Here is a 72,089-nt window from a genome sequence, read left to right on the forward strand (position 1 = left end):
GTGTGAGCATGGGGTGTTTGTCTCCCTGTGCCTGGCTATTTTATGTGATGCAGGGTCTTCTAGTTTCATCCCATCTGCTGCAAAGCACAGAATCGCATCCTCCCCTCCTCTGAGGCTGATTAGCATTCTGCTGTGGACACACAGAGCCTTGCTTGTTCCCGCACCCCTCTTTCACGTCCTGATGGAGTGACAGCTTAACTTTGCAAACAGAGCTGCCGTAAATGGGAGAGCGGGCCTCTCTTTGCTCTACGAACTTCATTCCCTTTCCCCCCACTAGTTTTTGAGACAGGGTCTCACTGTTTCTTCCAGGCTGGATTTGAATGCACGCTATAGCGCAGGCTGGCCTCCCACTCACAGCAACCCTCCTTCTTCAGCCTCCTGAACGCTGGGGTTACAGGCTCGTGTCACCATGCCTGGCTGACCCCCGTGTCTTTATCTCATCGGATAATGTTTTATTTCATATTTTCAAATATCTGCATTCAAATTTCTCCCATTATGTTACAGTTTTTTAAAAATACAGTTATTTTAAAAATACAGTTATTTAAAAAAATAACTGTAAATCAGGACCAAAATAAGTTCTATACGTTGGACTTAGTTGATGTCACCTCAATCTCTCTCATCTCCTTTTTTGCATACTAGGTTCTAAACCCAGAGTCTGTGCTGAGCTGTACCCTCAGCCTTTTCCTTTTTCGTGCTTTGTTTTGAGACAGGGTCTCACTAAGTGACTACATAGCTCTGTCTGGGCTTGAACTTGGCATCCTCCTATGTTCCATTTTCCTCTTGGCCTTTCTTTTCTTTGTCTGCAGTCAGATAACCCCAGCTGTTTCCTGCCCCACACCACAGTTGGGATTTGCTAAGCGGATCCTGTGGCACTGCCATGTCAGCTTGGCCTCATCTCAAGATGTTACCCAGGAGATGATCACTACTTAGATGCATGATTGCTTTAGGAGTAGCAAAAACTCATTTATTAGTGGGAACCCTTCTATGATGAGGAAATTCTTCTCATGAATTATTTCAGGCCCTAAGGTATCTGTCATGTGAGGATAAATGCTTAACTCCTTCCCTTTCTTATGAGTTTTCAAAATGATGACAGAACTCCCTGGACGAAAGGGACCGACTGTTGTTTTTATTTCTGTAGTCACCATGAGCTAAGGGTCCCAGGTGCAGCTGGCGTCATTCAACCTATTGCAGTTATCTGTGCTGATACTGGACTGCATGCATCCCTGCACCCAGAGCCCCCTCAGAGTGGCTCCCTCCTTTCTGCACTCCCTCAGTGGTCCCTGACTTGCCTTTTCTCCCCTGTGCAACCATACCACCCAGGCTCACTTGCTGCATTTCCTCCCCAGTCCTTACGCCACACGTCTTAACAGTATTTATGGGATAATCATTGACTCTGGGGTGACCTTTGTTTTCAGACATTTTCAGTGGGCACAGGTAGTAATTGTGATGTTTAAAGGTGAAATGATGATGAAATCATATTAATTCTTCTAACTCAAATTTAGCACCATTGAAATTTTGCTTAATCTAATCTGTTACTTGTTTTTCTTTTTCCTATGTAAAATACTGAATTCCCAATAGATGACTCAGAGTAGCATCAACAGTACTCTCCATAATGTGACTGCTGAAAATGATATGTGTGAATTCTTTGTGTACCAGTCACTTTGTGTCACTAGAACAAAATGCTTGACATCTGCATTGTAAAGGAAGAAAATGATTTTGGCTTGGGGTTTTAAAGGGTTAGTCCATGGTCACCTGGCTCCAATGTAGAAATGACATGGTGTAGGGATTTGGCAGAGGAAGACTGCTCACCTCATGGCAGCCAGAAAACAGAGGGAGAGGAAGAAGGAGGACCTGGGGGCAAGAACACATCCTTCCAGATCACACCTCAATGACCTACCTCCTCCTACTGAGCTGCAGTGCTGACAGAACATTCAGCTATGTATCATCCATCAATTCGTAGATGAGTTTCAGGACCTTAGGACCAAATTCTCTTTCTGAAACTCTGCCTCTGAACACATGAGACTTTTGGGAGACAGTTTACATCTAAACCAGAGCAGTTTGTATCACAGGGGAAATCCTATTAAGGTATATATAGTCAGTTTTATGTTTTAAAGCCAATGACCTAAGTTTCTTTATGTATAGCTGTGCCATAAACCATTATCTAATTGGGTTCACTTGTTTTAGATTCCTTTTTTTCTCTAGGGTTTACTTTTTTGTTGTACAATCATTAAAAATATTTGATGATTCCAAAGTCAAACATACAAATCAGGTATAGTGGAAGTCTAGCTCATAATTCTCCCTTTTATCCTAGTCTCCTTCTGCCCCTCTATATAGGTGTTGTTGTTGCCTTAGGTTTATCTTTCATTTAAAGACATTTATGAGCCATTGCATGTGTGTGTATGTGTGCATAGGCATTTTTACCCTTGCTTTCTTTCTTAGTAAGTGGTGGCATCTGGGACAGATGTTTTCCACTTTACTTTTTCCACTTACCATACTATCCTGGAGAATTCCTAGTAGTCCACTGGTGAATTTACCATGGCTTATTTAACCAGAACCTCAGTGATATATATTAACCACTTAAGTCTTTTGAATCCATAGTAGAACTACAGAAATAACCATATACATAGTTCTTTCTGTATTTTTGCCAGTGTATCTGTAGGACAGATTTCTAGCAATGAAATTGCTGGGCCAAAGGTTAAACGCCTATGTAATTTTGCTAGGAATTGTCAAGTTTCTCTGCATGGAGCTTATGCCTTATTTCATTCTTACCAACAATGCAGCATATTGTCAAACTTTTGGATTTTTGCCAGTCTGAAAGGCTAGAAATCATATCTTGGAGTAGTTTTATTTCTATTTCTTTTACTACAAACACAATTAGGCATCTTTTCATGTGTATAGGAGCCACATGTTTCCTTTTTTATGAACTGTATATGCCTACCTCTTTGTATTTTCTTCTTTTGGGTTGTTTTTTCTTGTCTGTTTTAGGTTTTTTTTAAGAGTATGAAAACTTATTGGAGAATAGGAAAGGAGACTAGGAATAGTTCCTGTGAGATGGAGGAGGTCCCAAATGGGTTGTCCTTCTAGATATTTTTTATTTATCAATGTTACTAATTCCTTGTCATATAAATTGCAAAATTTATTATGAATTTGTCATTTTACTTTGCCTTTCTCCTGAGCCTTTGAGATTTTTTTCCTTTTTAAAAAATTGTGTGTAGTCAAATGATGCATAAATGTTTTGTCCTCTTGCCTCTGGATTTTGAGTAATAGTTAGATATCACTACCATTTAATTTCTGCTCAGCCTTGGAGTAACTGGGATTACAGATGTGCACCATGAATCTGGCTATAATTTTAGGTTTGGGGTTTTATTTTTCCTACGTCAAATTTTGATATAAGTTTCTAAATGCTTACTTTCAATTTCTATACTTAGTTCATTGTGGATGAGTAACGCGGCTTTTGTTGAAATCTTAGCTCCAGGCCACACTTTTTTTTTTTCTGTACTGGATATTGAACTCAGGGCCTTTGGATTGAGATACATCCCCAGCCCTTTTTATTTTGAGACAGCGTCCAGTTTGGGCTCTAACTTGGAATCCTCCTGACTCAGTCTTCCATGTGAAGGGATTACAGTGTGTCCCACTACCCTGGTTTAGGAGTTCCCTCTAAAGAGCAGATATTGCCTCCCAAAGCACTCAAGGATTGTGGTTTTTGTTGAGTCTGCAAGTGGTGTTGGGTGTGTGGCCAGTGTGTCCACATGCCTGAGTGATGACCCTTGGGATGGGAATCGGAGGTAGGAGCGGAAGGAAGGGAGGCCATGTGGGCTGGGGTGCACATTTTCTCCTGACACTGTGTTTGGTGCTGTGGCGTGGACAGTATTGTGAGAGCAGACAACAGAAATTGCAGTGTTTCACATGAGCATGGGAAGTAGCTGAGTTTTCATTATTCGTATCATGAATAAGATAATGTGATCCATCGAAGAGAAGAATTTGAAAGCTAGTAACACATTAGGCTACTGGCTACTGTTCATTTTCTTGTAGGGAAGAAACTTCTTTAGGTAAACAGATCTCAAAAAAACAATTGAAATAAAAGCTCCTCTGTGCTGTGGATGGAAAGAAAGAACCTGGGAGACTCTGGGGTCCCACGTGACATCACTGAATCCCCAGGTCACTCTCAGAACCACTCTGTCTTTTCTTGTTCAAATCTCTTCACTGTTTAAGACATTTTTGGTTGGAATTTTTATTTATGGCATCAAAAATATTTTTTTAAAAATTATGGCTGAGTAGTATTTCGTTTTGCACATATCCCACCCAGTCAGATGGCTCACGATGCAGCATGGGTTGATACACTGCATTGTGCCCGGAAATGCGTGCACTTAGGGCGCAGTAAACTTTTTAAAGATGATTATTGATGGCAAAAAAGGAGGACCCTGTCAAGTTCAATTGATCATTCTCAGGCAGTCCTGGGAAGGCCTCAGCAAGGTGACATCATGCTGAGAGGGGACAACACTCAATCCCCACCGCTGTCCTTACTTCACCCAGCAGCAGAACAAACCTGTGTCCCTGCCCTTTCCGTCACTGTCAGCAGTGACACCCGGACCCCGGCGCTGTCCCAGAAGAGAAGAGGTGAGCGCACCCTCTCTCCCAGTCTTGCTTCTCTCCTGTGGGCTCCTCATAGGATTTGAGATTGTATACCTTTTTATCCTGTCGTCGTCATCGATTCTGCCCCACTTGACTACAAGCACCAAGACAGCAGTGGCTCTGTCTTTCGTTCACTCAGGAAGACCTAGTGAGAGCCCCTCAACGCCTGGCACCTAATAGATGCTATTCATGTGTACACGTCCCCCCAAGCCTCAAAGGTGCAGTTATAGGTAAGGCTGTGCAAGGTGATGGGATTATAGCCTCTTCTACCTGACTTGCTATTAGGAGGTGGGTCCTGGTCAGAAGAGGTAACCTGCAAGGTTATATCTCCTTCCATCTCCTCCCTTCATCCCTTGCTCTGGCTCCTGCCCACTGCACTGTGTGTCACTCTCCTCTCCCAGGCCCGTCTACCAAGCTGTCCCCTTGCAGTCAATGGACTGTGGGCTGCAACCCTACAGACCGTGACTGAAATCAAACCTCTCCACCTTTAATTTGTGGGGGTTGGCTATTTTGCCTCAGTGATAAGGAAAGTGACTAAGGCTGATGCTCATTAAATGTCTGTTGTAGCAAGAAGAAGAAGAACAGGCTCAGTGCTCTCTTTTAAAAGGAGGGGGCGTGGCTCAGGGTTTCGAAGGGTTCAGTTCAATTCATGGACCATCTAGATCAGCAGGATTGTGTCAGGCCTGCGCTCTGCCATATCATATTTTTTTCCAGGACAGCATCACATTGGATCCCCACAGGATGAGACGTCCGGGAGCATCACCGAGGTCTCGTACTGGTGAAAGGGCCCAGGCTGGCCAGCTCCTTTCACCATCCATGTACAGAAGCCCAGCAAAGCCTCGTCAATTCCCGACTATACTGGTCACCCAGAAGCAGGATCCTCAAGCCATGAACTTTCATTACAGGAAGATGATCATTAGTGAAAGGTGCTTCTTTGGGGAGCCCAGCAGGTGTTCATCCTCTGAGGAAATTCATGGGTGAGCTCCTGCCCCCTCACTCTGCATGGGGTAGTGACCATGCTGTCTTCAGAAGTTCAGGTCCGGGTTCACAGCCAGGCCGTGGGGTTGGCCTGTGCCATGCAAGGGTTCCGAAGGCATTTATGAGATCCACAGGAATGAACAACATTTTAAATATATGTTCTCAAAGTCAAGCCTTTGCCCCATTCTGCGGATTGAAGGAATCCTCACTGGGATAATTCCTCAAGTTGCCCAACTTCATGCAAATCCTTTATTTCAGAATGTAGAACTTGAATAAGCAATCTCTTATCACGGTTGTGATCATTCGGAAAATACAGGACTGCTTATTTTAGTTGGAACTAAGTAATAAGAGTAATACCTTATGAGCTTTCTGGACAATGAGATAGTTTTAAAAATGACAAGCACCACTTCTCTTTTTTGTTTTACAGTGAAAAAATTTTATTTTTTTACTACATTTTAGGATTTTTTGGGGGAGGAATACTGGGGATTGAATGTAGAGTCTCATGCCAAACTACATCCATGGCCCTTTTTATTTATTATCTATTTTATTTTGAGGCAAGTTCTCATTAAGTTGCCAAGGCTGGCCTCAGACCTGTGATCCTCCTGACTCAGCCTCCTGAGTAGCTAAGGATTATAAGCCTGTATGGGGCTGGGGATTTGGCTCAGCAGCACAGTGCCTGCCTGGGAAGCATCAGGTCATGAGTTCGATTCCTGGTACCGGAAAAAGCTGAAAAAAAAAAAAAAGAATAAGCCTGTACCACTGTGTCCTGCTTGCACTATAAAATTCTATAGTGCAAGGGATAGAGGGATTTCTGGGAAATTTTTTCTTACTTACTAATTATTCATCTACTCTGAAAGCCAGCAGGTGATTTGAGGAACCTTGCTGATGTGAATAACTGATTTCAGGTGCACCTTGTGGGTGGCACCAAAGCCTTCCTGCAACGCACTTGCCCTGAATACCAAGTCAGAGCTCAGGCAGAGGTGTCAGGAAGAAATTGGACTAATTTCACCCCAGAGCCATGGAATGAGGTGACTGCATGAGAGAAGGCATCTGGAGACTCCACACATGCTCAGGGTCTGGCTGGCGCCCATGCAGCTAGACCCGGGGACGGAGAGGTCTCCAGTGTGCATGTCCACCCTGGTTCCTGTAGGATGTGTGGGAGTCAGCTACTGGCCCTCAGGACCCCTCAGTCTTAGAGGAAGCCAGGCACAGGGACAGACTTGAGCTCCCTGGCCCCAGGAGAGCCTCTGAGGCAGGTGTTGAGGGTTGTCCCCCAGCTAGGACTGGGCCAGGTCTCCCCAGTTCTCTCTGAGCCCAGAGTCCACACTCCAGGCTCTGCTCCAGTCCCCTCAGAAATTTGGGCTTTGGCGATCCACACACAGGATCCTGTTGTCCTCAGCTATGGCACCTGGATTGGTGTGCTTTTTGGGGTCCCTCTTCCTGGGACAAGTGGGGCCTGTGTGGATGAGACTCCACCCACTGCTCCCTGAACTGAAGACATCACTGCAATTGTGGACTTGTACCTGTAGCAGGCCACCTCCAGGGACCAGCGGTGTGACTGGGTGTTCAGTCTTCTGGACCCAAACTGGAGCTAGGAGTGTGGTGCAGAGGGCTGACTTAACTGCAATGCTGAGCACACAATTAACACAGGGCTTTGAAATCTCATGCTTTGAAGTACAACACCCCATCCCTGCAGTCCTGAGGATTGAACCCAACACCTTTGCACTGAGCTCCATCCCTAGCCCTGTTTTTCTGAGACTAAGTTACCCAGGCTATGCTCCATTTTGTAATCATCTTGCCTCAGCCTCCCAGAGTGATGGGATTGCAGGTGTGCCACCAAGGCTGGTTGAAGTGCTTAACTTTTAAAGGGAAAAGATGATGCTATTCATAGAAAATATGCTGCTATTCTCTAAAAGAGCAAGAAAATAAAGAGAAGATCAAGCATGATAACTCTGTCATGTCTTGCTTTGCTGAGGGCCCCTGGTTCCCAGTGTGGGGAACCCCCTTTCCACAACCCCTCCGGGAGGCTCCCAGGGCCTCAACCCCACTGGTGTAGACAGAGAAGCTGGGAGCTCTGGGCTGGGGTTAGTCATCAGGCCTCTGGCAGTGTGGATGGCACATGGAAACCTTGAGGCCGAATTCCTGCGGCCCTGAGTCGCAGAATCCCCCCACCGCCACCTTCTTGCCAGCCCAAATCCCACTCAAAGCTGCCACCCACTCCCCCACCTCCAGAATTCATCATGGAAGAATGCACAGTACCAAGATGCCTGCAATCCTACAGGAATGTGGGCCTAGGTAAAAATGGTGTGGTTAAGAAAGCAAACAACATGCAGAAAGACGTTCCCCGGAAGTGGCCAGAGATCAAAGCCACCGATGAGTCTGCTTTCCACAAAGTGGGCAGGGGCAAGCACATGGCAGCTGTCCTCCTTTCCAGCCTGATTCTAACCTGACTGCTCACGGCCAGGGAGGCATCTTCCTCCCGAGGCCCGTAGGACAAGTATGTGGCCCGCTCCAGGACACGCACATTTGGGAATGGAGCTGTCCCTCAAGTCAAAGAGGCTGAGGAAGGACAGCAGAGCACAGCTGCGACCTCTGATGGCATTTGCTGTGTTTTAGGCATGGTACTCAGGCCCTAGACAGGTGTCCTGTCCTCACATCCTGGATCGCATGGCTGAGACAGCTATTGTACAGTTCAAGAGGATGAGAGGTAGTGAGGTGAAGGAGGTGGTTTCAGGCAGGCTAGAAGAAATGAAAGCTAGGTGGGAAAGAGACGTGGAAGTCATAATGGAGAACCATTCTTTGAAGAAGACTGCAACTTCTGTAACCCAGGTACCCAAGTGGGCCATGTCAGCCTCCCTTGGTTACGTCTAGACTCCTCTCCTTCTGGACCCATCTTACCCCAAACTCTCTTGCAACGCCAGTGTCCACAAACTGGCTTATGTATGAGGGTGAAGAACAGGACTCTGATCCTAAGATAAAGAAACAGGTTGAGGACCAGGTTTAAATTACCTGTTTAAAAAACAAAAAGAAAACCTGAGCCTATACCTGTAAAATGGACCAGTACTCTCCTGGGTGGGCCACCTTTTCCGGGGAGTTCCACCCACCTTAAGAGAAGCGTAAATGATCCCTGTTCCAAAAAATGCGTGCCCTCTGTCTCTCAAATATACTCCAGTTCTTTGCATGTGTATCTTTCAATTCTAACCAACAAAACCTGAAAATTCTCTCTCTGCAATAGGAGGCAGTAAACCTACAAACACATAGGGTAGGTTAGGTTCCATACCTCATCTTTGGGGACCTCCTCAGACCCTGTCTCAGCTATCTTGAGAAACCTCCTTAAGAAACCTCCTCAGATCCTGTTTCAGCCATCTTGCTGGACTAGTCTTTACCCAGCCTTGTAGGTTGGTGAGGTGGGGGTATAGGAAACACAGGTAGTGAAATTAGTTTTCCAGGATAAGCAAAGCGAAAGGTCTGTTCTGATAATGTGCTGCCATTCAGCTCCCAGTGGCAGTCATGGATGACAAAGAAATGACTGTAGAGGGGCATATCAAACAAGAGGCATGGCGGCCTTGGTCAGTGGTGGCACCATGGCTGTCATCATCCTCATCAAGTCCCAGGGGGAAGGACCAGTGACAAGCAGTTGGAGCAACCTTCACCTCAGACCTGTACCACCCAGATCCTCCTCTGTTGCAGGGCGTGTTGATCCAGAGTCCATGTTCCTGTTGCATCTGGAGTAGTTTGACCCAGCATTTGTTGTGAGTTCTGTGACAACATGTAACATAAGTGCAGTGCAGTGTCATGTGACGACCGTCAAATAGTTAGAACCCCCAGAACCATGCTCAATGCCTCCGATCACCCGTCATGTGGAGGTAGGCTAGACGAAATAAAGACAGGCAGAAAGGAGACATGGAAAGACACCATTTCAGCATCTCCACCTTGGGGACCCCCTAGGACCCTGTCTGGTGACAATGAGATATGGATTTGGACCATTCATCATCCTGGCCTCTGTCCTTCATGTACAGCTTAGCTCCAGTTGCATTTGGGGGAAAGCATTTTGTTAGGTGAAGTAAACAAAATGGAGCAGGGTATGTCTATGGTTTTCCAGGATGTCCTGAAGCAGTGGGGTGTGATTTACTCCTGTGAGCTCCGATGTATGGACACTTAAGAGGCCCTGTGGCAGCCCCCAGTGTGAACTTCATCTCCCTTATGAGACATATGCTTACATTAATATTTTGAATAGTATTGAGTCAACTAAGCCTCTAAATCTCTTCCCAGTGACTGCTAAGCCACAAACTGAAGGGCAATCACCAGAGAGGCCTGGGACAGGGAGAATGTGGGTTTCCAAAGCTTCCTCACCCACTTAGCAATCCATGTTAACAGTACCTATTCATTCATCAGCTTTCCTCCTTGTTTATCCCACAGGCATTCATGGCTCCCGAGTCTGCCCCGTGATGCATACCATCCGTGGGTGGGCTGGATGTGTGAAGAAATGAGATACTGCTCTTGCTCTTCAAGAGACCCATAATCTAGCTAAGGAGGGGAAAAACGACTAGAGAAGGTAAGCCGTGGAAACTCCACATAAGGGGAAAACACAGAGCTGAATTAGGAACCTTGCGTCCCACCCAGTTTAGACTGAAGTTAGTCACATAGTCACCTCCCTAGACCTCAGTTTTCTTATTTAAATAATGCAACACTTGCACATTTCATGTTCTTTCTGCTTCTAAGGTCTAAGCTCCTCAGTGTAAGGTGACCATCAGCTCCTTATATAAGTAAGATTTCCATGAAGCTGTGGGGCCAACTCAACATCTCTGAATACACATTAATTAAACAGGCTAAGTGATTCAGGTTAAATACAACAGAGATCTCATAATTTTATTTTATTTTATTTTATTTTATTTTATTTTATTTTTTGGTTTTTCTCCGGTACCTGGAACCGAACTCACGACCTTGCGCTTGCCAGGCAGGCGCTTTGCCGCTGAGCTAAATCTCCAGCCCCGATCTCATAATTTTAGCTGGGGGCACAAATGGAGCCCCTGGGCAACCTCACCACAGGTGTGGGGATTCTTATTCCAGCTGTTGTGAGGGGAGAACCTGATGCAGTTGTCCACAGACAGGTGGATGCAGTCTTGACACTCAGGCATCCAAAACACAAGTTAGATGAACAGCAACCGTCCTCCATGTTTCCTCCCTTTCCCTTTTCAGATCTTCCCACCCCTGTACCCCTAATCCCACTTTACCCTTTCTCCTGCCACTGTTCGGTAGTCCACGGTGAAGTCTGTGGACAATCTGGATACATCCCTCTTAGCAAGCCAAGAAGTACTTATTGCCCTATCTGGAAAGGTTGGAACAACCCTTAACCACTGTGTCTTCCCATGAGAAGCTCAGATGTGTGTGTTTGTGGGGATACAGATGTACAGATTCCCACAGGGCAAGCACAAGTTTTTCAGCCATTTTGCTGGACTAGTCTTTACCCAGCAGTGGATACACACATGAGAAGGAAGGCTAGGATAATACTAGGACCAAATGTTGGAAGAGATGTGACCATATATCAGCAAGAAAAAGGGAAGGATATGCCAGCTGAAGTGAAATTAAAAATAGATATGCAGTGGAAGAATGAGTTTGAAATCCAATCAGCCGAGAGTAAGATGGGATAGGGATAGAGGTTCTTTGGGAGACAGAGAATCTTAAGCTGATGGATTCTACTTTGATACAAGAGTATTTGTGCACAGGTCCAATATTCTTATTAGATTATAAGCTTCTTAGAGTCAGGGAGTCTAGATTGTAGTGGATCAGCACAGGAAGTCGAATGGACAGCCAGAAGTTTGTCCCATTAATTCTGACGGGGTGGTGAAAAGCTATTTTTCTACAACACTGTTAAAGATGAGTCATGTCGTTGCTGAAAATAACGGCTACTTGAGGTGATAAAGTAACTACTTGAAATTTACAAAGTTTTGGTTTTGAAAATGACTTGGACTTTGGGAATCGTGTTTCCCTGGCAAAACCTGACTCCCACCAGAATTCATTTGAGAGAGTGAGAAATAAAAGTTCATAAAACTTTGGAAAAACTTATGCAAATGGCATTTTGATGCCATAACTGTAAATAGCTCAGGAACACACGGGTTACATATTCCATGGGATACCCCCTGGTTTTGGGAGTGAAGGTCTGACGTTGTTCACATCATGGACTTTGGGTTTTGCTGAGTTCCCTATCTTTGGAAAATCAGTTTAAGACTGTCATCAGATGTATGCAGCTGTGGGTTTTTCTCAGATCTGGTTTATGGTTTTACGGTTTTCAGTGTGGAGCCAAAAGTCTTCCAATAGACATGGAAGAGGAAGATGTGGAAATCTTTGAGCGCCTGTTGGGAGGCAGGCCAGCACACTCACCACTGCCTTTCAGAGTTGGTACCTTGGCTTCAAGAAAACTAACTTGAGAGTTTGTACTTAGTGATTGCCCTGGGTCATGGACTTTGCTGTGATCTCTTACGTGGAAAATGTGGCTATTTCTGGTTTTTCTACAAACTTAAAGTATAGTTTAAGTAAAAAAGAATTTCTCAAAAGTATCTGAGCTCATAAAGACAAGTAAGAATTGCAATGTTGTTTGCAGCTCAGAAAGGAAATAATCATGAAAGAGTGACATTCAGCTTGGAGCTGATAGCTCCTCCTCCCATGGCCCCTTTCTAACAAGGGCAGGTTCACAGCGATGGAAGTCATGATCATCTCTGTGCAAGGAGGCTAGGAGATGAGGGAAACACTAAGCAACCTCTGACTTTATTTTGTGCATACAGGAGATTGATCTTGCACATGCTAGGCAAGCTCTCTACCACTGAGCTACATCCCCGGCCTTTTATATTTTGAGACTGAGTCTGACTAAGTTGCTCAGGCTGGCCTTGAATTTGTTATTCTCCTGCCTCAGCCTCCTGAGAAGCTGGGGTTATAAGAGTGCCCATGAACAACTGTGGTGAGAAGAGAACATTTTGCATTGTAGCAATCACTGTTCAGTTTGCATCTACTGGGTTGTGGTGTATACAATGTACAACTCTGTGACGGTCCTTCACACTGAGAATATCCTGCCATGCTGAATAAGGAGAGCAGTGAATTCATGTTTGTGTCCTCCTTGGGTCGACTTCCTTTCCTCTTGTTTTAAATCTGTGTGTTCTTGTGTCTATAAAGAGTGAAAATCTTTTCCACATGAATTCAACCTATTCATCTGGTAATTTGTGTAGCAGACATTGCCGAGCCCTGGATGAGTCAGTTTGGGGAGCACTAACAGGAAAGGAAACATTGAGAAGGCCCATAGGATGGATGGGAAATCTTCACGGACACAGAGATGTATAATGTGTACTTGCATAGAATGAATAATTGCTGTATAAGATGATGCTCATGCGTATGAGATCAGGAAGTAGGAGATGAAGAGGTTTTGCTCACAGAGCCCTTCCCCCTGCCGTGGCATGTTGCCTGGGATGAGATGATGAACACCTTAGTCCTTCATCCATGGCTAAAAGATAGGAAAGAACGCACCTGATGGAATGGCTGAGGCAATGAAACGGAATAAAACATGTAAGGTTGTAGAATACGCCTCAGCTAATGTATGCCTGCTTCTGGTATCAATAATTCTTCAGCTGCTGCCATTGTGACAGTGACAATAACCTCTGCGTTCTAAAAAAGTCTGCAATAAAGCAAAAACCAAGCCAAAGAATGATTTTCTGTCGAGGGAAGTAGATTTCCAAGGAACAGAACTGAAAGCTCCTAGCACTAGGAAGACAAAGTGAGTAACAGTTTCTTTTTCAAAAATTACTGATGACGCAGACTGCTAGATGGCAGAACCCTCTTCTAATTTTCCTCCCTGCACAGGTAGCATGGAGGGAAGTGCATGTGTGCGGGGGTGAACATCCTTCTATTCCCCTCAGCTTCTCTGCAGACATATCACCTATGGTCCAAACAAAAATGTCTGACTGAAGAGACAGGCAGGCATGGGAAGCTCGAGCTCCTATGTGCAACCCCGTAGGCATCGTGTGAAGTTTCTCCTGTCTGCAGCTAAGGACTGCATGGAACCAGAAGAACAATTTTTCATTGTGTTGTAGAGTGACTGATCAGTGGGGAGAGAACAGATCTCAGGAGCTGCATCATTCTGGCTTTGCAGGGAGGGGTGGCTTCTGAGTGTCTGGGAGATGCCACCGGAAGTCTCTGAGCTTTGCATTTTCTTTTTTCATATGCACTGACCTCTCTTAGGCATTAGCATGAGTCTTCAGTGGCATGTCTAAAACATGTCCCCACAAGCTCTGTATGCTTGCAGAAAGCATTCCTAGTATTCATGTATATCTAGTGGTAAATAGTGAATAGGTGAACATATAATGGAACCAAGGTGTTTCCTTGGGCAATTAGGATTGAATCTCAGTCTTTGGAGAATGACATGTAACTTTAACGTGGTAGTTTACACAGCTTTATATATCCAGCTCAGACCTTCATTTATGGGTGTGACACTTGCCAGTGTTTAATATACTGCTTAAAACACAGTGACCTGCTACAGCAAAACAATACCCGTGTGTCTACCCTCCTCAAGGAGCTACATAACTATAACCCCAAATGCCATGGAGTGGCGGGAGCAACTCCAGTTCTGTAGATATTTTGGGCACAATGGATGTTGACAGATTACTTCCAGTTGATAAGAGCAGAAAGTGAAGAAGCCCAGGAAGGAATACTTGAGGAAGAAGGCTTTCTAGGGCTAGGAAGGGCGAGGAAGTGAATGCTCAGAGCTGGACATGAGGCAGAAAGAAGGAAGGGGTGAGCAGTAAAGGGTGCTCTAGGCCAAATGAGCTCTGAGCAAAGGCACCAGGGTGGGACCCACTTGCGAAGGTACTTTCTCTGCCACAGTCGGGAGCTCCTGACCTGTGAACCTGTTAACAGTTGTGTGTTCCTGCATGGGTTCTCTTGGAGATGAGCTCTGGGGGAGGCCAGAGATTTTCATTTTTATAAGGACTAATATATACATCAACATAGAAGCAACTAGATATTCTTATTTCTATAACTCTACATCCTAGTAAGGACTCTGCGTTCCAGAGTTCAAATTTCTGTTGTCTTTGTAGACATCCAGATAGTTTTCCTCCGGAAATAGTTACTTGTGCACCTTGGATGTTACTAAGTTGATCCTGGCTTTCAACTTATGCTCTTCAATTAATTCTTTTTGGATTCACACTTTTTAAAAAGAAAATCCTTGCATAATCTCTAGGGTTTACCGTTTCAATAGGGATTACATCTTTCTTTACATCTTGTCACCGAGTTCTCTTCTTCAGGACATGTGGAAAAGGTGTACAGAAATCCATCCCCTTTGTCCTGCCGTAAACATGTCTCCAGCTCTGCCAAAGGCATTTATTTCAAGACAGCATCCTCTTGCCTTTAAAGGAGTCTTTTCTTTTAGAAAGGAAGCTGGTAAGAAAGAAGCACAGCGTTCCTCGTTCTCCAGGGGAGATCGAGAGCCAGGCTAAGTCCAGCCAGCTGCCTACTGTCCCGCCCTGTTGTGCAGGCACACAGTTGTACCCACTCATTCTCATGGTCTGGGGCTGCTGCTCCTCTACACTGTACCTGTGAGATCGAGTAGCTGCGACAAAGATTCAGAAGACTTAAAATGCTGCTAGTTGTCGGTTACGGGAAATATCTGACTTTTGGTTAAGCCCATAGGACTAAAGAACAATTGCCCCAGTGGGAGTGTGTGCCTTTGCTCAGAGCTCATTTGGCCCAGAGCACCCAATGCCTTGGGAGCTCACTCAGAGCTCCCACCCTGGTGCCTTTGCTCAGAGCTCATTTGGCCCAGAGCACCCAATGCCTTGGGAACAAGCATTATGTGGATGTTTCTGAGCAATCAGACTCTGTTACCTCAGCCAGCTTCTGTGAACTCACCGAATGAGGCTCTCAAAGTTTAGAGACCATGGTAGAGGCCAGTACAAGCCCTCTGTCATTCTGAGGGCACAATCACATCTTTGTAGGTTAAAAACAAAAAGCAGCAATATGCAAACATACATGATTACTTGATGAATAATCACAGTGGAGTCTCTGCATAAAATTAGAAATCCCATGGCTTTCAATGGTTTCCTACTTTTTCTGTAAAGGAGGAGTCTCCTTTATTTATGTCGTTTCAAGTTGCTTAAAATCTGTTTATCTTTTTTGTCAAGGAATTAACTCACACCTCCTTCTCTTTTTATTCCTCCTCACTTCATCTCATGGTAAAAATATGCGTAGGCCTTCTAGGAGAGTAGACTCTCAGTGTTTTTCCACTGGCTCTCAGGATGGACGCACATCTTCAAGGTTAGGGCCCAGCTTTGAGCGCTATCAGCAGAATATCATGCAACTTGTACAATGAGTCCTGAATAAACATTGTTCACTTTCAATGGCAAAAATACCTTAAATGCAAGAGCTTTGTCAAATGGCTACCTGAGATTTGGGGAGGCCAGTGGCTTCCTCTAAGTCTTGTGTGTAGAGAACCTTGCTGCTCTCTCATGGTACTCCAGGGAGAAATGGCAGTGGGTATGAGGAAAATAAGGACAAGAGTCAAGAGCTGGGTCAGGTGGAGTTACTGCTTACCTGGTGGGCAAGAGAACTGACTTGAACAGTAGGGACATTCATCTTATACTCTTGCAAAGTTAGTATCAGGAGAGGAGATGTTGCCTAGCGACTAATTGTCTAGGTAGAATGCTTCTTTCAATACTGAGGTAGCTTGACTGCTTGAGGCACTCTGGCTCTGTCCCGCCCTCACATGTGCCACCCATATCCAGCTCCAGCGGTTTCCAACACTTGTAAGTGGTCGAACTGGTTGCAAAGGTAGCCCCTGCTGACAACAGGTCTTTTCCAAGGGACCCCAGGAGGGGTCCTGACTTTGATCACTGTGCTCTGATTTTCTTACCCTGACATCACTGGCTTTTACTCTGAAAAACACTACTTGCTATTGGACTGAAAAGCTAAGAATCCATGTGGTATTCATGTCATTTTAACTCTGACACATCTGTAGCTGAATTGATTACATGTCCCCAAAACTTAATAAATTATATTTCATTCTTTATGCTAAGATTGTTATTAAAGAATAACACCCTGCTCACCAAGTTGTGAAATATTTCAGACCATATTGAGAATTATTTTGTTTTTTTTCTTTTTGCCATGTCAAATGCCAAGTAAATTGTTTACTTCTCACTTGAATTTTTATTTAAAAAAATCCAAATTTCACAACCAGTTGTTCAGATTTCCCAGAGGTATCCAGTTTTCTCAAACTGGATTGCACTTAGAAACACTTGGTATATTTCTAAATTGAAAGAACTTATAATAAATCAGGATAGATTTAGAGTACACTGAAAAAAACATGCTACATCTACTTGTGTGAAATCCAATTCCTGAAGTGACAGGAAATTCCAGAATTTACTGTAATGAGGTTTTGTAATCAGATAAGAAAAAAGATGCCATGGGGGACAAAAGAGAAGAGGTCTTAACTATTGTCCACTTTTTTCCTCTTTAGATGTGTTTGCCTATGGCAAATCAGCATTGCTTTTGCTGATGCTGAGCAATTTTATTATCAGTTGGTAAATCTACTTCTACAGTGGCAATACTACCAAATTATATGCGAGGTACTGGAGAAAAGAATTAGGCGCTGGGTTAACTACTCAAGGGATTTGCAAAATCACCAGTGCTTGAACTACTCTGAACTAAACTTTAAGATTACAGTGTTAAGGGGAATGGGTGGGGAATTTCTACTTTCCAAGAGCAGCTTCCAACCTCACTTTAAGAGCATATGGAAATTTGAGAATACCCTTGATTTTGCAATATGACTATTGTCTTCGCTCAGTATTATGAAAAAGCGGAGGATATAATCAAAACAGTGCAAATTATTAGAGTAAATATTTAAATTATAACCTTGGCTCACATAGCAGTATCTCCTCAAACCTTTTATTTGGTGAAATTAAATCTTGAACACTATAATTCTGAATTCCCTGAATTTTAACGAGTTTCTTCAGAAGCCTTTGGGAGTAAGAAATGAAATTTTTAACAGGCTGAGTAACTTCCATCTGTCGCTTGGCACTGCTGTCCTTGGGATCCACAGGCCATCTGCTTGCCGCTGGGGGTCTTCTCCTCATGTCTTCCCATCCAGATTTATCTTAGCCTCCCTGCTGAAATGGATCCATTGAGAGCAATGCCCAGCTACTGCAGATAAAGGATGAGAATACCCATCAAGGATGAGGATGCAGGGGAGATGGTTGGTCCCTCACCCAAGCAAGGGAGCTGGTCCCTACGGTCTGGTCACTGCTTCCAGCCTAATGGTGCCACTCAGGAGAACCTGGCACAGCAAGGAGGAGGCCTTGATGACACTCATTTGGCTCTGGGAAGCTGGAGGTGTATATATTTCCTCCCAATTGTGCAACTGAGGCAAGCTGCTCTAGGTTGATTGCCTCTTTATCTCTTAGCCTTTCTCCCAGTAGTGAGGAAGAGAAGATATCAAGGCCAGAACCCTCTGACATGGGAATGCTGGTGTGGGCAAGACTGGCCACTCCCGAGAAAGGCAGGTACCCAGCAGCTCACCCTCTGGAATCTGGAAAACCAGCTCTGACCTTTGGGCCAGGGCCTCTAAGGATGCAGAGACACTGCAGGTTTGGGTAGGAACTAGCTGGTCTTTGTGTTGACTTTAAAATCCTCAAACAGTTGGGTGACAGACAGTTCAGCAGTTTCTTGCAAACCTAAGCATACCTTGGGCACACGGTCCAGCGATTGTGATCATGCTCCTTGGTATTGTCCTAAAGGATTTGGAAAACATACCTACAAAGAGACCTGTGTACCTATATTGATACCAGCTTGCTTTATGAATGTCAAATCTTGGAAGCAACCAATGTGCCCTTGAAGAGGTGACTGAATATAGAAACAGATGTGTCTGGAAAATAGAATACTATTCAGTGCCAAAAAGAAATCAAGCTGTGAAAACATGGATGAAGGAAGCTTCATGCATCTCAGTAGGTGAAGGAAGACAGTCAGAAAAGGTTACACAGGTACTAGTCCAGGGGGATGTTAAGTCTAGAGAGAGAGAAAAACCATGGAGACAGGAAAAATAAAATGATCACCAGGAGCTAGAGGGGTGGAGAGAAGCATGAGTAAGCAGAGCTCAGGGGACTTTTAGGGCAGTGACACTAAAAGCTTGGTACTATAATGGTGGAACGAGGTTATTATACATTTGTCTAAACCACTGGCCTATGCAATGCCAAGAGTGAAACCTAATGCAAAGTATGGCTCCTGGGTGACATTGACATGCTGGTAACACGTGCACCCGACGGTAAGCAGTGCACGCTCTGCTGAGGAGGATGGATGTGGAGATGGAGAAGCTTGTGCATCGGAGAGGAGCGGGAGGCATCTGGGAACTCCACGTGGTTGCTGCTCGATTTTATTATGAACCTAAAACTGCTCTGAAGATTGAAGTCTCTAAAAAGTTCTTAGTCTTTATGCAATGCCTGGGGAAAATCTCCCAAGATGGACTGTAGCCAGGGTTGAGGGGTTGGGTAGGTTCTGATGGCCCTAGGGATCCAGGGGAAATATGACCGCACAGGTGGATTGCTTTGGGTGTGGGACTCCTCGCCCTTTATCTTTTATCTGTGAAGGGAGTTGCCCAACCCTGACCAGAGATCCAGGGCCCCTTGTCTCAGTGGGGGACACTGGAATGGGAAGCATACACTCTTGGCTCAGTCAGAGAGATTTACAAGCAGAGAAAGGGACAGGGCATTTCTGAGATTTTAATTCATGGTTTGCCCTTGTTGCCATCTCTCTGACTCAAAGTGGGTAGTGAGATACTGTGGAGCTCCAGGTCCCTAGAGCTCTTGGAAGGGAGCACCAAGAAGGAGATGGAGTTAGGGTCTTATTCATTTTGTCAACTGTGATTACTTAACTAACCCTGCTATCACAGGACAAAATCACACCATGTTTGGTTTAGAGATCTTAACTGGCTTCCTTTTGTGATTCCAGAGCCAGGCAACACTCTTTCTATCGATATCACACATTCCAGTAAACTGAGCAGAAGGGGTTCCTCTCACAGATGGAAAAGGGCTGAAGAAATGGACACAAAGTTCAAAGAGCAAGTTGTCATTGCAAAGTGACTTTCCCTGTTTGGCAAAAATAGGGAGACAGAACATAGGACAATACTTGTGCCACCATTTTTATTAAGTTAAACAAATGCTATTATGATTCAATTTTATGCCCATAAAGATATGTTCAAGTCCTAGCACCCCTTCCCTTGTGGCTGTGAGTGTAATCTTGTTTCAGTTGAGGGTTTTGGTAGATATAATCCAGTTAAAATGGAGTAATTTTAGGATGAGTTCTCATCCAAAATGACTGGTATCTGTAAAACAGGTAAATAACACGTGAGACAGAGCCATCCTGAGGGGAAAGCAGGTGGTGACAGAGGATGAAGTTGGAGTGATGCAGCTGCAAGTTACAGACCACTAAAGACATCTAGACACCATCAAAAGCTAGAAGAGACAAAGAAAAAGTTGACTCAGAGTTTCAAAGGGATCATGGCCCTCTTGACATCTTCAGTGTAGAATTTAAACTTTGTCTTAGGTACTTTTCTCATTGCTGAGACAAAATGCCCGATGCCCAAAGTTAAGGGAGGAAGGGTTTATTTACCTCTCAATTTGTAGAGATTTTAGTCCATCATGGGCCGGCTCCAAGGCAGGGTGGCACAGCAGACAGGCATTTCAGAGGAGAAGCAGTTAATGGCAAACAGAAGACAGCAAAGCAACAAGGGATGGACACAGCTGTTGCTATCCTTTATATCTTATTCAGGCTACCAGGATTAGGGTGATGTCAAACCAATCAGTGGACTGATTTAGTGATTATCCACCTTTAATCTAGCATCTTAATCCTAGCTTTGCACCACGAATCAGTCACAAACTCTGGATTCAGCCACCTCTGAGAAAACCCCACCTATGACTGCATGAGGCTTTGAGGGGGCACCTAGACACAGCTGCAACAAATCTCTAGAACTGGGAGACCATACATTTCTATTGCTTTAGTCCACTGGGTTCACTGTCTGTTGTTTTGACCCCCTAAGAAATGGGCACAAATTCTCAGCTTCCTATGACAATGTGAACCCCTGCTCAATACTGAACTCTACAGATTCTCCTATTCATGATGATTGATAATATTTCCGCTTGCATAATTTTGGTACATGTTCTTTTCTGGATGTTCATGTAGACCATCTTTTCTCTTGAGTGCTTCACTTTTCCTGGAAAGTTCACTTCTAGAAGTTTCTACCCTTGCATCCATGTAGACAGTTTGCTGTTGACACCCATCACCCCCGACTTGCTCTACTGATCTTTTGTGTTGAAATCACTGTCTCCTGGGTTTTTGTTCTCCCTATGTTTTTGTTTTACTCCCTCATTTTGACGGTATACATCTTCTAGTAATTTCCTTGTCAGGAGTGCCGTGTCCAGCATGGGTATTACTGATGGGAGGGCTGTGGGTCTCTGTTTCTTTGTACCTGTCCTGTTTTCATTCTTTTACTTCTATCATTTTCTCACTATTCCTGCCATAATGAAGCTTTATGATGCCGAGTTTTGCTGTGTGTTTTCTCTTTCTGCTTTCATGAGCCAGGTACTTCAAGGGTCCTTGATGCCAGCCTGTCCTTTGATTCCGGGTGCCACTGGTTTCTCAAGCTGCTGATGTCCACGCGGGGAGAAGGGTTATCTGCTGACTCCCCAGCACCTACTACAGAATCTTCTGAACACAGCCTCCAGGTGAGTCACTGAATGAAAGAGGGAATCAAGGAAGGAAGGCCAACAGTGGCTTTGAACTAGTCCTTCAGGTAGCTCTAAATATTTTACTGCTAAGAATTCTTAATAAATTCTGAGACTGGAAAAAGGGAACTGGCCAGCATATGTATGGAAACAGTGGAAGAAGTGTGAGCAAAAGTCAATTAAACTACAAATAATTTCATTCCAACAGAGAAATTTAAGCCAGTTATGGTGGTACACACCTGTAATTGCAACATTCTGGGAAGCTGAGGCAGGAGGACCCCAAGTTAGTCTAGCCTGGCCTGGGTCACCTAGTAAGACTTTATCTCAAAATGAGAAATAAACAAGGATCGATGATGTAGCTCATGATGAAGGCTCTGAGTTCTATCCCTGTATGAACAAGAGTGAGAGTGAGAGTGAGAGAGATTTAGTTCCAGTGGAAGAAATGAGGGCTACTTATTGATTATCTTCTGTTAAAATGGGGTTCATAATTCTTTGTAACAGTGCTGAAACTGGAACTTAGAATAGTTAAATAATAACTAGGAAATGGCAGACCTGAAATTTGAGTCCAACCATTTGTGTTGCTTTATTTAATAAATATTGATTCAGGCTCGATTTAGGACCACTCAGTGAGCCTAGACTGTTTTAGCTTCCAAACTGCTGTCTTTTCCTGTATTCCTATTGCCTGCGAACAATAGGGTATTTTATGGCTTAGTTACCTAAAATAACACAGCCCAACATTCCCATAAGGAAGCAAAACTAAAATTTAATATTGTATTTATTGCAAAAGTTAGGACCAATCATAGACCTGAACTGCAGCGGTAGAGGGAGAAATTGAAAAGGCTGCAAGAGAAACCTGGCCATTGTAATGAAAGTCACTCCCAGTGCTTGTTGTATTCCTCAGTCCCTTCTGTGCTGATTAGGTTTAATTGTCCTAGCTTGATTTACTTGGGAGCCACCCAGGGGCTTCGTAAACTCACTTGTGGATGTGTCTGGGTGGGTCGTGGAAGCATGGCCTTTGGTACCTTCCTGGTCTCTCACCTTTTCCTCACTGGTACTGTGTCCCTGCTCTGCTTCTCAGCCACCAGGAACTGAGTACCTGCACTTCACCATGCCCTTCACCATGATTTTCCTGCTTTGGAACCAGCTGACCATGGATTCATAGCCCTGGAACCATGAACCAAATTAAAACTCTCCTCCTTTTATTTATTCTTTAATTTTATTTTAAAGAGAAAGACTATAACAAAACAACAACCAAGACAAAACAAAACAATACAAAAACAATAAAAAAGATAGAATTTCAAATTAAGATGATAGGAAGTTAACCATGGTTATTATATTACATACTGTTGTCTACAATGAAGTTAATCAGATTACCAGATGTAGGAATGCAAGACTGATCAAACAATTAAAGAGAATAAAAAATAATGAAAAACATTAGAAATGATACAGAGCCTCACTAAACAAGATGGTAGGAGTTCAACAGTGGTTATTACATTGTATGTTGTCTTCAAAGTAGTTGTTCAGATTACCAGTATAAGCATGCAAAATTGGTCAAAAAAATTTTAAGCCTTAACAGTCCTCCTTTTAGGTGTTGGTGGTGTTGGGTATTGTGTGTCAGCAATGGGAAAGCTGAGGAATACACCTCCAATCCATCCATCCTTCTCTCTGTATGCAACAATCCATTCAGCAGTGTCTGGGGCATAGCAAAGATGTTAAGAAGCACTTCAGAAATGAAAATCAATGAGTGGTTCAACTCCATGTTCCTCGGGTTTATTTGCACACAAAGATTCACCTCTTTTACAGATTCACAACTTGTACTGCACAGTAACTTGCATGTGCAGGACACTAAAGGGTTACTTGATGTGGTTATAGTAAGCGAGTGAGGGCAAAAACTATGCTTGTTGAGCTTAGCACACTGCCTTGTGCATAGTCAGTGCTCAGCAACCAGGTGATGGGTGGATGAATGGATAGATGGATAGATGGATAGATGGGTGGATGGATGGATGGATGGATGGATGAATGGTTGAATGGGTGGATGAAGAGATGGATAGATGGTACAATTGTGAGTACCTTGTCAAGGCTAAGAGACACAAAGGAAAGGCAGACTCCCAAAGGACACTTTACCATTTGTTGTTGCTTCTTTGTTTAGTAGAAGCCATCACAGACAGCATCAAATGACACCAACACTGCCACTGATTAATTTTCCTGAGCATTAGTACTCATGGACAATGAGATTGAATACTCCTTTGTGTGGCAACTTTTCTTTCAGACCTCAAAGAAGATTTTAGTTACCAAAGTAAATAAGAGTTTCTCTTTGGCTACCAAAAGATATTATGGGTTATCTGATTCTGAAAACACTGCTTCTAAAAGTAGCTATCCCAAATGGATCCCATTTGGAAGGTGATTTGTTTATCTGGTACATGGATCAGTGGCAGGCAGCAAAGCCCATATAAAAGAAGATGAAGATCCCTTATCTAGATGGAATTTAATTAAAAATAAACAAGAAGATAGCTACTATTTTAGGAGAGCATAGCTTCTGACTTCAATTTAATTTCCTTTAAAGAAAAGACAATATAAAGCCCTTTCAGATTCCAGCATATTAAGGCATATTCTACATCACATTATTATTCCCAAGGGCACGCCCTCTCCCCTGACCCTCAATTCTTTTTTGTCAAGTAGTTTTCCTCCACACATGAGTTCCATTAGATGATTCAGTTACGTTCTGCCTGGTATCTCTATCTAGTTAATTTTGACAACACCAAACGCTGGAACTCTAAACCAACAGTTCCAAAAATAGTTTCTTTCAAAACAAAGATGCAATCACAAATGGGTTGGATTGAAATGTTCTCTGGATAACATCTTATGAGGTTCCTTTAAAAGAGAGAAGTGTAATGAGCCAAGTCACCCTACCAGAGGTCTCCAGAAGTTAAACCACAAAAATGCATTCATCTCTTTAGCTGCACTTAGCATAAATTCTGAGCGTAGAGACTGCTCTTGGGTCTGGCTTTATTGTGCATCTTGCTTATCTCAGTAACACTGGCCTTGAAAGGCAGACTCCCAAAGGACACTTTACCATTTCATGTCACTGTAAGAGTGATAAATAACAGCGTCCTCTGAGATGAACCTTTCAATTAGAGGAGGCTGTGCATGGACTTGAGAAAAGATTTGGCTTCTTTGTGGTCATTTTAATAAAGGCATCCTGAGGTTCTTTCTTTTCATTCCCCCCAGCAATGGCAGTAGCCATTTATAATCCATGGAGCTTTTGCAGTGTGACAGAGATCATGTCATAAGTCTGGTGTGCAGTGTACCTTTCATCTTGATTATAGCCCTATGAGATATACACTATTATTTTTACTGTTTAAAAAATATAAACATGGTGGTTTGGAGAGGTTACTGCTCAAAGTCATGAGGTTTGGGTAAAGGGTGGTAGTGATAACATTACATAGCATAGGTGATAAAAATTACATAGCATCAAATAAAAGAGGGCATTTGGCACCAGAAATTGTGTCTCTCACACCATACCCAATGCTGCTTCGTACCACCCCTCTGCATGACAGTTCTAACACCGCCAGCATCTGAGGAAATTCTTTTTTCTCCTTTCTTCTCACTTCTCTTTATTTTGATGCGCACTCTCCACCACCCACACCTCCCTCATCACTGAATGAATCCTAAAAGGCAAGAGGTTTCTCAATATCAAACCAGACAAATGCCACAAATTTGAAGTCACTTTTGGAAAGTTTCCACTAAAAACCCTCATATACAAAAGCACCTGTGTTACATGCAGAATTACTACGACTCTTATTTACTTGCTAAAATTCAACTAGGTTTCTTTTTAGTAACTAGCATATGAGAAAATAGTTTAAATTATATCTTATTTAATTTTGTTTTTCTCTTGCATTTTCTAGAAATACAAGGATGATGATGATGATAATAACAACAATAACAGTAATAATGCTGTTTGATTTTCCAGTGAAGAAATACGTGACAGCAGAGGAAGAAAGCCAGAAAAATACATTGGAATCACTGTGTACAGATGTATGTAGCTCCATGGTTAGGCTTAATATTTGCTGATTAGGAAGGCATTTCACAGAAAATGTGGATAACTGACCTGTTTAATGCATGGTTAGTGATAGTATCTACCTTTCTAACATGAAATTCCTTTACCTTTTAACCATGTAAGCCATTACCGAGAAATTAAGTGGGCTCACTTTATTTATGCCATAGAGACATTCTTGAGAAAGGCAACGGGAAGACCCTTGCCAATTAAGAAATGTGTGGGTAGAATTTTCCTATTAGAAGAGTTTAAAGAGAAAATGATGTGTTTATAGCAGTATTTTATGCTGAAAATATTTTTATAAGATCCCTCTCATAAACTGAGCGTGAGAGGACTGCTGGGTGTTCGTCCACGCGGAGTAGCTGGTCTGTCCAGAGTCCCAGTGGAGGGCTCCGGGCTATGCGTGAGCTCCAGGCAGTGCACGGCAGGCAGGGGAGTGGTGTGGGGCTGAGCGTCTGGCTTCTGGGTCCTTCCTGCACCAGGTTCTGCTGTCTTTCCTGTGCTGCTGGCTCAAGGCTGCAACCCTGCAGCCTGGCATCATGCAGAAGCCACACAGTTGAGGAGCTGATGTCCTTGAAGAGCTGTATGGAAGAAAATCCACCAGCCCAGCAGACTCACCCAAGCAAGAAGTAAACTCCACTATGTGTATGGGCCCAGCAACCCTGGAACTGCATCTACCTTGGCAGATAAAGTTGAATTCATAATTTTGTAGTCATCAGGCTTCAAAATTACAGCCATTTTTGACCTAAGATTTGCAAAAAAGCTCTTCTGGGTAATATTCATCACATTGTTTCTTTTCTTTATATTCCTACTGTTACCCTCAAATTTAGGACTTTACTTCTCATGTTTGAAGAACTAAAGGACACGACTGTCCAAGTCCTTTCTTCCTATTCCACTTGTCTAATCCACCCCATCTGCACTGGATGAGCACATTAAAAATTTCATTCTATCCTTTCCTGTTGAGAATCAAAATCCTCAAAGGCTTCCTAATGTTAAAGGGATACAACTTGAAAATTCTCGGCAGAAAATACACTTCCTGGAGTCAACCCACCATTGCGAGCACTTGCCATCGTTTCCCAGCAGAATCCCCCGACAGGGCCACTATTTTGCACACGTGATTTTTTTCTCATAAGTGCCTACTGGTTCACACATGTCAGTCCAGCCAGAATATTACTTTCCCCTTCTTACTTCTGAAAATCCTACCTTTCCCTCATCAAAGCAGAGTGAGCCGTCTGCTCCAGACTCCCTTGCAGTTGGCTCTGGTCTGCATAATCTCAAGCTGTCTTCTCCAAGAACACGTTAAGCCCATCTTCCTGGAGAGCTATCTGTTTCTACTCTAACCTCCTGTGAGACTGATTACTTATACTGTTCACTGTATGTCTAGAAAGCTCTCCGTTGATCCCAAGATCTAGCTTTCTTGACAGAAAGAAAGACAGCTGGGGCTGATGCTAGAACCCCTCCTAAAAGTTGGATGCAGGATGGGATATGCCTCCAGGAAGTGGCTATGCCTGTGAACTGAAAGCATAGTTACCGAGAGCTTGTCCCTGAAGTGCATGAGCCTTACTGTTAGAGAAGGAGAGCCCAACCTCAAAGACTGTAGGGGACCACGACTTGTAAATTGACAGCATCTATTTGAGGCCCTCCTTGCCCTGCCTTATAGGTTTTTTTTTTTCTTTTTTTTTGTCTTTTTGAGACAGGGTCTCACTATGCAGTTCAGGCTGGTCTTGAGCTCACTTTGTAGCCTCGAACTTGCAACAATCCTCCTACCTCAGCCTCCCGAGTGCTGGGATTACAGGCGTGCACCACCACTCCTGGCTCTGTGGGATGGTTTTGGAATGTAGAAATCCCACTTCCTCTTGGTTGCTGCTGAGATCTTGATGGTCAGTGAGGCTGTGAAGCTCACAGAGCAGAATGAGGTCTGCTGAGGACAACAGAGTGAAAACTCTTACCCAGGCGTGGGAGGAATTTAACTTGTTCCCTGTATGATGTTGAACCTGCCCATTCCACCACTGCCTCTATGCTGTTCCGGGGAAAGTACTGTACCCTCCCCGTGTACTGGCTAATAAAATAGTGGCTAGCAGGAGATTCTTGGCCTTTGTTCCCAGAGAACATTGATCGTCCCCGAGTCCTAGTTCCTTGCAGTTCTTGTCTCTTGTTCTTTTTCCTTCTTGCAGTGTCCAGTAACTCTGGGCAGGAGATTGGGATCCACTCCAGGACTCTGGGATAATGTCACCATGGAAAGGGTCCCCTGTAGAAGACTGAATTACTGTTTCACAATACTGGAAAATGTCCCTAACAAGCCAAGGGAGGGCAACCAAAAATATAGTTAACGCTTCCATTAAAAAAAGGTTACAGTGAAAAATACATTGCCATCCATCTTAAAAAACATACTCTCCCTCGCTTCAAACATACTCATTCTATCCTCATTGCCACTTCCTGAGGCAGAAATCCTCTTCCCTGAGTGTCTTCTACTGTTCTGTCCTGGCTACCTCCGTGTCCAAAATCAGTTCCAATCATTTACCTTGTGTGGTAGGCCTGACTCAGGGAAGAGCTGGAAGTCATACTGCCAGATCTGGTGAACAAGATTGATCAGGACACACTGTAATATTTTTATTTGACAGAAATTGCTCTAAACATAAACTATACATTGCTTCAGAAAGTGGCAAGTTTGACAGGGTGAGTATGTCCTAAGGGAGCAGGAGTGTCTTGAAGGAGATTGATGGAGCTATGTCTTCTGCTCTAAAAGATTTAAACATTCATGATATTTTCTGATCACACCGGGCATACATGGTATGGTAAGTTGTTTTCCTAACCTTCATAGAATCAGCATCAAAGGTGAACTTTTAACTTTTTCTATAGCAATAGATGCTATCTCATTTTTAATCAATGTTTTCCACAAGTAAATCAAATCTCTCAGTGCGCAGAGCGTCCAATCACGCTAACGCTCACACAGTCAAACTCATTGAGTTCCAGGTTCACCATTCCTCTACAGATCTGCATCTACTGGTATTGTTTAAGCACACTTCCTGTTTTCTTGGCACCTACTGTGCTCCAGACACTGTTGGACATTTTCCATACATGGTCTGGAATTTTATTGTAATCCTTAGTGGTAAACACCTTCAGAGGCTTACTCCATAGCCACTTTCTAGGCACCCTCTCTTTGCCAATGGAACCCCAATTTAGTTTGCAGAGAAAATGTGTCCAGGTGCAGATAGAGTCACCCCTTTCCTGAGCCATGGTAAGGAGCTAGCTGTCTTCTTCCCTTTCTAGCTTTCTTTGCAGCCAGAGGTGGTCCTGCCACACTGTTCCGGCTGGGATGACAGCAGCAGAACTCTGGAAGCGTTGCTGGAGAGGGCTAGAGCTGCTGAAGGAAAGGCATGCACATCGCTGAGCCCTTTCCCTTCCAGTTGCCTTGGGTGGGCTGTGACATCCAGAACTGAGGTGACCAGACCTTGGTGTAGTGAGAACCGTCAACTGCTGATGACTGTGGAGAGCACGATGCCGAGCTCCAAGGTCACACTGTGCTCCTGAGTTCACACGGAGGGCTGCCGACATCATACGTGCATGCATTTGGTTACATTCGAGACACTTCTTTTATTTAAGATCATGAATGTGTTATGTCACTTGAAGTTCAGCACACACACACACACACACACACACACACACACATCGCAGATTCACCATATAAGATAAATGTCTACCCTCTTTCGCTGAGGAGAAAATAGGTGATCAAAGAATGGGACATAGCAAATGCTGGTTGTGTTCATCTTGGATACAGGCGTACACACCTGCTGTATGACATGGTATCCATGGTTAGGTTTAAGTAAAAAGGCAATATTCCTACAAGCACAAGGAGTAGCATCTAGGTTCAACACAGTGTTTCAGCAGCCTCCTCCTCCTCGATCTCCTCTTTCCCCTCTGTTTTTATGTAAATCTGAAAAATACTACAACGCTCCTTTTAGCTACATTGTAGGAGTGTTGGTCTCCGAGGAAGAAGAAACTGGAAGGGTTTCCAGATGGAACCAGGGCTTTGTCGGAGCGCCTCTAGGAGCTAAGCTCCAGAGCCTGGTGAGTGACACGCAGCTGGCGGGGAACTGGGAGAGTGGCAGAGCCCTCACACTTCACTGGTGGCCGTGCCTGGCCTCAGAGATGCGCCAGCTTTCCACCGGAGCCATGTGCTCTCTACGTGTCTATGCCAAGCACGAAGGCTGCAGTCTGAGTCACTTTCAAAGCTTCCCTTGCACAAAGAGGAGACAATTGATCCCTTTAATTCTTAGCAAGTTAAAATCAGGAGTGCCTGGCACTTTGTGGAGAAAACGGTTTGTGCGAGAGCAGCCTATTTCCCTCCTCTAAAAGGTGGGCTTCTGTCTGATGTCCAGCTGTTGCTGTCGCCTTTAGGAACATGGATTCTCAAACCTCAAGCTTCCTGCATTGCAGGGAGCAGCGGAGTGGGGGCAGTGGCAGGGCTGGCCGTGTCAGCAGTGCCTTCCAGGACTTGCAGGAAAGTGAGGCTGAGGGGACACCGTGTCACTGTGTAGACTTGCAGATTCCAAGCTTCAGCCTGTCAGCCCAGCCCAGCAGCCCCGCTGAGCCGTCCGCTGCGGCCTGGGCGAGCGCTTCCACACTGGGGCATGATTAGGAAGGACGGGAGCAAGTGACCTGTGACGAGGAAGGAGTGGACCAGCCCCGTAATGAGCTGGCCGGGGCAGGCCTGCATGTGGCCCCTGCGCCTCCTGTGTAGAGCTCGGCCCAGTCATTTCCTCCGCACTCGGGCAGCGCAGCGTGGAGCCGGCTATTAGAGGCGAGGTTTATGGCCGTCCTGTGAGCCCTGATTGGGCCACATCTAAAACATGGTGTCAGGTTATAGTAATGTGCTGTTCCGGAACCTTTTTGAGAGTTTTAGTGCTTTAGAAAATGGTCCTTTGGGAATTGTTCTGTTTTAGAAACGAAAAGTAGTCAAGATGTGTGTGTGTGTGTGTGTGTGTGTGTGTGTGCGCGCGTGCGCTTCTATATCCTCTGATTACTTGGTAGAAAGGTACCGCTTTTCTTTGAAGAGAAAAATCTTGTTGCCTTTTAAATCTAAGATGTCCCCAATTTCTCCTGTGTGCCCGCTGACCGGGTCATGGGGCGCGGTTCTCATCATGGGCTCTTCCACGGAGGAGCTCACAGCGGAGGTGCCGCTAGGAGGGGCGTGCTTGGAGCCGGTCTCAGGGGTGGGAAGGGAAGTCTGTCCTCTTGTCCCGACTCCTCCCTTCTCTGTCTGCTTCCCGGCTGCCACAGGCTGAGCACCTTTCTGTTCTGCTATCCCCTTTATGCCTCGGTGTCAGCCAAAGGTGGCTGAGAGCAGGGGCCAAAATTAACCTCTCTCCTTTAAGTTCCGGGTGCCAGGCATTGTGTCTGTGCAGTGAAGAGAGTGACCAAGACATAGCTATGGTCTCGTGGTCATTCTTAGAAGTTTCCAGGACCGCATGTTTCCTGTGCTTGGATTTATTCTGACTCGCTGAGACAAGGCGTTTTAACCCCAAGAGAATTTATTTGGTGTTACTGTTCACTCAACCAAGTTCAAGTATCTTCAGTTCAAAAGAAAAGAGTTCGATAGAAACTTTATCCCATTTGTTTGTTTGTTTTACTTAATGTGGCTAGATGGGGAGAGAGTTTGCTTAAATCGGAAGAATGGAAATGTAGAGAGTGGGGCCCGACAGCGGCTGTGCAGGTCCACTCTGCCGCCTCGCCGTGCCTGCGGGTGGAGGTGCCGGGCAACAGTTAGACTGCGGGGATGATAACCACACACGGGAATAAAGAGTGAAAGCTCCTCTCCATCTGCGCACCCCAGCCTGACGCTCAAGGACTTTCCCAGCTGACCGTAGATGCTTTTCATAATGGATTTAGAAAACACTGCCCTGGAGGAAGTGACGTGAATGGCTCAGAGCACAAAAGGAGCCTGGGGTCCAGTGAAGGCCGCCTGGATGATCTCCAGCCCCCCGGGACCTGGGGAGACCACTCACTGCTTATTGAAAACCACACCTAAGCCTGCTGCTCCCCGATTCCTGCAGTCGCCTGTCCCCCCGTTCTTCTCCAGCTCTACCTGCTACAGCCACGTCTCCCTCCTCTCTCCTCTTCCCTTCTTCCTTTCCTTTTTACTCCTCTACTTCCAGACTCCAGATTTTCCTTTAGCTGCCAACTCCCAGCTTTTATTCCCATGTCTTTTTATGTGCGTGTGTGTCTCCACAGTGCCCTAGATTGTCTTTATTCACCATGAACACTCTGTAACACCACAGTGACGTTTGTTATTACACACGTCCTGATTCTATGCTCCATCACCCTGAGAAAGAGATGTGACCACCAGAAGAAACGATCTTCTAACACCAAAATTCTCAACAGTGATGAGGAGGAATAAGATGATAGTCTCTTTATTTACAAGGTGACGTAGTTCAGACGTCTAGCTTTTGTGCAACTCTTCCTGAAAAGAGACTGTTTAGGCACTAGTTGTATGACTAATAAATCCCAATTGAAGTGCTACAACTGAAATGTGGTCCCTTCTCCCCTCTCCAAATTTATACATTGATGTCTTAAGCTTCCAAATGATGCCAGGCATGGTGGCACACTCCTGGAATCCCAGCGCTCTGGGAGGCTGAGGCAGGAGGATCGTTGCTAGTTCAAGGCCAGCCTGGGCTACAAAGTGAGCATAAGGCCAGCCTGAACTGCATAACCAGACCCTGTCTCAAAGAGACAAAAAGAAATGATGATATTTAGAGGCGATCTTTGGAAGAGAATGAAGTTGAGGTGAGGTTAGGCGGAGGAAAGTCCCCATGATGAAGTGAGGTCCCTTATAGGAGAGGCACCATGAGTCTTACCCTTTATCGTCTGTCTATCTGGTGAAGACTGCTGCCCACCAGCCAGGAGGAGGGCTTCACCAGAAGCAAGTCAGGCCAGCACCTGCATCTTGGACTTTGAGCCTCCAGAGCTCTGAGCCAGTACATTTCCATTATTTAACCTGCCCAGTTTGAGGTATTTTGTTGTGGCAGCCTGAGCTGTCTCCGCCATATGTTAAACAGAGTTTGTTTAAAAGTAGTCTTTGGTATGCAGCAAGATTGTGTTTCTACAGGGGTCATTGAAAGCTTTCCTCCTGGGCGAGAAATCCCACACCGAGGTTCTTAAATTCCCCCAAATAGAATCCAAGGCAGTACTGTAATTCCACAGCCTCCTAACACCTTTCTTTCCCCATACTCTCTCCTTTCAAGAAAATTGAAGCACAGCAAGGGGAGATGGGATTTTTTGTTGACTATATATTAGACAAGTAGTCCAGTGCTGAGCTGCACCCCAGACAAGAGGTGATTTTTTTAAAGGAAAATGTGGATGAATGACATATTATTCCTCTACTCCATCTCACCTTTTGTGCCTTCAGCACAACCCCATGTCCTAAGGCATAGACTGCTATGCAGTAAGTTTGCCATCACAGTCTCTCCACTCTGGGCCCTTGCGTAGGTCCATTGCTCCTTTTGTGATTCCCAGTTCTGTTCATCCCTTCTCTTCCTGGACCGGTTAATAAACACATTCCACTGGGCTATCAGCACTCTGCCAGGACATCACAGCTTCTTTGGGACGCCTCATCTGGTTTTCTCAAACCTGGGAATTGTTTGTCCTCTGTGGTGTTGGCAGTGGTATCTGATATAATGATCTGTGTAAGAGGCAAGGTGCACCTCAGCTCACCAGTTTGGAGGGTTCAGTCCATTGTTGGCCCTGGTTTGCGGTTTGCCAGGAGGCAGTACATTAAGGCAGGAGTGTGGCAGCAACATTACTCCCTTCATAGGTAGGAAATGAGAGCAAGAAGAGAAGGAGGCTGGGACCCCAATGTTCCCCAGTGGCCTAACTTCCTCCCACTAGGCCCGCCTCTTAAAAGTGCCACTACTCACCCCCACTAGCACATACTAGGGGCCATTACTTAACACATGAGACTGTGGGAGGTCCTGAATACCAAAACCACAGAACTACCTGTCTTTGGCACTGTGTTATGCACTCAGAAGGCAAAGACTAACTCTTCTGTGTATGCCTAGAATTTATACCAGTAACTGGCGGTGCGTTCGATGAGTTTTGCATGCAGGAAGTAATTGAATGAGTTGCCATTTACTTTCCAGGCCTGTCTGACTACCCTAACTACCACAAATCATAGTCATGGCCCCACATTTACTTCTGTACTTCTCAGGGTGCCTGGGTCTCGACCCTTCATGTTCTGTTTCTCCTGGACTTCCACTTGGTCTCTGAGTTTCAGACATAAGCACAAGGAAAGGTGCTCTGCAGTCCTTGTGTAGAACTGTGAGGTAGGGAAGGAATAATTCCAGGGCAGTCACCAGTTTCTCTTATCTTCGCTTCCAGAATAGGTGAGTGTTTACTTAGGTTTTATTCTCATTTTATATTTATTTCTTTCCCCTTTTCATAACTAGATGAGATTAATATGAATAAGCTGCCTAGATTAATATGTATTGACTGCAATAGTACAAATTCAGATGATAGAAAGCAGCACTTTCCTCCCTTCTTGATCTTACCAAATGGAGTATACTATACCATTAAAATGGCAAATATTTCCAGCAGCTGTCTATTGATTCTTGAGAGAGATTTTGTTTAGATGGATCTGTGAGAGTTAAAGGCAGCCCAACTATTTTTAAAACTCATCAAAATTCTATCCCCTGGTCCAAGACAGATTGACTAATTGACTTAAATATTTAAGAAACTTTAAAATGTCTTTTGAAGTGAAGGCTCATCCTAGGGAAAAATACACTTTTCAAATAATCATGCTTAGACAAACTGGTTTTAGTTTCAAATATGGCACTAAAACCCAGTCAAAATGAAATAAAATATTCCATCTTTACTTAAGATGGTGGCTAGTTGGCCTTTTGTTTGGGGTCTGATTCATGAGCTTCAATTCAGCTTATTGCAGAACTAGCTAAATGAGAAGTCAAAGGAAAAATTTTAAAGATGATTTTTATAGCAATGACATCATTATATAAAATGTTGGCATTTCATATTTTCCAAACAGATACTTGGAAATAACAGAATATAAACTTAAAAAAAGCTGAAATTAATCCAATTCTCTATTTTTCTTTCCATTTTTTCCTAACCAAGCTTTTTTATTGCCAGCTTTTACTTTGCATAATAATATATGATGAATTGTCCAGGAGAGACCCAGTGGGTGCATTTCTCTTAGAAATATGCCTCTCTATTCAACAGGAGGCCAAGTTCTAGGGCAACATGCTTATGTAATCATGTAAGATTTTCCTTAGCACTGAACAAGTGACCACCTTGGGTGTTTGTCAAATGTGTAAATATGTAGAGGTCACTGGTCACCAAGGGACTGAAAATATAAGCCAGTCAAACCCATCTTTATTTCTAGAAAAGTAAAAGCAACTCAAAATACTCGCAATCTTACCTTGACACACTGCAGCTATATAGTGCACATTGTACTACTTCCTCATTTAGTTACTGTGAATTCTACAAATCAGCTACAAATATGAACTTTAGATTATTATGTTGGCATAATTCCCAAAACAGTTTTGCAAAGCTATCAGTCCTCTTCTACAATTTCATTTGACATATAAAATATTTCATCATAATGTGAAGTACTTGCCAAAGATATCATTCTCATTGCATTATTATCTTAAAATAATTCTACAAAGTTGATCACAAAGTTTGAAAGGTAGTTTTTATAAATAAATATTAAATATAAAAAGGAACACTTTATTGGAAATGTATCTCTTAGTAAATGTATGGAGATTTTCTTCTCTCAATTACTTAGTGTATACAAAGATGAACATAATTAGGGCAGGAACATGATTATGTAGAAATTAACAGCACAAGGAAGAGGACATTGGGCTGCTACAAAGGTTGGGGCTTGTAGGGTTTATTGATAATTTTTGTTAAGAGTGTTATTCATAAGATAATCCATAATTATTTTTAAGGTATGCCAAATTTAATAAATATAAAGTAGGAATAAATAAGCAGATCAAAAATTTACCAATGAGAGCAATTCTGGAAAAAAAGGAAATTTCTCTTAAGAGTCTGAACAAATATTTACTCTCAAGAAAAATAAAATTTTAACTAATCTCAATATTTCTTTTACTTGAAAATGTAATATATATTTTTATCAAATAATTAGGAAACTGTCTCTTTTACTTAAAATCGTGTTGCATGTAATTGAAACACAAATTGAGATAAAGTGGTGGTTCTTTTTTTTATGAATGGGGAAATGAAGAGTGTGTACTTTTTAGTAGAAAGGAATTTCTCAGGATGTCTTTTATAAATCATGACTGTTCCAATCCAAAGATAGATAAATAGGAGAAATGATGGATAAATAGAAGGGTAGGTTGATGTAAGAAATGATAAGTACACATATAAATGGATGGATGGATGAATGGTTGGGTGGATGGATGGATGGGTGGGTGGATGGATGGATGGTTAGATGGATGGATGGGAGGGTGGATGAATGGATGGATGGATAGTTAGATGGAAGGATGGGTGGGTGGGTGGATGGATAGTTGGATGAATGGATGAATGGATGGGTAGATGGATGCATGGGTGGATGGATGGATGGGTAGATGGATGGATGGGTGGGTGGATGGATGGATGGATGGATAGATGGATGGATGGGTGGGTGGATGAATGGATGGATGGATGAATGGATGGATGGATAGTTAGATGGAAGGATGGGTGGGTGGGTGGATGGATAGTTGGATGGATGGATGAATGGATGGGAAGATGGATGCATGGGTGGATGGATGGATGGGTAGATGCAAGGATGGGTGGGTGGTTGGTGGGTGGATGGATGGATGGATGGGTGGGTGTGTAGATGGATGCATGGGTGGGTGGATGGTTGGGTAGATGGAAGGATGGGTGGGTGGTTGGGAGGGTGGATGGATGGATGGATGAGTAGATGGTTGGATGGGTAGATGGAGGGATGGGTGGATGGATGAATGAGTAGACATAGTGCCTTGCCATGAATTTTTGGTCTGCATAAAGTTAGGCATTAAAGTGTTCAGTGTTCCTTACTGATGGTATTCATTTTGCTGTCATAGATCTGTCCCTCTGAGTGCTGCATGCTTTGATGATAATTCTAATGGAGAAGAAGGAAATCTTTAAATAAAAGTTAATCTTTGTGTGATCCTAGTATGGAATCTAAAAATATTCTAATTCACAATATTTCAACAAAAGCTAAATGATCCCAATTCTAAATCATAGGTTTTGTCCTTATCAGAAATGTGTGTAAGACAAGGAAAGATATCAACTTCTAATGTGAATTTACAGTGTTCACTGAAGGAGGCATTTCAGACACAGACAATATTCATGTCTCTTATGTACTGCCTTGGAGAATTACATACCACACTGCAGTACACTACAATACGATTCAAGATAGATGACAATTTTGTTTTCTTAGGAACGTCAGGGAAACAATAATTCTGAAAGGGATTCTGGGAGACAGAGAATCTGTCTGATATTGTAAACATGGTCAAGTTCTCAGACACATTATCTTAAGAAAAAGTAAGCAAGTGGAATTTGGGATCTAGAAATTGTCTCCTTTAATCCATCCATCACTATGTACCTCATTGAAAAGGCTCCCTGCACCCACAAGGGTACAAAGAGATGTCACTGGTCCAGCAGCCAGGAAGCATAGAGGCAGAGCAGGAATCGAGGCTGGCTTGATTTAGTACGAATGATGGAGGTTGCCAACCGCTTCTATTCTGGAGGTGCAGTTACCATTAGGATAGCACTGCCCTTCCTTCAAGTGTGCCAGCCCTTCCCCAAGCTGGACAAAACTAAGATCTATTTGGCAGAATGGTTGTCTTGAGATTGCTTCTAACCCCTTCCATCTTCCAACATTTCCAGGGACAACAGCACAGACTGGAAATAACTTGGGAAAAATCATACAGCAAGAGGATAGAGAGACAATGTACATTTTTAAAACTGTATCACCTGGTTGTATTAAGAATTTAATTTTAAATTTTTTCCATTGTTGTTATGTTGTAGTCTTCTCTCAACAGAAGCCGCACAAGCCTGCCTTCCCTCTGTTGCTTCATAATCTCACATGTACATCTTTTCCCTGGACACTCTAAGGACAGCCCTCCCAGCTCTGTGGCAGAAAGGACCCCTTGGCCAGGGATATCCTTGCTAGTGTCATCCTCACTAGCACTGACCCTTACCAGAAGTGCTGACATCCACACCACCATGGGATTGCAGCAGCAGCACCTTGAGTAGAGCAGATCAAAACCAACCAAACAAAATATGCAGCTTTTGAGCAGATGTAGAAAAGTTGGTTGTTAACAGAATGTACCTATGAATTGGTTACTTTTAATTGTTTAAGGAAAGCTCTCAGGTTTAAAGGGCTATGTGTTTTGGCTTGAATCTAGATGTACCCCAAAGTTTCATCCAGCCATAGTTGGGGAGTTTCGAAGGTAGCTAGATTAGGATGTGTGAATGTGGATGAAGGGTGTGATGCTGGAATTAAGGATGTGGATAATGGAAGCCCCACCCTGGGTGTGGGTGGCACCAATCAATAGGCTTACCGCCTGGGTGGAGAGAGGGAAGTGAGAGTGAAAGAGGGAAGGCAGGCTTGTGCTGCTTCTGCTGCTTGTTACTCACTGCCTTCTGCTTGCCACATATGGACTGCTTCTCCTCTGCAGTGCACCTCTGCCTTGTCTTGGAGCCAGCCAATTATGGACAGAAACCTCCGTGAACTCTGAGCTGAACTAAATCTCTCCTCCTTTAACTTTGGGTGTTAGATATCATCTCGGTGATGAGAAAAGTAACTAGAACTCTGAGAAACTCATTACTTTTGTATTTGGTGCTTGTAACCGTCATCCAAAGGTACGGCACAGCTGAAACTTCTGGGTATAACCCGCTGTTCTTTCTGCACTCTGTGCTAAGACCCCTGAATTTGATACTGTACAACTTTTCAGAGAGACTCAGTGTTGTGCTTTATTTCTTGATGTTGGGTTAAAAAAACCTGTCCTGTGCCATCAGAAATCCTCTCTGAATCGAGGAAGTTGAAATTTCTCCCCATAAAACACTGAGAAGTCAGCTGACCTATGGTAAGAAAGATTTGGATGACCACTCATGAATCTAGAGCAGGTGCTTCAAACCTATTCTCATTTCATCCTGCAACAAAGCTAGAAGACTTTCATTTTTCCTTCTGTTCTACATGAAAACTGAAGCTTAGATAACCAATAACTGATGCAAAGATGACTCACTTTTGTAGATGGATGATTTGAGGTTTAAACCTACATGTAATTTGAATAAATAATCTACTTGCTCTTTCTTGGTAACCAAAACCTATTCCCCTTGGGGACATTGAATTTTTCCTCAGCTAACCTTAGGAGAAACAGGTTACAGGCAAGGAGCATTTAGATAGGAGCTCTAGCTCTATGACTTCTCAAAGTCTTTTAACCTTGCTGTAGCCTATGTTTATTATTTATAAAAAGTAATCACAACATTTTCCTGTTATTTTACAGGCCTTTTGAGTATTTCAAATGAAGCCTGGAGACCACAGAATGTTTTATGGCACACAGGTCAAGAGCCAATCTTAGATATTATATGATTCAGCACTTGGAATTTACTGATGAAGACATAGAGGACTCACAGAATAAAGTAAATTAATTCAAATAATAAAACAGTAAGGATAGCAAGACTTTCCAATTTCTAGGCCACGGCTTTTCAACCTATGTAAGCCTGGCTTTCTGCTGGAGAAAATGTTGTTGTTAATTTTGTTTTAGATCTTGCCTTTATCACTGTACTTGACACACCGCTGACTCAGAGAGTGTATGTAGCCGACATCAGTTACATATGGTTATTACTCTTGGCCATTGGGTATAAATGTAGCTAATCATTAAGGGCTATTTGAGCTGATTGTTTTGGGAGGCAAAGGAGAAGCTCTGAAAACAAGGATAGAGGTTCAGTTTTCAAGGAAAACTTGTGCATGTAATGTAAGTGTCCGCTCTTTGTGCATCTCCAACTTTGCACCAGGAAGAGAGGGACAACTCCAAAACATGAGAGACCCTTACTGATGGAGACTGCACACATGGAAATAAGCAAGGCAATCCTCATCGTGCTTAAGGAGTTTTTCAGCACTGCCTTCTCGGCTTCAGTGGATGGTGGTCTCTGAGCCAGTTCTCTGAGATCTGCTCAGGTCTCTCCCACACAAGATGAAATGCGAATAAACCTGTGGCTGCTTGTCCCTTGTTAATCTGTAGTTATTACAGGAGCGTCTCCCAGTTAGTCACTCTGTTGGGAGAGAGAAAATATCCCTCCCTAAACTCCCCACCAGTGTCCTGCATTTTGAGTTTAGATTAAGATTTTATGTGACTATCACCTAACGTAATTTCTTCGATGTAGCTTTTAGTTTCTTTCACAAGTTCTTCCTAGGTTCTAGGTTCTAATGTGGTTTATAGTGTAGGGCCTATTCAGCAGCACCTTTCAGGAGTATTGCTTTAATTTAGTCAATTAAACTCACGATGGTGGGAAATTCTTTGTATTTGCTACTGTGCAGATTTGGTCCACTCGCCACACCACGGGAACCAGTTCATTGAGAGGCAAGGTAGTGAGAAAGAGCCTTACTACAATACACTAGCTGACCAGAAAACAGTGGACTGCTATCCTAGCAGTGATCCTGTAGGGAAGCTGATTTGGGAAGAATTTACGTAGGAGACAGGGCTGGTAACCTCATGGGCACCTTCTCTTAGGTGGAGTTCTGTGGCCAAATAATGCACATCTGATCTTCACCACCTAGTCACAAGATGGGATTCAGTTTTGTGAACCTCAGAAACAAAGATGGTTATTTACCCAGGCTATTCTTGCTGTTGATTAATGTGCCTGTGCAGTTCCTGATGCACCCCACAAAGGACGGGACAGAGGGGCAGCTGAGGCTCTATTTCACATCACCGAGCTTATGGTAATGAGAGCAAACATATTTCACCCAATAACTGTGGACGCTAAGGGCTGTGTTAGTCAGCTTCCCTGTGCTGTGACAAGACACTTGGCACACTCATCCCAAGAGGAGGAAAGGTTTGGATTTATGGTTTCTGGGTTTTCATCTTTGGTCAGTAGGTGTCAGTGGACCATCATGGTGGAAGGGTGTGCTGGAGAAAACCTTCTCACCTCATGCTGGCCAGGAAGCAGAGGCCAGGAGCCAGAGAGGAAGTGGCCAGGGTCAAGACGTAGACTTCAAAGGTGTGCCTCTGGTGACGTACTTCCTCCAACTGGGCCCACTCCCCAAAAACCCATGGGCCATCAACTCATGGATGGATTAACACAGTGGTGACGTTATCACTCTCATGACCCAACAGCCATTCCAAGCCCCAACGCTGAACATTGCTGCACTGAGGATCAAGCCCTCATGAATCTTTGGTGTATTTAAGCAAAGAAAAAGCCCGGAATATTGAGTATAGTGAATTTCCCAGGAAATACAAAAGTGTAATAACATTTGCACAGTACCTATGATTTATAAGGTGTCTTCGCAATAAGATTTCATTGCACTTATTTACTCATTCGTCCTTTTAACACACTCTTTAATGGCTAAGTGTGCCCTAGGCTTAGGAATACAGAGAGGAGTAACTGGTGGCCCTCTCAGAGCTTCCAGTCTACTGCACCCGTGCAGGAATTTTTGGTTTGCAGGCCCAGTTGAAACGCAGGTGTTCTCTGGAGAAAACACACAACTACAAAAAAAGACTTTTGCCTGTGTCTCTTGATGGTCCATGGATGAGCCTTTCTCCTTTCAAAGCCAAGACTAGAGGTTTAGAGATTGTAGGCCTCAGGTTTTAGAGCTGGAAGAGCAACTTGGTACTTAGGTCCCTGGGGTGACATGAGTATCACTATTTTATAGAATAAACGAAAGTTTACAAAGGACAAGGAACGCACCTCCAGGCATAAAGCTGGTAAATGGTAAAGCAAGATGTTTCCCAGTGATTCTATTTTCACCTTTTAATTTGTAAAGGAAAGATATTTTCCTAGTATCAATAAAGCAATTTAGAAAGATGTTAACTGGAAAATGCTACTTCCCTTCCTACAACCCATTTATATACCAGTGGGCAGTCATTATTTATATGTTCTTAGTTACTATCCCAGAGATCTAGTTCTATAAAATGCAAGATGCCCATCTGAATACAATTGCACTCTACATACTGTTCTGAACTTGATATATTTACTTTAATATTTTTTGCTATTGATATATCATAATTTATCTAATCAGTCCTCCATTAAAAAGAATTCAGAACTGTGCTATTCTGTTTTTAAACCTATGCTCTTTTCATTCCACTGGAAAAAAGAATAAAATATAGGTTTCTCTGCACAAAATTAGATATGTGATCCACTTGGGTTGAGCCTCCACATAGCTCTGACTAGTACTGTTCTCTCAGTGCCTTACCCTTCATGAGAGCAGTAAATAATCTCCCCTGTATACATAGCTGCTTTCAAATCAAACTCACCTGCAAGGAGATGTTCTAAACTTGCTCTATGTAATGTCAACATTTTAACCGGTCTGTAGCATCTGTTTCTGGAAATGCCTAGCTCTATATTTATTAGAGTATTTTGGTTGCAATTGGCAAGAAACAGATTTGGCTAGCTTAAGTCAAGGAAAGGAATTTATTGGTAGGATTAGGTCTGTCATGGAATCAGAGGAGCGAATGAACTCCAGGCATCTGTTCTTTCCAGAGCACAACCATCAATGTGACTCACCTCCAGCAATGTTCAGCCTTCCTATCTACCTTCCTAGCTAGCTACAAAGCTTAGATTCTTGAGCAAAGGCCTGGTTATTATTCTAGATGTAACTTCTGAACCAACCAACTCTGGCCAGAGGATGCGAACATGTTTTCCTGGCATAGAGTTTCCTGTTTCAACCTCAAGTCTGAGGCATGGGATAAGAGAGTCAAATCCTACAAGAAGTAAGCTTGATGAGTAAAAATCCTAGAAGTTCTCCACATCAGCCTCTCATAGCAGGTGGTGTAAAGAGAACTGAGATAGCTCAGAGGTGTCCCTTCCATATCTTTGTATGTGTTGATCCCCATTTCAATTTTAACCCTGTTTTAATCTTCAGTGCAAGGTTTGCTGTTCATTTCTGATATGCATGCACTCTTGTGCCTGTCAGTTATTTTAGAAATAAAAAGAAGGAGACAAATAAGCCCACCAGCTACAAGCCACCTCAGAGAAAAATAAATGTGCAGATGATACATCTCATCAGTTGCTGTTGGGTACCTTGTAGAAAAAGTCACCTTTCTTATCTATAAGTCTGTTTATTTCATTGTATTGTTGACTCTACACAGACTTCAACATAATAAAAAAAAGGCATGCATATAGCAGGCTTGACAATAGGAAGCTTGAATAAATATTAACCCGCCAGCTATTTTTGAAGATGATTTAGTTGTAGTTTGACAAGTTGTATTTGAGGACGCTGATGAATATTTCATTTTGTCTTTAGCTCCCTAGACCTTGGGGCATAACCACTGACAAGGCCTAAAGCAAACCATGAAGGAACAGGGAATAATGAGATGAGAGAATCTGACTTGAAAACTCAAGCTACCAGCTGTTACAGAAAATACTTTGTACCAACTGTGGTCCCAGGAGCATAGGGAACCTGGCTGGGATCCTGGTTCTGGCTTCGGCAGTGCTGCAGCCCCGATGAACCACTAACTACAAACTGCCTCTCCCCACCAGCGCACGCAGACGGAGAGGGCTGTGGCCGCCTTGGAGGGTTGTTGTAAGGTTAAATGATGTCTGCTACGAAAATAAATGTTAGGGGTTGTTGTTAGCAGTAAATTTTGTGTATACCTTCCTTCACCAAAGAAGACAAGGAAAATTTTAAAAATGGTATCTAAAATTCCCAGTCTTCCATATCTTGGTATAAAGTTTTAAAACATTATTTGTAATTAAATTTTATTGAGGAGTCCTAAATTTGCCAAAAATGTGATAATTTTATGTAACATCACGCATAATTTTGAGACATAAATTGATGTACTAGACATATCCATTTAGTAAAGTATAATTTCAAAGTTCTCTGACCACCACCCACCCTTAGAGATTTAAATGTGCCTCTAAATAATGCAAAAATGGTGCAAAGTCTCAAATGATTATATGTATGTCATCATTAAGGTAATATCATGTTGTTTAAAAGAAAAATTATTATAAATATATTTCTCATTAGATTCCAGTAAAATTATGTCAAAAACAATCATAAATCCATACTATAATTTCTAATATCTTTTACCTATAACAGAGAAATAAACTCCAAACCTGAAAATACCTTCAGTGTTTGAGATGTCTAAATTTTTATTCTAAACATTCTTTTGAAATCTCAGACTTTGTTATCAGTAAATACATGCTATTTACCAGTTCTATTATCACTAATTACTGAGACATTGAAATGGTAAAAGAATTATATTGTAGTCACTTTCCAAAGACGTTAAGTAATTCTGGTTCTGCATTTCATCAGGATTTTATTCTAAACTTTAGTTTAGATACAAAATAAACAACTTTTCATTAAATGTGTGCCAAAATTATTTCATTTTTATGTAATTTCCAAGAGCATGGAGTCTTTGAAGCCAAAACGGAGATGCATCAAATGAGAGATGTTTTTTAGACCAAGGTAAGTGCTAATAGTGATCTGAAGACCCACCTCTACATGTCTATTGCATGTGTAAATTACTGATGAGGATACAGCCAGGGTGAAAAAATGAATAGAATTCAGTATTTCCAACCATGTTATTCCAATTGGGAATCAGTTTTTCCTAAATTTGCATATAGAATCACACTTGTACCTACTTAAATGGTTCCAAAGCATGGAAAAGACCGGCTTGCTCTGTGTGTGAATTAGGAAGTAGCCAAGGTCATTGTTCAATGGTAAATCCCAAGCACTTCTAGGCTCACAAATTTTCAGGTAATTTGTACAACTGGAGGACAAAGAAAACACCAAGGCTGAGATATTGTTCAACAGAATTGAGAACAACAACAGACATATTTACATCCCCTTCCCAGCATTTATCACCCCAATCATCCAAGAATGTCCCTCAAACTGAGAGGTCCCAGTAACAGCTACAGTATTAAAGATAAACTTCCTAAGTAAAAAACAGTTTGACCATATGAGACAATATATCTTTAATTTAGATGAAAAGAAATTACAGAAAACTGAGGCTTGCCACCTGCAATACGGACCAAAAGTAGGTAGATTTCATTTTTAGGGACTTTGGCTTCAACTTAATCAGTCAGTCAGTTGAAAGTCTTTGCTCAGTTTAATCCCTTTATCAAGTCAAAGCCGGAAATTCCGGAGTGTAGCATCTATGCGAACATGGCACTTGTAGGTGAGCACAGGCAGCTTCTGCTCTGCGGCAGTCTCTCTTTAATTTCTTTCCTTTTAATTATGGCCTAGCTAGAAGATATATAGATAGAATGCTTTCTACCTATATTTTAACAAAAAAAGCTTTAAAATGCTCATTTCTATGAATAATTAGCTAGTGAAATGCTGGTAGAGAGTTTGCTGAATAGGAGCCATTGGGTGCGGCCCCGAGAAAGCAGAACGGAAAGGGGTGATATATTTGACCAGGGAGGAATCAGGGAAGGAAAGACAGACTGAAGGGGTGATTGTGCAGGGCTTGCAGGCCATAATAAGAATTTGAAAATGTATCATAAAAGTCATCAAAACATTTAAAGCTGAGAAATGATTTGATCAGATGGGTGTTTTTAAAAAGTGAACATAGGAAATGAATACACATGTGTGTACAAATGTGTGTGTGTATTCATTTCTGATTTGAGCTGAGCTAACGATGATGAAATAGGAAAGGGGAATACATGTCAGGGGGTTTCAGAGGTAGAATTTATCGGCTTTGTGATTGATGTGTACCAAGAAGAAAGGAAAATTCAAAAGAATGCTCCCAGTTGTAGGTTGGGTCATTTCTTTTGATTAAAAGCACAGGAGGGTAGATTTGGGTCAAGTTCACTTTTGTTCATCTTGAGCTGGAAGCTGTTATGAGACATCTAAAGCAAGAGGCCAAAAGGAAGATCTGGAGCTCAGAAAAGCAGAAATAGGCATAAAAACTTAAAACTCATGAGTACATAGGTAGCACTTGCAGTAATAGATGTGCTTGAGACTTTGTAAGATTGTACAATGTCACAGGGAGATGAGGCCTGGGATGGCATTCCAAGTCCATCTCAGGTTTAAGGGTCCAGCACAGGGGGAGACTAACAACTGAGCCTGAGAGGGAATCAGGATGGACAGAGCTGACGAGGGAACTCTGGTTAGATGGGCCAAATGTTTTAGAAGAGAAATTTCTACACAATTTCTAGTATCTTTTGAGGAATTTCTGTTTAAATTAAGGAAAGACACTGCCTTTGACAAAGCAGCCAGCAGCGAGCCACAGAGCTAGTTTTGTGAGAGAATTGTGCTAGAATGCAGTATGCTTTTCCCTCAGGGCCGATCTCTGTCTTCTCTACAATAATCACTTGGCCATGGTTCTGGAGCTCAACCCAAAGACTTCTCAGGAAGTCAGTGGAAGTGCGTACCACCTTTGGAAGGACAGAGATGTTAAATGGCAGTCGTCAGAGAAAGCAGGCCGAGCACTGCCAGCTTACATCTGAGCCGTAGACAAGTACCCAGGGGGCTCTGTAAAGACAGAAGACTGAGTTACTCACTTTTTTAGAAGAGCACAGAAGCGTGCATGCTTGCAGATCTCCTGGACGTGAGAGGCTCCAAGCACACAGGTGAGAGTTTGTCCAGAGGTCCTAGTGCTTGCAGTTGTGTGTTTCAAAGTCTACCTGTGGGATGAGTGTATTTCTGTATGATTGTCTCATACAATAAAGTTAGTGTTAGAAACGCTGATGGGGAAACAGTAGATAAAGCAGTTATATTTCCTTCTGCTTGGAGGTCTTTTCCCAACTGTGTATAATTTACGTAGGTTGGCAACTTACAAAATTCTTTGTTAGAAAATTATAGTGCACAAATACCTTTTCACTGTTTATCTTTGTCTCTTTACCCTCTGTTTCCTTCAAATAATTTCATCCTTCTTTCCTTCTCAAAACTTTCAAGGAGAAAAAAGAAATTAAAGCAAGAAAAGGTAAACTTTGTTCTTTCCCACTCTTGCCTTTCTAGCCTATCAAAAATACTTTATCTTAGCAACTTCTTAACACATTTAGACATAAGGTAAAGTTATTTTCAGGTCCAAAATCAAGATTCCTACACTAACAATGGAGCGTAACTTTTTCACATTGAGTTTTGTTGTTATCACCTATTGGTCCCAAATTCTGCAAGTGCTGGCTGACTTTGTCTAAGTGCACTGGATTTGGCATTTAAACACCTTTTTGAGGGGCCTTGGTTCTCAAACTCAGGTATGAAAGCAGAGGAATGCTGGTGGCAGCTTCGAGCTGAACCTGTCCACTCTACCTCTGAGCTGCTCTTACTGGAACAGTGCCATGGGCTACCTGGGGAGGGCACAGGGGATTTTTTTCCAAAATGAACTGATTATCTCTTGGAGTTTCAATGTTTAAAATTCCCAACAGACTTCTGAAGAATATTTTTACATCACTCTCACAGCATCACTGACCTCTGTGCTTTCAGAACTATGCTGGTAAAACAAGCCACTGCTCAGGTGGTCAGTCCAGTCAAGTGGTTGGACAATCCAAGATCTGCAGTCTCATTTGCTCCTGTTGTGCGTCTGCAAGTATGCGGGAGTCAAGAGCTACTCTGAGCTCTGGGGTGGATCTGAATGTCCCCCAGAGCCTATGTATTCACAGCTTGGTCCCCAGCTTGATGTTATTGGGAGGTGGTAGAAACTAGGAGGGGGCACCTAGAGGGGTCTCCTGGTCCCTGGGACCAAGTCTTCGAAGGGGGCTGTGGGGCCTTGTTTCTTCCTTCTGTTGTGCTCATCATGAGGTGAGCACCCTTATGTTCTACCACACGCTCCTTCCCATGAGATGTAGCCTCGTCACAGCCCAAAGTAGTGGGGTCAGCTGGTCATGCGCTGAAACAGCCACAGCTTGAGCCACAATAGCCCTTTCCTGCTGGGAAGTGGGTTACTCAGTGATGGAGAGCTGAGGGACACACTGTGTGCTCTCTCCTCACCCACTGGCAATGCACGAGAGCCACACTAAGGACACTGCTATGTGACCCACTCCCTGGGTTAGCTAGACACGCTGCTGTCTAATTGAGTTCTCAGTGTTTGAGCAAGGTCAGGCCATTTAAGTGGTAGTTTCCATGTTTGTCACTGCCATACATGTTTTACGGTACTGAGATAGATCAGAATATGCAAATGAACAGATTGTGAGCTTCAGCTGATTCATGTTTATTAACTCCTTACCACCTGCAGTATTTATGTTACACTTGACACCATTTTTAAAACTCAGAAAATGTATTTGAAATGCCCTTTTGATCAAGGATTATAATGAGATCTATCACCCGATTCATAGATTTTGGTATGCATATTTAGTTTGAACCAGTTGTCATTCTCTTTGATACATGCAGATTCTGAAATACACTGAAATATATAAACATAGAAATTAAATACCTCCTTCTAAAAGCTACTTTTGGGATGTGCCCCAAATGCTTCATGACTACCAAGAGAAATATGGAATGATTCAAACATGGTTTGAGGAATGTGATGAAGAATCTTATATAATTGAAGCAGCAGGTGGCTATGTCTTGTTAATAATACTACAAACACAACAATTAAAATATCTAATGAGAGTACCTCTCTCCACAGTTCTTGTTACTTATGGAAGGCTGTGCTATTAAATAACAGAGTTCTAAGGAAGATTTCTCTATCTTACTATGTCTTGCACTCTTTCCTTTTTTTTTTTTTTTTTTTTTTTTTAACCCAGAATTTAATCACGAATGAGTTTTGGAATAACTGGTGAGAATGAAGATGGATGTTTCCAACTGTAACTCTTGTCTTTGCAGAGTGTCTGTTAGTTTTGAGGAAGACTTGTTCATGTAAGATGTGTGGGCTGGAAGGGGAAGAACAATAAAGAAGGAGAGGGGAAGCTCGGCAGGAAAGCGGAGGCAGCAGTGAGACAGAGTCCTGAGAAATCTTTCTACTTGAAGAAAATGCTACGGTCCTAACAGAAAATGAATCACATATAAACAGAAATGGCAGCATAAATCAACTCTCTTTTTAGTAACATCCAAAGTCACAGGACTCATCCGCCGCTGTATCTATTCCAAATCGAGTTCAGGTGGAATATTCCACTGGCTTATTGTGCCAAAGGGCAGAAGAGAATCTGACAATAAGTACACATTGACTGGCTGAGTGGAATATATGCTACTGAAAGAACTGAGGCAGTTTGAGCAGTAATAAATTCTGGAGTAATGTCGTTTACAATTCTTTGTGCTTCTATTAAATATTATGCCTGTGTCCTCGGGTTAGCTTCAATTTAATGTTGTGGTGACCGATTGACTGAATGTCTCTGTTCACCGTGTGGGTTATAGGCATCTGCTAAATGTCAGGGAATATAATGAAGGGGTTTGCCAAAAACTCCATCAGATTTGTGTCTTGTGCATTTTTCTGAGTTGAGAACACCACCTTATGTATGTTGACCTACGGCGGGATAGCCATGCGTTTGACCTAGAAAGCACACCCGTCAGCCCAAGCTGCAAAGGCATCGTAAATATGTGGTTACATTTCCCATTTAGTACATTCCAAGTATAATTTTTTTTTATATTTCATTTCCCCAAACTTAAACAGTGAATCTGATTCTTTTCCTAATTTTGTACTCAAGCTGGAGTTTTGGGTGGAGTATAAAGTGAGGAAGTCTATATTCTTTAAATAAGTGAATATGCTTTAGTGGTTATGATCCGTAATTCAGAGCTTTCCTCATCTAGAAGGCAATAATTTGAGGATTTGGAAACTGTGACTCAGCCTATACTGCACCAAATGTTGAATTGTGTTGGTGACAGTGGTCTTTGAGGCAACAATCTACATGTATTTCTAGATGCAAAATTGAAGAAATGTACGTAAAATTTAGTTTTCACTGAGGTTTTCATAATGCTGTTGTGGCAGTCAGGGGAGAGTGTCAACTTCATTGATGTCGGGGTCTGCATGGGAGACTGGTGGAACACACTTCTGAGTATGCCCAGGTGGATCAAGGAGGTGTGAACTTGGAGCCTACGTCTGATCCCTGGCCGCTTCCTCTCTGTCACTATTCATGCTCTGCTTCCTAGCCACCATGAACTAAGCAGCTTTGCTCCACCAGCCCCTCTGCCATAATGTCTCAGCCCTGGAGCCAGATGACCATGCACTGCATGCCCTGAAATTATGAGCTAAATCACACCTCTCCTCCTTTAAGTTTCGTGTGGCGGGTATTGTGTCCAGGGAGGAGAAAGCTAATGTGATTAAAATCCAGCTGCAACTATAATTGAGTCTGGATGCAAAAACATTTGCTGAATAAAGAGGGCATTTTTGTGTCACTTATTCAAAGTTGGCCTCAGTTTTGAAAAAAAAAATTTGTGTTTTTCCACGTATGTCTTCTATTTCTCCAATTTGTAGCTAGGTATAAATGTCAGCTATAAAATCATGTTTCAAAAATGAAATTTATTTGCCTGTAAAGGTTCCTGCTTGGCTAGCTTAGCATTTTGTGGAATGAGATGTCTGGCAGTTTTATGTATATATTTTCTTCTTATAACATAAAGCAACTTGGGACATAGTGTGACATGGGAACGTGCGTTCCTTCACTGTGAGTTTGACTCTTCTGGCCTTGAGGAGAGCCACGGACTGAGATTCTCTCTTTGATGCAACCCTGCCTTCTTGGGCAAGGATACAGGTCGTGCGCAGTCAGAGCCTCCAATACCCAATGCCCACAGTTAATGAAGGAAAAGTTGATTGTAGCTCACAGTTTGTGGAGGTTTTGATTCACAGTTGGCTGGCTCTAAAACACGGTGGGGTGGCAGAGGAGAAACAGTTCATGGCACACAGAAGGCAGCAAGGCAGCAAGCAGCAAGAGACAACATCCCTTTCTGTCCCTTACACTCTATCCAGGCTATAAACACTTAGGACAGGTAGCACTCACACCCAGGGAGGGTTTCCCATTAACCACACCCAGAACTATGCCAAACCAATCTGTGGGCTGATTTAGTAATCACACATCCTTAATCCCAACATCACACACCCTAGATCCAGCCACCTATGCAATCCTCCACTATCACCACGTGAGGCTTTGCGGGTACATCTGAACACAAGCTGTAACACCTCCTCTGGCCAGGCTGGCCTCTGCAGGATTAAGGAAAGGAGACGGGCCCCCCTACTCCTTTTCTGCACCACTTCTGAATGTCATCTACTGGGCAACAGGCTTCTCATGTGTAAAAACAGTATTCTTGTCAAAAGTCAGAGGATGCCCGGCAAAGCTAGTGGTGGGTAGGTATATTTATTGTATTCCAGGAAAAAAAGAAGAGGGGCTGTTCAGACAGGACCACCCACGGTGATCCAGGTGCTTTCCTATGGCTCTCAGTGAATTCATTGTTTTCCCCCCTGGGGACTGTGACTCCTCATGGGTAGGGCATATAATTTTACCCTTTTTGCAAACTTAGGGTCAGCAGAGGCCTCAAAGTGGGGTTTTACTAGTACTGGAATGAATAATGTTTCTGCAGCTGATTTCAGACAAAGATCTCAGTCCCCCTCAAACACCTTTGAAAGGTGGCCTCTCATTTGTATTCTGCATGTTCTCCTTTTACTCCAGGTGAGCACCCAGCAGAATCCACGTCACAAAGTCACCTTTGATCCACCTCGGCTGCTTTCCTGGCAAAGGAAAGAAGTGTCAGGATTGTGAGGAAGCTTTCCTATGTTGTCCCTCTAAGAGTGTACGTCTAGTTTCCTTTCAGAAGTGAAGATCTTCGATGAGCCTCTATGAGTGCCACAAGATTGAAGAGATATAAAGGGGCTCCTCTTTCCACATCATATTTTTTTCTTGTTAAGCACCAGGAGTCATAGCGTGGAGGGCAAAGTAGTTTAAGACCAAAAATGCAGCCCTGTTGGGGCGCTCTTGGGAGGAACGCTGATGACAAATGTTCTGCGACCCACCAGAGAGCTCCTGAGCCTGCAGGCAATGTCTTTAAACTTGTAGCTTAAGGCAGGAAAGCTCCATTTCTCCTTCCAGTTAATCACGCAGAAGCTGCTTGGAGCCTGGCCAAGGGTGACTGAGTACGCCCGATGGTTAAGGAGAGTCCGAGGTCCTCCTGCCACAGCGACGTCCGTGACAGTGTAACATCCGGTCACAGGCCATGCACAGCGCACATCCGGTCAGAGACAGTGCACTTCCGGTCTTAGGTGGAGAAGCTGCCCTGCACTGGGAGTCTCTGTCTCCTCTCCTCCCTCCCACCCCTTGGCCGGAAGACTAATCTTAGCTTATGCTTCTCTCTCTACATCCAAGTTGGGGCAATGGCAAGCAGAGTTTAACCAAGAGTTTGAAAATTAGTGAGATAAAGGCTGAAAGAAGTCACCAAAATGTTTTTAGGGAATTTGTTGCAAAATAATTTTTGTCATTTAACTGTTACATGTTACAGTCAGGCCCAAAGTACAGTACAAACGTTAGCTATTTACTAGCAAATTGAAATGCATTCTATGTTACTAGTTGGTCTTCAGGCAAAAGTAGGAATTGCTTGAATTAAGAATTAGTATTTCCCTCTGATAGATCAGTATTTAATGGTGGACAAGTATTCATTCTCCTCAGTGAGGAGATTGCTGGGCACTGGTTTGTCTGCATGAGTTCAAAATGCAACAATTCTGTTAAAGCGCTAATTCAAAACATGTTGTCTTCTCCCACCCCTTCCACCTCTCCCAGCCTTTGTAACATGGTGGTCTCTAGGGGCCAGAAGGCCCTCACATGTACAATACTCCCTCTTGCCCATGGTGTTGCTTTCCATTGTCAACCACAGTCCAAAAATATTAAATCGAGTTTTCCAGAAATGAACAGTTCCTAAGCTTTAAATAACTTTTACGATAGTATATTTTTATACTCATTCTTTTGGATTATTAATCATTGTACTTAATCTCTTGCTTTGCCTAATTGATAAATTAATAATGTACATATTATTAATTATATAATACACATTATTAATTATTACTTATAGTAATGTACACACAAGAGAAAGCACAGTATAAAGAGGGTTTGGGACTCTTGGGGGTTTCAGGCATCCACAGGGTCTTGGATCATATCCCTCATGGAAAAGGGCCATGGCTGATGCTCTGTGATATTTCTCTAGTAGTCTGGCCCCACGGGCTACTGCTCACCACACCCTCAACGGGCTGCAGGAGCAGGGGAGGGCCATGTGAGCCTCACCAGCACCAGGAGCCGCCCAGTCTCTCAGCTGCCTCTCACTTTGGTGGGGGGGCGTACCTGGAATCGCACTCAGGTCTTTTACTTGCCAAGTGGGCACTTGTGCTGCTGAGTTGTATCCCTGGCCCTTTTTATTCTCCCGAAACTCTCCCATTCCTTTCCTTCTCCCTGCTCTTCCACCACTTTTGCTTGAACAGCATTTCCTGTTTTTCTTGACCTCCTTAACTCCACTCAGCTATCATTCTTCTTAAGCAGATTTTTCCCTACCGTGAATCAGAGAACTTATTTACCCTATACTGAGAATCGACAACAACCTGTGCCCCAATCTTGCTCACTACTAAACATGTTGGAAATAATATTCTCTTGGAGCATAGTCATCGTGTTTGTCTGTGTATTGTCTATTTCCATTTCTCACTACAGTGGCACAGTTAGTAGCTGAGACAGGCCATATGGTTAGCAAGGCCAAATGTTGATTCTCTCCCTCTGTGTAGAACATGTTTGCTGACCTGAGAGCTGGGTGTCTTTGAGTTTGGAAGTACATACGGAAAAACAAATTTGCAGCCAATGTTAGGAGTATGGATTTGGACCACTCCATTTTTTACTTTGCTGTTTCTTAAAGCATAAAGGAAATTTGTTATTGAAATAGCACACATGATTTATAGGAATATGAGTTATAATTACTATTTTTGGGGGTCTCTGTCATATCTACCCATTAAAGAAGAGGCAGTTTTTAGCTTTTACTGTATGGGCAACTCTGTCTTCTTAATCATTCTGAGGATATCTGGAGACATTTGAAAAATTATTAAAATATGCATTTCATATAAAATATGTATAACACATGTCATTTAAATCATTCTCCAGCACACGGGGCAGTGGCACCAAGTAATTCACACTGTCATGCAGCCTTCTGCATGACTCATCTCCAGATCTTCACTGTCCACACGGAGACTTTGGCCCCACTGACAGTACTATCTCTTCCTTTCTGCAGACCTCATTCACCACCATTCTACACTGTGTCTCTATGAATTTGATTGCTCTTGGTACATCGCAAGAGTGGAATCATACAATATTTCTCTTTTTGTGATTGGCTTATGTCTTTTAGCCTAATGTCTTCAAGGTTTACCCACATTGTACCATGGGCCAGAAGTTCTTTTTTTAAAAGGCCAAGTAATATAGTACTGCATGTATCATCACATTTTTTGTGTGTCAGATCAGCTGTTGCTGGATGCTTGGCTCCACTTTCATCTGTTACCATGGACAGTGCTGCTATGAACATGGGTATACAAATATTTAACACCTTGCCTTTGATTCTTTGCGTATGCACCCATAAGTGGCATGGCTAAGTTACATGTTAACCTTGTATTTTGCATTTTGAGGATCTATTGTTTTCCATAGCCATTGATACCATTTTGTCTTCACATCAGCAGTGTAGAAGAGTTTCATTTTCTCCACATTCTAACCAACATTTGTTGTTTCCTCCCTGATGGTCATCCTAATGGTTGTGAAGTGATATTTCATTGGGGTTTTGATTTGCTTGATTATAATGATTAGTGATATTGAGTATGTTTTCATGAGCTTAGTGATCATTCACATATCTTTTGGAGAAATATCCATTCAAGCTTTTGCCTATTCTTTACTCACTTTTTTTGGTGGTTATTGTTGAGTTGTAAGAATTCTTTATTACAACTTTAAAATACTTTCTGCCATTTGGTTGGTTGCCTTTTTGATTTGTGGATAGTATTCTTTGATGTACAAGTTTTAAATTAATTTACTTTAATTGCTTAGTTTTTTCTTTCTTTTGTGTTGTTTCATATAGATTTCCACCATGTTTTCTTCTGAGACTTTTATAGTTTTGGCTTTTATACTTATATGTTAAATCCATTTTGAGTCAATTTTTGTGTCCAATGTAAGGTAAAGGTACAACTCTGTTCTTTTACAAGTAGATATTCTGATTACCAAACACCATTAGTTGAAGAAACTGTCCTTTCAGATTGTTATAGCTCCTCTGTCAAAAGCCATTTGCACACTTGAGAGTTTGTTTCTTGGCTCTTACTCTTTTCTTCTTCTTCTTCTTTGTGGTACTGGAGACTGAACCCAGAGCTTCACGCCGGCTAGGTCAGCACTCCGTCACTGAGCTCTGCCTCCACTGCTGTGGTCTTGACTCTATTACATGGTCTGAATTTATGCTAGTTCCACACGTTTGGATTGCTGTAGCTTCCTAGTAAGTGCAGAAATCAAGAAATGTGACATTCGCACTTCGTTCAAGGTTGTTTTAGTTATTTGGAGACCTTTATATTTTACATACATGTTAGGGTTTTTAAAAAAAATTTCTGCAAATAATTCACTGTGTCAAATGTGTTTTATGTAAGAATATCTGCATGAAGGACAATCTTTCTTCTCTTCTTTTATCATGGTTGTTTCCCTAGCATGTCTTTCCTCTTGTTCTTGTCTCGCCCTATCAGAATAACAGCTTTTTAATTTGCCTACAGTGCCCCTTCTCAACTGGATGAATTGAGCCCAAGCAGTGAGGTGCACCTCGCTTTCCTCAGGCAGCTATTTCACATCAGGGTCAGCCCCACTCCTTGGATGCTTTTGGTCTCTTTGCGGGCACCCCACATTTCTGCGTGCTGCTGGGGCGGGCTATGGGAAACCTTCACCCCGACTGATGCAAACGTGGTCATCTGGTTAATAATGCTTGTGTGCAGAGGGCAGGAGCACAGCTGGAGAACATAAAGATTTAGCCCTGCACTGCCAACTGGATTTTAATGACCAAACCACAAAGGTTTGGACTATTTAAATAAAATAGGACAAATGGAAGAAAAATCCAATATCCCTACCCCCCAAATAAAAAGCCCATGATTTGTAATCTGCAGGACTGTAAGACTTATGTTATAGTTGAGAGGAAAACAGTGAAATATCCCTTGGATATGTGCAGCAGACACTATTTGGAGTTTCAGTATTTGACTCAATAAACTGCATTATTAAAACTTTGCAAGCAGCAATCTCTTCCTTTTTCCTTTTGGAGGGTTGGTTTTGTTTTATTTTTTTAGCTGTCTTCCAAAAGGAATTCCAGAGGTTTTTTTTGACAATTTTATCATTTCTGACTTAAGCCTGTTGCAAATCTCTTTGAAACAAGTAGGCCCAAGGGTGGCTCAGGCAGCTGCCTGAATTCCACACAAATGTAAAAAGTCTCTTCCATTTTGAGTGCTATACTTCGCTGTAATAGAATCCAGATGCTTAAACCATTCAAAGATTACCTTTTACAGTGTGAACAGAAGCATGAATTTAAGTGTTATGTTAAAATGTAGTTAGATTCCAATTGTTACTAAGCTTTTTGAGCATAGCTTCTGAAGGAGAGTTGAGACAGAGAAGCCTGGGGGAAAGACAGCTAAGAGTCGGGGCCTGGGAATGTCTTATCGAGCAGTCACAGGAGAGAGTCATGATTAGATTAAACTGCTGCGGGGTATCCATAATTAACAGCCAGAGGGACCCAGAGCCTCCTTCTGAGAACGGGCAATCACTCAGCAAGTGGCAGCCAGCTTTCTTCTCCATGTAGCTGGAAAGAAGGAAAAATCCCATTAGGATGCAGAACTGAGCCCTGGGATGCAAGCCTGTCATCTACAGCCACTGTCTTTGCGTCGGCGGAGTGGGGTGCGGTGGGCGGTGGGCAGCCTTTCTACAGCGCCTTGCGTGTTCTTGCAGCTCACTTGAGTGCTCAGAATCTTGAGTCATGCCACTTAATTCATTATGGAAAAGCTGAGCACCCCTTGACCTCAGACCCATGTTTGGCGATAGCCACACACACACACACACACACACACACACACACACACACACACCAATATGCACCAACAACCACCTGGTACATGGAGAGATATTACTTTTTCAGCCATCAGATTGAATGCCCAATAGTTAAACAGTAGAGCCAGCCAGCCTGATAGCCTAACAACTTTGCTGTTAGGATGAGGTTGGAGAATCACTTGCAAACTTTAAGTGAGCAGTGTGTGAATGGTTGAGCCAATTGCCCCCTCAGCAGGAGCACTACGTAAAACAGTTTTTATCATATTTTACTTTGAGGCAGCAAGGGCACTTTTTATAAGCTGAAAGAGATTGGTGGAGGGAGGAGGGAAAGTAAGCGGAGGTAACGGAATGAGCAGGATCAGAGCACGTTGTACGCGTGCTGGAAGCTGTCCCAACAAAGCCCAGTTCTCTGTAAGGTTAATATGCACTGATAAGTATACACACTGGTGGAAAGCAGCATTTGCTACCCACCCGTACTACATGTAAAACTGTTCAGGAAATCTCAGAATTGAGAGTTCTCACTAAAACCCAAAATGAGAAGGTTTATGAAAAGTCAGAGAAGGAGCCTTTCTGAACAAAGAGGCTTCTGCTGAGACCCAACTACTTCCCTGGTGATCTTGATCTCACTGAATAGATGAGGAAAGTGGACAGGATTTTTAAGTTTTCTGATTCTAAGAATTCATGGGTTCAAAATCATTAAATCATATCTGACCTTCATCATGGGGAGAATAAAGCATGTGCATGTTTTTTTATAAATATGACTACAAGGGTCCCCTCCCTGGAATGCTTATGCTGTCATTATTCTGCCTTCTGGGTTGCATGAGCGGATACTATGAGGCAAGTTGCTCTCTGGGGTCACAGAGATGGTGTCTTCAGAAGCTCTTACTGGGAGTGCAGCTGTGCTGTGTGGCTGCAGGACCACTAAGCTGTCCCTTTCTGCAGACAGTGCTGCAGAGCTGAGGTATGGGGAGGGTGTTTGAAGAACAGCGAGAGCCCCATACAGCACTGAATGGGAAGGGTTGAGGGGGTAGGAGGATCCCAGGAAAGTAGAATGCACTGAAGTTATCATTTTACTATTGAGGCCAACATTGTGAGCTTCTGGGGCTCCATCCTTGGCAGATTAACTGATGGTCAACTGGAGTGGGAATGCCCAGCTGACCGGGGTTGGTGAGGCTCTGAGTATGAGAGATCCACTGGAGGATTGGTGCCAGAATGTGTAAAAGGAGAATGGGTGGGGAAGGTTGCATGCTGTTGATTCTCCTGGAGAAGCTTGCTGCTGCTGGTTTTCCTGATTCAAACTCAGGGCCGTTCTCTTTGTCAGAGGAGCTCCAGTCCTTGCTGTCACCAGAAGTGGTTGCTATTCTCTTCAGGGAAACTTGGATCTTTACTTCTGTCCAGAGTTTTATTTCTTGGCTCCAGTGCAGATCCCTCAGTGCAGATCCACTGACCTTTGGGCCTTCCTGGTGCAGATCCTTGATATGGACTTGAGACATTGTCATGGGCTCTAGGCCTCTGGCTGGACTCATGTGGGACATTGCCCTGGGATCCACGCCCTTGGTTGGGTTCTTTGGTCTCTAGTGCAGACAAATTTCTTGCACTCTTCTGTATTTGAGTTTTTGGGTGCATATTATAAGATATTCCTATAAATTTATGTGTCCTGTGTCAAATCTATTCCCTTGGAAACTGCTGACTACAATGCCATTCAAAGACAGCCAAACTTCCCAGCCATTAGTAGACTGTGCTCTGCTCTCAGGAAAAGTAGAATTTTACATCCCTGGTGCCTACAGGATTAGTAGTGTTTCCTTTGAGTGACGATTTCTACACACAAGCCTGTTCTTTTCCAGGGGACATGGAACACAAGGGCTTGGTGAGGACCAGAACAGGTTGAGGTAGTGACCCATGTGCTTTATTGCTGGGCAGCATCTGTGCATCGTGTCTCCAGGAACTGCACACCCCCAGCTCAGGACTGGAAGGAAAACAGGTGCTAAGGAACCAGTATGGGATGGTACATTTTTTTCTGTTTAGATCTGGTCTATGTGTTGTGTGTGTCAGAATTCCACATCCAAAGAAATTAAGGAACAACTAGGATGCTACAGCAAGAAACTGACAGACTGAAGCATCAACTGAGTCATTTACTCATGCGCACACAGGTCACAGGGGAAGGGTGTGTGCTTCTCTTTGCTGGAAGCCTGGGAGGCCATGAGTAAGGTCCTGTCTCATTGCTGCTCTGTCGACTGCCTGTCTGTCTGGAGAAGCTGGTGAGGGATTCTCACCAGTGAGAAAGCTCTATGCTGGGGTGGTTATGTCCCGTGAGGGGACTGGAAGGGCTTCCAGAATGTTGGACACAATTGCTTTCTGAAACTGCAGGCAGCTGTGACATTCCTTCTCTATAGCAGAGCCCCAGATGTTCACATGCTCAGAAGGGCGGACCACTTCAGACTCCAGGTCCTTCCCATTCTGGCCCCAACCAAGTGCTCAGTCTCACCTGTGACCTTGCTGCCACTGAGTGGTGCCTGATGGGGGGCCTCATGCTTCCACGGGCTTAGGTCATGTCATCTGGGGAGACCGCAGCCATCTCGCTCAGAGGAGACTTAATAGCTCTTCTTTCCTCCAGTTGCAGAGGGTCATTCTATTTCTGGATTTGCGGGATGTAGGGTTGAGATTTGGGGCAAGAAGCAAGTGCATTAGAGTGGAAGAGAAAGGGGTTCAGACAAGAGTCCACATCTGCTGAGTCACGACCTAAGAGAAAAAAGAAGAGAACTGCAAAGGGTCACCATCCATGAGGTGAGGACTAAGAGGGGATGGAGAGAGGAAGGAGGAGAAGAGGGTAAAATGAAGGCTGGAGAGAAGGCTGCTCAGAGGGCGGAATAAGAGAGATCTCCAGATAAAGGGGGCTAGCACACAAGACATTGGGAGGTTGGAGCAAGAGTTGCTGGGAACATGTTCTTTAGGAGCTGTGAGGCTGTGGGTGACTCTTCACAGGACTGGCCCACAGTGTCACACCTCACTGAAGTGATGCTCTGGTCCTTCCTGACTTGCCTTGCCTTTTCTGTTAGGCAATACTTAGCTTTCCCTTTGTGACAGTAGCTTTTCTTTTGTTGCTGAGACAAAATACCCGACACCCAAAATTAAGGGAGGAAAGATTTATTTAGCTTACAGTTTGTGGAGGTTTCCATCCATAATCAGCTGGCTCCAAGGCAGAGTGGCACATGTCACAGGGCAACAGTTGATGGCAGCAGAAGACAGCAAAAGCAGCAAGAGCAAAAAGGGGGAGAGATCTGCAGCCCCACTTATCACCACGGTTGCTTCGGTTGATCTGGCTGGCTAGGCAGGTTTAGCTTTGAGCAAGCATGATGGAAGTGGTCCATCATGATCAACCTGACACCCTCAACACGCCATGTGCATCCCTCCCAAAGTTGTGAGTTCAGTCAAAGAAGATGACCACCTCCGATAGAGGAGGACCATTCTTCGGTCAGGGGTATAAGACTGCTGCCCTGCCCTGCTAGAACCTCCAAGCAAGCTTCAAAAAGGGGGAGAACAAGCCTCTTTTTCTCCCTTATCTTGTAAGTAGGCTACCCCCCGACCACAGGGTGAGTGCAGCACTCACACCATTGTGGTGTCCTCCTCTTGCACACTGGCTCCCTGCTGAGTTAAACTTCTAAACTTCTCAGGTTGACACAGTGTATCAACCATTACAGCCTTCAAGGATGGGTTGAAATGTTATTTCCTCACAGAATTTTGCAGGGTGTCACCTGTTTTGGTGGAAAACAATCAGCTCTTCCCTGAACACTACAGAAGAGGGATAGCAGTGTGCTCATTTTATATGAGGTGCACGAGACTTCTCCATATTGCAGATGACCAGGACATATTGCAGAGCACTGAATAAACCCACATTCCTTCTGTCCCAGTCAATCCAAGTATTCAGATATGTACTGCACACGGGTCTTGTTTCACTGGCATTCATCTATGAGGCTAAAAAATATTTTACACTAGACTAAATGTAAGAATCTTATTTTTTCTTTTATTTTATACTCAAAAAGACAGGTGCTGATGGGACAATTTATAAGTCTGAAGTGGTCTTTTTCTCTCTCTGGTCTGTTTCATGAATGTGTGAGCTTGTTATTTGGAGAGGGTCTACAGAAGAAATAAAACTACCATTAAAATTTTTCTCCCATTTTATTTGGTTTCACTATTAAGGAGATCTGCACACCCATGCTTGCTCAAAGCTAAACGAGCCTGCTCAAGTTCTTTCAGGGTTATATCAGCCAGTGTTTTACTAGAGAAACAGGTATAATAAGAGAAACATAAATGTATAAGAAAGTACAAGAATGGCTTACAATGGTCAACCACAGAGTTGGATGAGGAAGCATGCAGAGGGTGTCTGCATGCTGGAGGCTGAAGAGTCCAGCCCAAGGCCTGGAGCTCGCTGCTGTGTTCTGTGCAAGTCCATATCAGGAGGTTGATGGGTCTGTCATGGAATGCTGAAGAATTCATGTCAGAAGGTTAAAGAGTCTACACCAGAAGGCTGAAGAGTCAGAGGTGGAAGCCAAACAGTCTGCACGAGAAGTCAGGAGACTACGTCCAAGCTGAAGGTGAAGATTAGAGCTACTCCAAAAAACCAGCAATCAGTCCTGCCTCATTTCCCTTTTATTGAGTGCAGCCTCCCCTCTTCGGGGGGGGGGGTCCTTTACAACCACACCACTGAGGATGTTTGCAAGGTGAAGACCCTGGCTTCCTGCTGAATCACTTAGTTAAACTTCTCAAGTTGACACAATGAACAACATCTTAGAGGGGTAGAGGCATTCCTCTACCCTCCAGGATGTAGAACTGCTGAGTTACTTAGTTAAGCTTCTAGACTTCTCAAATTGACACAATATATCAACTACTACAATCCACCCCTTGTCAACTTGGCAACCAGACATATTTCTTTAAATCTGTCTCCAGATGAAAAAACATGCTTGTAATTATGCCTAAAGTTATAATTACCACACATACAAATAGAAAAGCACTAATTCCCTCACCAGAATAGAAGGTAAGTTTTCCTTGGGCTACACTTATCATTTCACAACCTGAACATTATAACACAGCTTTAACAACCCTTAAGAGCCAGTATTAAATTTATCAACATTATATTATATTAGAACTATATTAGGGGAGAAATAGTACAATTACAAGCCTCTTTTCTGTAGCTGATCACAGGATCATAGCTGGTATTTAGAACTGCCTTCTTCCACTACCCATTCTGTGTTCCCTTGACCTTCAGCAAGCACCTCGGCAGGTCTTGGTTCTTTTCCTGGTGCAGGGATTCATACCTTCATTCCTGAAGGCTCTGGGCCATTTGTCACTGTGCCTGTATTAGGTTGTTGTAGCTTCCCACTGGCTTTAATAACAAGGCATGGTAATACTAAAAGGTGCCCTAAGCGATCTGCTGCACTCAGGTATGTTCTTTCTTTCCTCCATTGTGGAGTAGTAGCCCACTTTCCCCTTGATAGTCTGGGTCAGTCACCCCTGACAACACTGTGATTCCCTTTTCAGCTTGTTTCCTCAGAGGCATGAGGAGGCCAAAATGACCAGGGGAAGGTCTTAGCTTCCAGTTCAATGGCATCATTGTTGTGCTTCCTGGTACAAGCCTTTCCTGCTCTGGAACTAAGACTTCTCAGCCAGCAGAACATAAAGTCATGGGAACAGGAAGCAAACATTTTGCTAGTGGATCCCTAGGGGGATGGTGAGTGGTACCATTCTACTTCCACCCCTTGGTTCCTGGACCTATGAATCCTGGCTATGGGAGACACAGTACCATATAGTGGGTGCTGATTCAAAGCATATACACTCCTCTGAAGCACCTTACCCCAACCCTGCAAGCTATTGCCACCGAGCTAGCACTGTAACTGTGTCTTCAAAAGACCATTCCACCTTTTTATCAATCTAGACACTTCTACATGGTGAGGAACATGGTAAGACAAGTGAGTTCCATGAGCATGAGCCCAATGCCTCACTTCTTTGGGTGTAAAATGTGTTCCTGGGCCAGAGGCAATGCTGTGTGGAATTCCATGATGGTGGATAAGGCATTCTGTAAGTCCATGGACGGTAGTTTTGGCAGAAGCATTATGTGCTGTGAAGGCAAATCCATATCCAGAATATGTGTCTATCTATGCCAGTGAGGACAAAGCATCATCCCTTTCATGGTGGAAGTGGTCCATCATGATCAACCTGACACCAGGTCACCGGTTGATCACCCTGGGAACGGTGCCATACTGGGGACTCAGTATTGGTCTGTGCTCTTTATTTTTTATTTTTTATTTTTTTTTGGTTTTTCTCCGGTACCGGGAAACGAACTCACGACCTTGCGCTTGCCGCTGAGCTAAATCCCCAGCCCCTTGTGCTCTTTAGTAACACTGAACCTTAGTAGAAACTGAATGCTTGATCATGGGATACCAGGTCACCATGTGACCTGAGTTGCCTGTCATGGCCTAGGTATTATCTGACCCACCAAGTCATAACATTGGATGTTTGCCTACAGCAAACACTGCTGTTGTGGGCTTAGCTGATGACCCTGTCCCCATCTGCTTCCTGTAGACAGACAGAGCGCTCCCCACTATATAGTGGTTTGTTGGGCATTCAGCAGTGGCTGTAGCCAGATCAGCCTTGGTGAGTGGGAGTCCATGTTGCTGAGCCCATACACAACCTCCATCCCTGCCACCATGGCCACTGTGTTCATGGGCCCATTGGGCAACGACAGGGTGGCTGAAGAAGGAGGTTGGCCACTATCCACAGAAAGGGTCCTCTTATCCACTTGATTATTAAAGTCCTCTTCTGCCAATGCCACCTTTTGATGAGCTTTTATATGGCAAACAAGTATTTTTACATCCTCTGCCCGCACAGAAATGTCCACTCACATACCTCTTCCCCAAAAAGTTTCAACACCAATTTTCCAGTTATGTTCCTTCCAAGTTCCTGATCATCCACCCAGATCACTGGCTACAGCTCAGGAATCAGTATATAGCTGCACATGTGGTCATTTCTCCTGCCAGCCAAAATGTACTGCCTGAAGTTCTGCCCACTGCAACGATTTCCCTTCACCACTGTCCTTCAGGGATGTCCCAGAAAGGAGCTGTAGTGATGCAGCTGTCCACTTGTGGGTGGTGCCTACATAGCATGCAGAGTCATTCATAAGCCAGGCCCTAGCCTTCTCTTCCTCTGACAGCTGATCATATGGTCCACCCCACAAGGCCATAGGTGCATGATGGGAGGCAGAAGGCAGTATAGCAGGCATAGAAGCCATAGGTATCTGGGCAATTTCCTCATGTAATTTACTTGTACCTTATGGGCCTGCCCTGGCTCAATCATGAATATACCACTTCCACTTAACGATACACTGTTGCTGTGTCTGGATACACTGGGTATGGAGTAGAGACTTCTCTCTGGGTCTCCTGGGAGAGGGGCAGATTCCCAAGGAAAGCTATAGTGGGGAGAGCTCTACCTGTCTACAGGAAGCAGATGGGGACAGGGTCATCAGCTAAGCCCACAACAGCAGTGTTTGCTGTAGGCAAACGTCCAATGTTATGACTTGGTGGATCAGATAATACCTAGGCCATGATAGGCAACTCAGGTCACATGGTGACCTGGTATGCCATGCAAGCATTCAGTTCCTACTAAGGTTTAGTAGCAGGCCAAGAGCTGTTTTTCAAAGGGAGAGTAGTTATCTGCAGATGATGGCGGACCTTGCTCCAAAATCCTAAAGACCTCCGCTGGAGTTCACCTATGGGGGCCACGGAGAGACTCCGAACAGCATCTTTTCCTGCCACTGATGCATCAGGTACCATCAGATCTGCTGGAGCATATGGCCTCGGGGGCAGAGCAGCCTGCACAGCAGCCTGGACCTGCTGCAGAGCCTTTTTTGTTCTGGGCCTCACTCAAACCTAGCAGCTTTCCAAGTCACTCGGTAAATGGGCTAGAGTAAGACTCCCAAGTGAGGAATGTGTTGCCTCCAAACTCCAAATAGCCCCCGCCCAAAATCTGTGTCAGTCAGTGTTTGCTAGAGAAACAGATAAAACATAAGATCACAAATATATAAGAAATTACTAGATTGGCTTACAATGGTCAGCCGCAGAGCTAGCTGAGGAAGTGTGCAGAGGGGCTTACATGGAGCCTGAACAAAGGAAGCAGGACGTACACTGTCTGTTCTCGCTGGGAAGAACACTTGTGTGGTGCCAGGCTGATCAGAGGAAAATAGAGTGATGTGTCAGCTTGGGGCAGTTACTGCCACCCAAACCATCTTGCTTTAATGGTGGGGATGGTTACAGAACCATGGCGGGATTATACACAGGTTACTTCAACACTACTCTTTGTTTTGAATGATTGAAAATGATGTCTTTGGGCCTACAGCAGACACTGCTGTGTGGGCTCAGCTGATGACCCTGTCCCCATCTGCTTCCCGCTGACAGATGGCTTTCCCCACTATAGCTTTCCTTGGGAATCTGCCGCTCTCCCAGGAGACCCAGAGAGAAGTCTCGACCTCCGTAGCCAGTGCATCCAAACACATCTCAGGTCAGAGATGTAATTCTGGCCAGGACAAAAGGGACAGTCTTTGGAGGGAGGGATCTAGGGAAGGTCTCCTTTACTCCTATGTTAGAATTAAAATATGATGAAAAGAAGAAACTGTTTCTACACACCATAGTGTCTGCTTGTAGTTGTGACATTTGGAACTAAGAATACAGCTGTCATGCTGAGGATGAAAGAACAGAAAGCAAGGAGAGGGGGAGAAGCTGCTTCTTTGATATTATCTTTGAACCCATGAATGACGGAGTTCTGGGTCACTCTGTCTCAGTACTAAAAAGTATACGAGATGAAGAAAATCCTCTCTTGTTAAAGACCAGGAGACAGGTTTTCACTTTTTATTTGCTGCCAAATGTATGACAATGGATCTAGAGAAAGATAAGATATAAAATAAGTAGAAAGATATAGTTCTTGCATCAGCTTAAAAATAATTAGAGAAAGCAAACCACAAAGGAAATGACCAAAGAAAATTTATGTAGCCATAGATCAAGTGGAGGAGCTTAAAATTTTTCCTGCAGCTAAATGAGTGGCCCACCAGTATGGTGAAGTCCATGGCTTCCTTATTGGGAGAATTTGTTAAATGAATAAAAATTAAAAACATGACTCACAGAGAAAAGTAACTGGATTTGCAAAGTTTCCCAGGTCAAGAACTCTGGAGAGATCACAATGAGAGTTGACCTCGAGTTCTTTCTCAGTAATCTTATCCCAGAGTCAGTTTACCTCTGTTCTCCTCACCCTTAGGTCCAACTTCCTCAATGGTCAAAAAGGGAATGGTTCAATCAAGACAATTATGTTGCATTTCAAACACTGAGATACAAACTTAACTGAAAAAATATAAATTAAATGAAACTATTTTCTTCTGTGGGTGCTATGGAAGCCGTCACCAGGTGACAAGAAAGAGTTCTAGTATTTTTCTATGCCCTGGAAGCCAAGGCATTGGCAACCAAAGAAAGGTTATTCCTGCAGCCGCGCATGGGCCATGGGGTGTCCTAGTGGCTCCAAGTCCTTTCCACATTCACGAGGTTCGCCCACATGTCTTCTCTCCCTGGTGTTCTTTGTGGCGTAAGATTATCCTTCCTGGTCCAGTGACCTCAGCCACAGCTGTGGACTTTGATGGTCCCTGGGTGAGTAGAAGTAAGTGCACCATGTCCAAGTTGAAGCTTTGGTGCACCCATCATGGTTGCCCATCATTATTTGATCTCTGTCCTGAGAATGTTATGCATCAAGTAGGGCTCACATCTTTGCCTGGATCCCAGAACAAAGACCTGGGCCCACGTAAAAGGTCACACGAGCAAGAAATACCCCTGTATAGCTCTAGTCTCTTACAACTCAGGGTTATTTATTACTGAAGCATAACTAGTGAAAAATAATAAACACAAGCTGACACTTACAGGAAACGTTTCAGGTTTCTCATTTCTTATACCATGCAGTCTTTGTCCCATTTCATACTCCTTTTAAATATCAAATTTATTTTTCTCAAATTGCAGTGCATACGGGATAGTTAAACATTCATTTTAATTTGTATTTTAATATTTGTTAATATTTTCTCTCTTCTTTGTGACAAGTTAGTAAGTTTTATAGCTACTACCTTTACTGACAAAGCATGAGTAACTGGAAAATTTGTTACATGGCAAGTTATATAACTCCCACTATAGCAATGTGACACGGACTCAGCCTAAATCCAAATGGCCTACATGACTTTTTAGTTGGAGGATTAACTAACCGGAATTGAGATAAAGTCTGGTACCCCCAATCAAACATCTGCATTAAAATTTAAACTGCAATCAATCATCTTGATTTTTTTATTGTCAACACACCTGACCTCCAGATACTGGAGTGTGGAGTTATCATCATGACTGGCTTTAGCCTTGTTGGCTGAAAGTTTATGGCTTCACTTGATTCCAGCTGAGGCTCCTGGAGCAGCTACCAAGCTAACACTAATGACTTTTTAAGAATAGGGTGAATCCTGTAAGTCACAGTTTCACGGCTGTCCTGGGAGGTGTTGGCCCTGGTTCGCATTTATCGTGGTCCCATCTGCTTTTCTGACTTGTGTGATAGTTCTTTTATGACTTAACATCAAAGAAATTTTAGTTTGTCAGAGAAAAAGGAGCAAAGTCTGGTCTGGCACCATTCCCAGGTCTAAACTTTATGGCAGTATCCCAGAAGATCTGTTGCTAATTGACATTGATGGTCAGATGAACTGGGTTGTCTCCTGGAGATCCAACCCTGTCCTTCACATCCCTGCACTCTCAGGTTCTCCTCTTCCTCTCACTGGAAGCCTTCCTTTGAGTTGCCTTGCTTTTTACTGGCATACCAGAAAGGCAGAGAACATGTGCTCTGCTTTGTTAAAAATCTCAGAAAATGCACTAGCACAGAAAATGTTCAATCAACCACATTTGAAGATGATGAGTTAATTGTTGCATGCAAACGTCCTGATCATTATAAATCAGCTGAACATTGCTTTTACAGAGATCCAGCGACCTCCTTTCATCCTGTCCGACTGATGATCCCTTGCTTGTCTTCTGAGGTAAGATTCCAGGCTCACCTGCCCATGAGTCCTTCCCCATCCTTGCAGGGAGTTGACGCATCTTCTATACCATCTTAGCACTGTGTACATACCTCCAGCATACTTCAGCTGCTGCAGGATTGTATTGGGCTTGAGGCTTCCAGTGAAGGGCATGTCAAGGGCAGATGGTGAGTTATGGGGACCAGGAGAGGAGGTGGGTGTAATTATGCCTGAGAACAGTCCTGGGAAGAAGACAGGGTGTGCCTGGACGATGCGGTATTGATGCATACAAAGTGAACTCAATGAGTTTGAGATACAGACATATCTTAGTCCACTTTCTATAGCAATACCATAATGTTCAATAGTTTAGAAAAGAAAGACGTTTATTTAGCTCATAATTCTGGAGCCTTGGAAGTTCAAGATCAGGTAGTCATATGTGGCAAGGGCTTCATGTTGCTTTATAACTTTGAAGAAAAAACAAGTGGGTGGCCTTGCTTTGTAATACCCCACTTTCCAACAGGAGGGTTTTTTTTAGGGGTGTGTGTGGGGTGACAGTAACATCCATAAAGACAAGTCGGCTTGCTATGATTTCTGCCATTTACTAGTTGTGGGATGGTAGACAAATAACCTTCCCAAGCCCAGGTTGCCCTTCTGTCAACTAAAAATAATATGTGTGCTTTTCTGCAATTGTGAGAACAGGAGGAAGTAATCCAGGTGGAGCAGTGATGAGAGTTCCTGGAAAGTATTTACAATGTGCAGAAGTAGTGTCAGCAAAAGGCTCTACAATTTCAGAAGAGGCAGCAAGTAATTCTTAAGGCAGTAACTGAAGATACTCGATTTTACACAAAGCTGGCAAGGCTGGGAGACAGACGGGGGTCCCAGGTCTCCAGGTGCCTGCTGCAAGTGACAAGTAGTTAGACTTGGAAAAAGAGTCTCAGCTCAAAAATTTTAAATTTAATGTGCAAATCATGAGAAATTTTGCTCCATTTATTAATCAGAGGAGTGACCTCACAGTGGTATTGCAGGACAATCAGCCAGTTCTGTGGCTCACAGGAGAGATCAGAGGGAGGAAACTTTGGACTCAGGAGAACCGTTCACCAATATGTTGAGATTATTTTACCATAGGGCAAAAAAGAACCAAGGTGGGTAGATGAATTGCAGAATTACTTCAAAGAAAAATTTGACTGTTGCCTTTCATGTAGAATCCAATTCTACCTACCTAACGCTAAATCTTTCTTTGTCCTAAAAAATCAACGCTACACAAGGAATGTGCGGTAACATGATGTATTGAAAATGTGTAAAAAGCCAGACAAACAAGGGAAGAGGATAAATACCTGGATGGGTGGAGAGGCAGGGAAGAGAAAGGGGATAAAAAAGGCATCAAGATGCGCTATGTACATGTACCAGTTCCCCACAAGGAATGTAAGCAATATTTACTACAAACATATACACGTAGAAAATGGAATGACAAATGTCTACCAAAAAATAAATGTTAAAAGACACAGACTAAGAAAATACACATAACACACAAACACACATAAAACATACATAAATAAAATTTATATGGACCAAAAAAAAGATTTATCCAGCACTTTTGGAAAGTCAATTATCCACATATGCTGGTATTTTCAGATTATAGAAACTTTCTTTTTGAACATCAAATATTTTAATATTTTAATTTTTGGTTGTCTACATTTTGCATTTGACATGTTATACAGTGACTGGCTCCTGGGTATCATGCAAAACTGTGCACGTGTGTCTATAGTAGTTTATTTGAATGGAAATAGCCATGGGCTTGCAGCTGAAATATAGACACCATTTTCTTGCTGTGTGATCATGGAGAAAGTTATTTCTCTTCCCAGGATGTCAGAATGAGGACATTTAAATACATGATTTTGGAATCTTTTTCAAATATGACATCCTATCAATCTATCAAAATAAGAGAGGAGAGAAAACTTTTAAGGGGATTAAAATTTCATTTTGGTATCCCTCAGGATGTTACTGGTTTTAAAAAACCAGCCAAAGCAGAGGGCCAAAGCAGGCTTGCTTATCCTTCCAGATGAAGGAGAGATTAAATGTTTTAGGAGAGTATGATCTGACTTCTCAGAAATACCAAAATTGACACTGAAAGACTGAATTTGCCAAAACAGAATGCTTTTAACATCAGAAACTCTTGCCAAACTCAATATCTCTAAGATTCAAGTTCTCTTTCCCCCTCGCTGTTGTCATAAATAACAGGAAAAACCATTTCCCTCCACTACACCTTTCTCCCACAGTCACTGTGTGCTATTGCTGGAAAGTTACTCTTCTTGTTTCTAAGAAACAAAGCCCTACTGAGAAAGTCCCTTGGACCCCAGGACATCAGATCTGCCCTTTTGGTGCATACATTTCACAATACGCAGCTGAGCTAAGTGGGCGGGAGGCAGACCCAGGTTGAAAAGCTGAGGAGAAGGTGTACAGCAAGCGCATTCCCATGTTCTCTGAGTTCCGACCCCAAGAACTGGCTTAGAATCCCCTGCAAACTTAAGCAGGAGTTCTGCCTGGTGGTTTCCAGGAAGGGCGGCCTTCAATGGTCCCCCCAATGGTCCTCCCAGATGGGCCTTTGCTGAGAAAGGAAAGAGCTGACTTATAAATCATGCTAACCAGGGGCATTCAAGAGTCCTGAAAATCAGCTAGACCATCCCACCCCTTCTGCTCCAATCTCTACACTTCCCAGGTAAAAGAAGCTAAGCATTAGAAGCTGCTGCTCTGCTCCCTCACGTAGTGACCAGAGAGCCATATCAGATGGACCCTGTGGTAGTTTACACCTCTATTCATAATAGCTATATGCTCTGTGCATATGTACACCCACATACTTTATACTTGCCCCAGGTTAAGGTATTTCAAGAGAAAAGTTTGCTTTTGTATTTGTTTGTTTTGGTAGCACTGGGGATTGAACCCATGGCCTTCATACTGAGCTACATGTAGCCTTTTTAGTGTTTATTTTGAGACAGTGTCTTGCTAAGTCTCTAAATTGCTGAGACTGGGCTTGAATTTGTGATCCTTCTGCCTCAGATCCCAGAGTGATGGGGTGACAGGCTCATGCTTTTTCCATGTTTTGTTGCCTGCGATTAAAGAGACAAATTTCAACTATCAGTGCTTAAGTTACCTTGACAATGTGGACATTACTCTTTAGTCATTAATTTGCATTTTGCATTCTAACTATTTTCTATTTCTTTCCCACTCACAAGGTGGCAGAAGCTCATCCCCAGTGGGACATCTGCCCAGACACAGGTAGAGCTGGTTGCTCCTTAAGAGGGTCCGGTCCTGGCCACTGGGAAGCACGCTCTGGACACAGGGTCATCGCACCTTCTCATGGAGATAGGCAGTGCCTGGGTTTAGAGTGAGCAGAAGTCATGTGGACCGGAGCAGTGTTCTTCTGCATCTGTCTTTCTTACACGACAAGGGTATTCTGTGAGCACGTGTGTGCATATATGTACATATATGTAAGCACATGCATGCATGAACGCCCTTTGTCCCAGCATTTTTATCCATTTGAATAACACTGCATGGTCTTACTCATCTGTGAAATCTAAAAGGTGATTGCTTAGAAGTAAAGAATTGTATGAAGGTCACCAGGGACTAGGATGGCTGGGAGGAGAGGAAGAAGGAGAGAAGTGGGTTAAAGCATTCAGGATGGTGAGCAGATGTGGTAGCAAGAACAAATTCAGGAGATCTATTGCATAGCAAGATGACTGTAGTCAAGGACAATATATTGTATTCTTAAAAGATGCAGGGAGTGCATGTTAGGTGCTTTCACCACAACGGTGGTAACCATGTTAATTAGCAAGATTTCACTATTCTACAATGTGTATACACTTTACAGTCATGGGCTGTACGTGATAAATATGTACAGTTATTTATCAATTAAATTAATTAACTACTTAGCATAATTGAGAGTTCATTCTCTGTCAGCATCTTTGTCCCAGCTGGAACATGAAGAAAAATAAAAATAACTATGCCCTTGTCTCTCTTGGAGCTTATGTGTTCATGCAGGGGCAGATCTTTGTTCAGTGACTACATCAGCACCCAGAAGTTCAAATTGCAACAAATATTATGCAGGTAAGCCTTGGAGTCCTGCAAAACGCAAACCGCAAGAGGAGATGGTCTAACCAATAAATTCTGGGCTAGTAAGCAGCAGGGATAACTAAAATGTATCACCGCACACGTTTCATCATGCTACATTTCCTCGAAGCTCACCAAGTTGAGAAGGAACATAGACAAGTTTCAGGATCCCAACTTGAATCTGGTGCAATATGCAGCCTTCTGCGGCTATCTAAAGTTCTCAGTGACCACAGGCCACTTTCCACTACGGTCTCTTGGTGTTGCTTACATGATGAGAGAAAGGCTGACCACTCCGACTGAATTCTCCAAGTTATTGATTTGTGCTCTTTTGGATACCTTGCACTCTCTGGAATCTTCTGAGACCTTGGGCAGCAGGGATGGTCAGCTTGAAGAGGTGGAGATTTGGACACTGCCAGGCTGTGTGACG

The 72,089-nt window shown here is 43.3% G+C and overlaps 1 long non-coding RNA gene across 1 annotated transcript; it reads left to right on the forward strand.

The window, feature by feature from the left end:
* Nucleotides 1-16,314: 16,314 nt before the first annotated feature.
* Nucleotides 16,315-26,150, forward strand: LOC102027563. Its single transcript, XR_264598.2, has 4 exons — nucleotides 16,315-16,394; nucleotides 21,217-21,359; nucleotides 25,265-25,394; nucleotides 25,896-26,150. It is a non-coding gene; the product is annotated as an uncharacterized LOC102027563 (long non-coding RNA).
* Nucleotides 26,151-72,089: the final 45,939 nt, after the last annotated feature.

This window comes from Chinchilla lanigera, unplaced genomic scaffold (assembly GCF_000276665.1).
Source record: "Chinchilla lanigera isolate Chin_1 unplaced genomic scaffold, ChiLan1.0 scaffold00119, whole genome shotgun sequence".
In the NCBI taxonomy this organism is placed as follows: Eukaryota; Metazoa; Chordata; class Mammalia; order Rodentia; family Chinchillidae; genus Chinchilla; species Chinchilla lanigera.